Source organism: Diadema antillarum, unplaced genomic scaffold, assembly GCF_040938485.1.
Source record: "Diadema antillarum isolate AM-2024a unplaced genomic scaffold, OU_Dant_1.0 seq00000447_RagTag, whole genome shotgun sequence".
Taxonomy (NCBI): domain Eukaryota; kingdom Metazoa; phylum Echinodermata; class Echinoidea; order Diadematoida; family Diadematidae; genus Diadema; species Diadema antillarum.
Genome location: NW_027271421.1, coordinates 932,072 through 1,004,160, shown reverse-complemented (window position 1 = coordinate 1,004,160; position 72,089 = coordinate 932,072). Strand labels below are relative to the sequence as shown.

General features: G+C 38.1%; 1 protein-coding gene across 1 annotated transcript; it reads left to right on the top strand.

Annotated features, from left to right (window-relative positions):
- Positions 1 to 16,117: 16,117 nt before the first annotated feature.
- Positions 16,118 to 66,062, top strand: LOC139732799 (uncharacterized). Its single transcript, XM_071643642.1, is given in 62 exon segments — positions 16,118 to 17,356; positions 19,004 to 19,435; positions 20,886 to 21,308; positions 21,687 to 22,103; positions 22,566 to 23,003; positions 23,475 to 23,888; positions 25,079 to 25,510; positions 25,850 to 26,266; positions 26,608 to 27,030; positions 27,437 to 27,859; positions 28,491 to 28,919; positions 29,154 to 29,289; positions 29,291 to 29,445; positions 29,765 to 30,172; positions 30,507 to 30,941; positions 31,380 to 31,805; positions 32,138 to 32,569; positions 32,968 to 33,404; positions 34,541 to 34,609; positions 35,054 to 35,101; positions 35,721 to 35,774; positions 36,195 to 36,350; positions 36,740 to 36,784; positions 37,369 to 37,422; positions 37,909 to 37,962; positions 38,308 to 38,361; positions 38,791 to 38,844; positions 39,366 to 39,464; positions 39,912 to 39,965; positions 40,329 to 40,427; positions 40,578 to 40,676; positions 40,990 to 41,088; positions 41,804 to 41,902; positions 43,468 to 43,521; positions 44,014 to 44,067; positions 44,666 to 44,818; positions 45,913 to 45,966; positions 46,228 to 46,272; positions 47,216 to 47,269; positions 48,035 to 48,088; positions 48,460 to 48,666; positions 49,401 to 49,499; positions 49,862 to 49,915; positions 50,580 to 50,633; positions 51,173 to 51,226; positions 51,652 to 51,705; positions 52,447 to 52,500; positions 52,855 to 52,908; positions 53,467 to 53,574; positions 54,011 to 54,064; positions 54,507 to 54,560; positions 54,887 to 55,048; positions 55,529 to 55,636; positions 56,062 to 56,169; positions 56,843 to 56,950; positions 57,388 to 57,495; positions 58,165 to 58,326; positions 58,587 to 58,817; positions 59,782 to 59,956; positions 62,757 to 62,860; positions 63,316 to 63,576; positions 64,868 to 66,062. Coding segments are annotated over 62 exon segments (11,022 nt in total). The 5' UTR covers positions 16,118 to 17,136; the 3' UTR covers positions 65,015 to 66,062.
- Positions 66,063 to 72,089: the final 6,027 nt, after the last annotated feature.

Below are 72,089 nucleotides of genomic sequence, written 5' to 3'. Positions count from 1 at the left end.
ACCCCATAGCCCAAAAGAATCCATGTATACACCAAGTTTCAAGAAATAGATAATAAGGAAATAGAGAAATTTTAACAATTTGACCTTGACTTTTGTCCACCCATACATACATTACATTGTATGCCAAGTTTAATTAGAATGCGTAGAGTGCTTTCTAAGTTTTGCTGTCCACAGCGTTGATTACAGATGGAAAGACAGGTGGAATTACAGACAGATGGACGGAAAGACAGTCGAAAGAATGGACAACCCCAAAACATAGTGCCTCTGGTGACACTTTGTGGCGGAGGCATAAAAAAAGTTGTCCTTTGAAGTATGTGTATCTAGTATGTGTTCCTCATTGGCATATTGCTTGGTCTCATATGTGACCGTGCACCTCAAAACAAAGTCGCACACACTGATTTTGCGTGAGGACTGAACATACGTGAAATGGGTCAACCTAGCTGAACTTGACTTTTTCATATTTTCTGAAAGAGCGGGTCTTCTTTTACATTATGCTAAAATTTGGTATCATAAAACGGGCAGGAAAGTGTGTTTTTTACCAGTTTATCTCGAACATTTTTGGTAGAATAGTGTGATTAGGTGTGTCTTTAGAATCCCTTTTTCATTTCTGAAAAACCTTGTCCACACTCTTCACTTTCAACTCTAATAACTTTTGAAAGGATAGTGCTACTGCTTTGAAAGTTGGCATTAATTATGGACAGAATGTGTTAATGAGGCATGTTTAATTTCAGTTTAATCTGATAATCCCTTCATTGTTGTTACTCTGGTGGTTTTCTTCCTGTTTTTTGTCCCATTCATCGCACAGCCAGCACGGTTTGTTAAGCGCTTGAATAGACACTGTACTTCAGAGCCTCTTCTCAGTTCACACTTTTCCTGAGTTTGTGCTTTCTTTTCAATATTCAAATAGATTAGGAGAGTCCATTTGATTTGGGTTATACATCATTTTAAAGCTTAAAGTCTGCTCTTTCAGAAGATGGTCTTCACTAAAAATTCATGTCTGGCGACTTTTTGTTTGTTTTAAGGTGCAGGGTCACATATACGCTCAGCAAAAAAAAGGAAAAGAAAAGAAAGTAAACACTTTTTCAAGTTTATATCTCTCATAGAATATTTGGCTAAAAGTTAATATTTTATGGACCATATTAGAGGTAATTCAATTTGCTATCAACCTGGTATGTCAATAAAAAGGAAACTTTATGCATGAGTGAACACCTTTGTCTTTCTCTTCCAAGACACAAAAGTGAAAAATGCAAAAATGAACTAGTTGTCATTCATGTGTAAGTGCTCTTTCACATAACAATAAGAACAAAAGATAAATTAGATGTGGAATTTGTCAACACTGATAAATTAGGTGATCCGATCTATTCGAAAATCAATGATTTGAGTCCTGATCCCAATATAGGCATGACCATACAGGTTTCATCTGTGTTTAGGGACATTGGCTGTGTGATGTTTGGATTCTCATTTCGAAAAGGGAGTCAGGTCTGCCATCAATGGAACCAAATTCCGTATACACTATAACGAAGATACAGAATGAAGTATATTTGACCATTGACCATACTTTGCACAGCCAAGATGGCATCTGAGCAAAAAGTGGTTATTTTATGAAATGATCCTTGTAACATGGTCTTTGCGTGTGCAAAATATTGGAAAGATAGGACATGTATTCACCAAGATACAGGATGAAACATTTATGACCTTTGACCCTAATGTACCTACCCCAGATGGTGTTCGATCAAGTAGTTGTTATTTTATGAAATAATGTACGTGACATGAGCTAAACATGTGCAAAATATGGGGGTAATAGGGAATGTCTTTCTTGAGTTATTACAAAGAAAGTTGCAAAAAGAAAGAAACATGAAAATACATCGAAGCTAAGCTTTAATTTTAGCGAAGTTTTTCGACATGATTTCGACGTTGTATGAAAAAACGGAGGACACATAACGATAGTGCAAAATCTCAGCTACAACATATTGAATTAAAACAAATTAAAATCTGGGAGAAATTCACCGAAGCATAAGTGAGCTAGTGCTCGAAAAAGATAGTCATGTCAATTTTCATTTCCAGAAAAACTGCACTCCCATAGAGATAACACGTAAACTGGTCAAATTTGACAAGATTACTTTCAATCCATTTTTACGAGGTGATGCCGTCGTTCAATCAAAATGTTGTATTATAATAATGAAAGACCATTTAATAAGCTACAACATACTGAAATCTGGGTGGAAATTGGCAAAGGATAAGTGAGATACGCTTGAGTGAACTTGAAATTTGATGACGTCATTTTGAAAATTTACTTTTTTTATTTTATTAAGAAATTTGATATCTTTTAATCATTTTTGGAGGGCAAAAAAAAGAAGAAGAATGTGTTCACTCATGTGTACAGTTTCTCTATATATTGACCCACTAGGTTGCTAGGCAATCAAATTACCTTTCATATGGTATATCATTGATTGCATTTTTATCAAAATTTTCTATGGCAATTATGAACTAAAAAAGTGTTTACTTTCTTTTTGCTGAGTGTATGAATATGTATGTTAGCTAAGCAGGGTGACTAAGTGGGTGGGAAAACCATAATTAGGCATAATTAGACATACAGGCTGCACCCTGAGTTTACCACTATATTTCTGCCTGAGGAGAAATCCAGACCAGTTAAATGTTGCTCTGACAAGAAAGAGTACAGCCATTTAAAAAAAAAAATGAAAATGAAAATGATAATCAAGTACAAATTAGGGAAGTTATGAAGTTGCAAAGTTTTCCTAATTTTCACAAGCAGTTTTAGAAACAGTCAACATGAACATGCAAGTGGATGAGTTGATGATATCATCGCCTCACAATCTGCCATACTATTTGTAATATTGGAAAGAAAATACACCCGCTGCAAAAGTGTGAACCGAGAAAAGAGGCTCTGAAGTACAGGGTCTATTCGCTTTACCAAGCTGTGCTACCTGTGCGATGAATGGGACAAAAACAGGATGTAAACCACTGTAGAAACAACAATGAAGGGATTGTCAGATTAAGCTGAAATTAAAGGCATAATTTACCATTTGCAGCTAAACCAAAAACCCAGCATTAGTGCTTCAAAATAGTTCTAAAATGTGAGTTAGGGATACAAACAACCACTATAAAAATTTGAATGTTAAGTGTCATTTTATATACAAAATGTGAACAAAAGTTATATCAAAAATGTTTCCAGACTAAACCGTCTGCATTTATCATTTATGTAGAATAACAGTGATATCTCCTTATATTTTAGGCTTTGTTGCAAAATTTTTATATGGTAGGATGTTTTGTGATACAACTGACCTACACATATGCATAAAATGTGATATCTTGATTTTTTTGTTTAAATCTCTCCTCCCAAAGGTAAAGAGGACGTCCATGATTAATGTAAACTTTCAAAGCAGTAGCATTATCTTTTCAAAAGTTATTAGAGTTTAATGTGAAGAGTGTATAAAGGATCTTCAAAAAATGAAAAGGGACCTCTAAGACACACTTGATCACTGCTTTACACAAAAAAAGGGTTGTAGAAAAACTGCTGAAAACCCACTTTCCCATTCATTTTATGATTCCAAGCTCAAGAATAATGTAGAAGAAGAGTAGCTCTTTCAGAAGATATGGAAAACTAACAATTAACTTGGTTGACCTGTTTCACTTTTCTTGAGTCCTCATGTAAAATCAAGGGGTGCGACTTTTTGTTGGTTTTGTGATGCACGATCACATACTATATCAACTGATTAGTTAGCAAAACTTCAACATTCATAGTTTCCCTAATATAATTTGGTGTGATCAAGTATTTCATTTTTGTGCTTATAAAACTTGACTATTTCTATTCAAACTAACCTTTAATTGGCAATCTTACTCTTTTGAAAATAGTGCTGCTTTTTTTTTTGCCAGAGAATAATGTATTGTTTTAAAAGTGTAAAATGGGCACATCACTTGTTGATAGGAGAATATTCAACATATATATCATATGTAGATGAAAATCCAGACCAATTTTCAGTACTAACCACTGCAGGCTATTCTGTTTTTTAATTTTTTTTAAATGATATGCTCATTTATATTTATTGTAACACAGATCAACTTATGACTGATGTGTGCTTGACCAGTTAATGATCCCACAGTGAAGATCTCTTGTGTTCATATATATGCCTCCACCATGAAGTGTCACTGGAGGCATTATGTTTTGGGGTTGTCCATCCGCCCATCCGTCCGTCCTTCCATCCAGAATCAATTTTGTGGACAGAATAACTTAAAAACGGTTTGAGGAGTGATCTATCACTTGGTCTACTCCCACATCTTCTAATAGCTAATCCCATTTTGTCAGCAACCAGTTCATCCATAAATGACCATATTTAGTCCTATTGCCACTTAGCCTCATTACCAGTTGGTCTACTTCCAGATGGGCTATGCCTATTTTGCCTAATACCCAGTTCATTAGAAGAAATGGAAAGGAGTCCAGGGAGACAAAATTGCAATTATACCATCTGGTCTTTAGACGAAATGGTAATTAGCCAAACTGGGCATTAGGCCAAGTTAAGATTAGACCAAACGGGCATCAGATGAAATTGACAGAAGATCAAATAAGTTTATTGGCAGTAGTGGTCTTAGATGAACTAACTGGGAAGTAGACCAAGATCGGTTACACACGAGAGAAAATTCGTAACTTGAATCATCATTGTAATGATGATTGCAATTCGTCTTTAGAATTATCGGACCTTACACACGCTCGCTCGAAAACTGTGATTAGAATTCGAATTCTCGAGCTAAGGCGCTACGTAATCCTTGGTGACTTGTCAATCAAAACGTACGATCGAGTGCATGCATGCGGCACGCGTATTATCTACGGAAGTGCTTGAAAGGTCACGTAAGCTCCGCCCCTCAAAAGATGTTTTGGAGGTCAAGCATTACACAAGCAAATTTCGCACCATAATTTGAGTGAAACTTCACTGGAATTCACCTCCGGACTAGTATTTGAATTCATGATTGTGATTAGCATTCGTGATTCTAATTTGCTTCCACACGTGCTAAAAATTCGTCATTAGAATTATTTTTCACTGGAATCATCATTCAAATGACGAATTTTTGACCGTGTGTAACCGCTCTTAGTGGCAGTAAACCATTTCAGGTTTCCTAATAAAACATGACAGATGTATGCATGAGTGGGTGAAGTTGTGCCTTATGGGTTGTATGCTCAACATCAAAGGTAAAAGGCCATGGTCAAATTCCTAGTCTGGCTCGTCTGCAGTAAAGAGTGGCAGGTGACCTTGGATACTCTGGTGAATGCTAGACCCTTTGGTCTCTTTTTCTGAAAGTTTTCACTTGGAATCACTTTACTTGACAATTTTTGGTGTAGGAATTTTGTTTTGAGTTTGAAATCCACCTTTTCCCCATAATTATCAGATTAGAAAAAAAAAAATCACGCCGAGATCTTATCCGGATAATTGAGCGTGTTTCTACTGAGAGCACCTCACATCCCTGGCATCGCCACGAATTTTGTCCAACGCAGCACCTCGTATTTTACGACCACTCGAGCTGTTTCTACTGAGCGATAAAATACGAGGTGATGCAAAGGTGACGTGCAAATGCGGCGATTCCGGAAGTCAGGTATTTTTAAATCACAGATTTGGGTTACGCGCGCACTGCCTGTTAATACGATCCGAACCCTGCCTGCTTTGCTACAACTGCGTCGGCTATTTTTTGATCAGCCATTTCTCTTCGTCTTCCCATCCAATATACCCCGAACTAACATACTAGTATCCTGCCACTGACTGATGAGAAATCTTTGGAGATCGAGGGTCCAGTTGAGATTTTCTCAAGGCTGCGACATACTAATGTGGTACTCTCGCGATTCGAGACAATATAAAATGAAATAACGCGGTGTAAAATCAAGTAAGTGATGAGGGCTTAGTAATGCAATAAGTTAGGCTGTTAATCACGCGAACAAGACGATGAATGCCACAATTCACATTTAACGTAACGTATAGGGCCTATAACACATACACAAGCGAGTTGGTACAAACAAAGCATGATGCCAACACGGTCGCTGTGTGTACACATGTATTTTGTACACATGTGTCGAGTGTGTGCGATGAACCGATTGAAAAGCGTGGGGAGAAATTCTAGACGTCTGATACACCACGAATTTCGCTACCCGGTGTGTTTCTACTGAGAATCGTCCTTCGCGTCACCACGCATCGACCACCTCAATAGATGGACGACGGAGCACCTCGCATCAGCCGGCATCGGCCACTACCCGATCTGTTTCTACTGAGGAAAAATTCGAGGTGTCACCATGCATCGGCCGGTATCGGCCGGCATCGGCCGGTATCACCACACATCGGCTGGCATCACCTCGAATTTTCGTCGCTCAGTAGAAACACGCTCATAGAGAGATCCGAATTAAGGGAGGCCAGATAGGAGAGGTCGAACTGTATTTTGTAGGTTATTGTGGTGTTATGCTGGACCCCAAGGTAGCATGAAAGGTCCCCATTTATTTATTGTTTACAGGTATATCAATGACTTTCTATCAGTACCCAAAGAGACACCCTTCTTTCAACTGGCAATTTACATTCTACTAAAGATAAGATGTGCTTTGTATGCATTATCAGCTGAAAGTTTTGAGTATGCATGTGTAGGTATAATCTACATTCGGAAAGAAGAACATTTTGGAAATATATATTGTGTGTACTGAACAATTTTCATCAAGGTAGGCAATGCAATCATGTTTGCTATCTTTATCAACATTTTACAACCTTTAGTCCTATTCCTTCAAACTGCTAATGACTGCAATCTTTGTCACTTTGGAGAAAAAAAGAAAATCCAAGAGGTATTTATTGTTACTATACATCAATCAACATAATTTTGTTGCACTAATATTGTTCATTAAGTTCTTTTTCCTTAATATCATTACAGTTAAGGACTTTAATATTGTTCCATTATTCTTAGCCTTAGGTTATTTGAAAGTCAGTTTCATCTATCGGAAAAGCATATGAATCAAGATCATAGTTACACATGAATGTTCAAACAGTCGTACAAAGTTGAGACTAAGTTTGCCATTCAGAGATCACTCATTCCTTTCTGTTTTGAACAACTTTTGTCACTCCTGATCAGGACATATCTCTTTAGTGGAATGTCCCAACATTCTTTTTTTTATGTTATATTGTACAAAATCATGTTTCATGTGTGTTTATAGGTCACGAGAGGATGATACCTGTGTATTGAAATATTTTGCTGAGTTAGATGGGATGTCGCTATGAAACCTACAGGAGAGAACACACACTACCGTACTGTTTCTGCTTTGATGAGCATTGCATTTGTTTAGCTTATTTGCTATAGCAATATCAAGATTGTAGGGGTGTTAGTGACAGGTGAAACAACAACAACAAAGAAGACTGGGATACATTGACAAAAAGTGGGTCTGAGGGAGAGAGAGAGAGAGGGAGATAGGGAGAGAGAGGGAGCTGAAAAGTTCTTATTAGACAAATCTGACAGTCCAGACTATGTAGAAAGGTGTCTGGCTGGCTGTGCAGGTTTTGATGTGTGTGTGTCTGATGCTTCCAACCTGACTGGACTGCACAGCTTCCTCCTGATTGGCTGGAGGGGTGACCCTGTGTCATCTATCCCATAATAGGAGGATATAAGGGCCCCTGCCATTCAGAGCTTAGTGAGAGCCTGAGCCAGGAAAAGTTAGTTTGGCAGTCTCCACTCGAGTTGATTTGTAGGTTCCACAAAGATTGTACAAGATGTATAGCTTTGTGGACCTTGTTGTCTGCCACAGGCGGAAACTCCTTCTGTCATTACTAGTATTCTTTGCGCTACACTCATTTTCAAATGGACAGGGTAAGTAAGGGAAAGCATTTCTAATCAATGCTCTTTTTGCAATTCTTATTTAAAAAGGTGAAAATGTGATTGTTGACTCCTGTGTTTATGTTGTATTTGTGGGACTACTCATGCATGATGGTCTTGCAGGCTTGCTTGTGTATGAAGCTTGAAATAGCAAAGAGGTATTTGAGAAGATAAAATTAGAATGATACTCCCTTGTGGAACCTCATATTTGGGATAGCACATGCTAAAATTGATATGACAGTGCACGATTTAGCGTGAAGAGCTGCGAGTTTAGGTGAGGATGTCTTCAAGCCTGCCTGTGCTGCGAGGAGGAGCAAGCTAGCATGATGAGGTCATGGCACATTTACAGTGCAAGTCAGCCACAGACAGCCTTTGGGTCTTTGTGGCATCAATGTGAATTTTTTCATTATTAGGCCATCCTGATCCTGTGAATGAGGAAAAGATTTTGATCAATACTTTTTTTTGGTTTAATGGAGACTAAGCCACATTCAGCCTTGGCAATCAGCATTCAACTTCTCATTATCTCCATACTATTTACCTGGTTCAGTATGTTTTTACAGGTTAAGCTCAACAGTGACACTACAGGTTTCCTAGCACAGACATCCTACTCTTTAAAAGAAGGATTCTGAAATGAATTTATCTTCCATAAGAACTGTTAGGGTTCATCCGACATTGCGCATTCGCTTTAAAACTGAAATTGATACTCTTTGTCGGAGACAGTTTGTTCTTTGCATTATTTTTTTATAGTTTATCATGGCATTCAGGAGTTTTATTTGCTTGATTAAAATGCAGAGCAGATATCTGAGTATGCTGGTGAACTGGCTGCACTCTGTAAGATTACAGTTTCTAGTGATATCATTGTGTGTATTAAAGGTCGTAGGTGATGTGGGTAGATGGAAGGAAATCTAAATGCACATTCAGCATTCGAGGCTATACAATGTACATTGTATACCCTAGCTGTTTTATGCCTCCGCCCGAAGGATGCCAGAGGCATTATTACACTTAGTAGACACAGAATATGTGAGTTATGTTACCTGCTACTATCATGACTAAAAGTGAGTTGGATCTAATCTAAATGAAAGGATAGAAGTTTGCCATCATCTCCTATTCAGAGCTGTTGTATAAATATTTCATGGCGATAGTTTTCTTCTTCAGTGCTTGTTTATTTCACAAATTGATTTATACTGTTCATTCCGAAGGAGGATGAGATATGATGTGGATTCATGTACACAAGTGTCCAAGATCCTCCTGAAAGAGAACAGGTGTTGCTTGATATGGAAAGCTCCTTGATTTTTCTTGAAAATATTTTATTACAACCAGTAAGGAAGGGGGGGGGGGGGGGGGAGGGGGTGTCACACATCTTTGTGTCATCATGAATAAAGTGTTCAAAATTTTTCAGTTACATCTAGTAAGTTGTTCAGTTGAATTTCATGAGGTTTCATCTCGTAGAGAGTTCAGTTTGGCAAGTTCATTGATGATAATTACAAATTTAGCAAAAGCACAGACTTCTCCCTGTAACATTTTGTAGTGAAATTTTCTGTGATACTGCAAAATACAGGTTGTTTAACTACATTAGAGAAGTGCGAGGAAAGGAGGTTATGGGATTGTATCATAAAAAAAGCAGTAACTGTGTGGGTGGGGGATTTGAGGGATAAATTGACAAAGGGGAAAGTACATTTTATATGTATTGCAGTTTTTTCTGCCTAGACTAGCAAATTTCCTCCACAGATACAGCTGCCAGTGACATAGTGGGTCACCTATACTGCTTGGTGAGCAGTTTTGTGTCAGAGGGGCGGGCTGGCACTTTTATACCACAGACCTCCATTTCCTGCCTGTTGCAAGCGTCTATGCCCTTGGTTCACTAGACTGTCATCTCTAGGGGGAAACGATATCTGCACATGTGCAGTATTTTTTTTTTTTTTTTTCTGGAAAGGTCATATAACTCCAAGCTCAGCATCTTCTCTGTGCGCACCAGCAGGATTTGCTGACTGAGATGTTTCTGAATTGTAGGGCGGTCCGTGGTGGGTTGATTGGCAGTCAACTCGCTCAGCGGTCCAGCAATGAGTAGTGATAGCTTGTGAATATGGATCATGGCCTGCAACTGTGCATCCATTTGGAGCATTTGATTAATTAATGGATGGATCAATAAGTGGTTACGGAGATGGATATACACACATTATTTTGTTTCTGATCTTGAAGATATTTCAGTAGCCTTTTTTATGCAGTCTAATTAAAATCCCCAGTGTTGGCCTTTATATAGAAAACTCTTGTTGTGCTTTGACTGAATGATAGATATTCTGCAATATTTTACTAAGTTGACAGATGTCACAAAATCAACATCAGTGTCCTGTCTTTGATTATCATTTCACTTCTTATACTATTTGAGAAACATAATTGCGACAATCAAAGCACTTTATTTCAGACTCAAATGTGCTAAAATAGGACAAACTGGTACTGATAGAAATGACCAGTATAGTCTGTGAAGTGCCTTGTTCTACAAACATATTTTTTCTGTTTCATCAGTAGGGTCTAAATGCAAATACCAACTTGAATTTATGATCTTGTGTAACATGTACATTGTAGGTCCTTCATGCCACCTTCAGAACACATAAACAAAAATCAATGGTAAAGTATTGTCATCCTATTTTTTTTTTTTTTTTTTTTTTTTTGGGGGGGGGTTAGGTGGGGGAGCAAATATTAATGCACATTTCATAGGCCAATAGATTAGTTGACCTGAATTTAAAAAAAAATTAATGTGTTGGACACTTTCCTTGAGTAATGTGCTGGGAATTGCACTGTGCTTTGCAAACTCCCATTCATGGTACAGGCTGATAATTGATGGAGGAAAAGGTTGAATGAAATGATAATGAAACATTTTCCCTGTCATCTAGATTGTCAAAGGCTATGATAATGATATCTTTCCTGGGGAAAAATTCTGATGAAAATGATGAATTAACCATTCTTAAAATATATTGATCTGTGAGTTACAGGATTAATTTTGACCCTGAATCACAAAACCAACAAAAAGGTCGCCAGACATGGATTTCTGGTTAGGGCAGATTCTAAAAGAGCAGCCTCTTAGCTTTAAAATGATAGGCCTAACTCAATTCAGATAGACTCCCCCAACTTATCTAAAGAGTGGAAAGAAAGCATGCACTGTGGAAAAGTGTGAACAGAGAAAAGAGGATCTGAAGTACAAGGGTCTGTTCAAGAGCTCACTTTTTTATACCAATTAGTGCTGGCTGTGCAATAAAGGGACAAAACACAGGATGTAAATCACCAGAGCAACAACAATGAAGGGATTATCAGATTAAGCTGAAATTGAGCATGTTTAAACCAATTCTGTCCATGATTAATGCCAACTTTCAAAGCAGTAGCGTTATCCTTTCAAAAGTTGTAAGACTTGAAAGTGAAGAGTGTGCAAAGGATTTCAAGAAATGAAAAGGGGCCTGTAAGACATACCTGATCATTCTACTCTCCCCACAAAAAGGGTTGTAGAAAAGCTGCTGAAAACACACTTTCCCATTCATGTTATTACATGAACTAAAGTATAATGTTACGTAGAAGAAGTTATAGCTCTTTCAGAAATATGAATGAGTCAAGATTGATTCGGTTGACCCATTTCACCTTTTTTGAGTCCTCACGTAAAATCAAGAGTTGCTACGTTTTGTTGGTTTAGTGATGCATGGTCACAATATTATTCTCAAGTTTTTCCTTCCCGCAAGCAGTGTTGGAATTAACATTCTATAATAGAGCACTAGCTTGATGACAAAGTATTTGCTCATACCATTTTGATAAATAAAGCAAGATTATCCCAACATTTTCATGTTTACTCATGCATTTGAAAGACCATTGTACAGCTCAGTGTGCATAGTTCAATAAACAGCAATAGATCTGCACCCGAGTCACTAAAATGTGATTAAGAGTAAATATGGTAGACCCTCTATCGAAAGACAATATGATATGATTACTCTAATGCAAGGGGATATTCCCCACACCTCAGGTGTAGAAAGTCAGCTGAATGTATGCAAAGGCACTCTCAATTGAAGGTTACTAAATACTACATCCTAGCAGATTTTTTTTTCATGTTGAAAGGTTCTCCCTACCTTTTTCAGTTGCCTTTTGCCTTTTCCTAGACCTATTTTCCTTCTCCCTGCTTGCCAAGGCTGAAAAATGTTTGTGCTTTTGAAGTTAGAATATTCAAGAATAGAAAAGGACATGCCACAGTTGTAGTTATTTTTGTTTGCATGTTTCATTGCATGAATTGCTGTGATTATTGGAGAGGTTTTTAATAATTGGGAAAGTACACATACTTGAGGCATTAGTAGTTTGCAAATCATGCATGAGTGGTCCTGTGTATTGATTCTTTATATTCACATATACTGAAATGCTTTCCAGATGAATGATAAATCATTTAATTTGATTATGTGCATCTTGCATTGCATGTTCATAATCAGCTATTCACTTTTGTCTGAATGTGAATAGCTGGATTGTGATTGCATGATTAACACCCTTTCACCAGGAATGTCATGTGCCTGTAGCATGATTTTCATTGCATGATAATATTATAAGCAGCATACAGAAAAAAGTGCAAGTAAAAACCAGGAATGCTGATAGTCTAAACTAGAGAGGTACATTGTATTAACAACCAGATAAAGACATTACTATGTTGATGATGCAATCTAAAATAATCATCCTTTAATCCAGTTGTTGGGAGAGACAGGTGTTCTGTGACCTCTCCTCACTTTTGTGTCATTCTAATTTTCTTTGTTCTAAAATTAATATGGCTCTGTTGAGTCATTACTGTTATGGTATGATTTGTCTGCATGTTGCATGGTATGATTTGTCTGCACGTTGCATGGTATGATATGTCTGCACATTGCATGTCATCTTGTTGCTGACTTGAGAACTCTTGCATGGCAATGCTGTTGCAACTAATGCCTGTCTGTGAGCTCTATGCTATAGTTTTTCCTTGTTTTTTACCCTCTGGTGTCCCTTTGTGTGTTATAGTCCATTAAAGAGTTAATACACTGTTATATACACATTTATTGATAGGTATATAATTTTCCCCCCGCAAGTTACCCATGGGCTTTGGATCATGTTTTTCTCCACATTCTATTTGAATTCCTTGACACACTTTGTGAACAAAACTAATGGACTTGGATGAGGTAACTACATCACATTTTTGGAACACATTTGTGCTGTAATTGTTAAGTGCACACAGGTAGAAGAGACATACACCTTGTATTTCACAGTCACTTGTATTAAGTACAATTGGATGCATCAAATGATTTGATAATCATCCAAGTGGTAACTAGTGTCCTCCACACCATGCTACCTAAGATATTCATTAACTAAGGGCTCTAAAAATTATTTAATACCTATGACCTATGAATAGCAGTCCTACCTTCCCAATTTGGGAAAATTTATTTTTGTCCCTCCTGCTTTTTCACTAGTACCTATGTATGCGTGTGTGTGTGTGTGTGTGTGTGTGTGTGTGTGTGTGTGTGTGTGTGTGTGTGTGTGTGTGCAGGCAGGTGCATGTGTATGTATCTACATGTAGGTATGGATGAATAAGAAGGGATTAAATCTTGTTTTGCAATGTGCAGTGAAATGAGGAATTTTCTTCTGCCTTGGCCACCTCCCTGTTTTATTTCTTTGTGTTTGATAGGGATTTTTTGCTAGATTTAGGATTTAGGCCTACATTGAATAGTGACAATTCATGTACTCTACTGTTGATCTACTATGGGGACAAGGAAAACTGAATGCTGTAAGAATTAGGCTAATATGACAGGCATTGAGTACATTTTGAGCCAACACAATAAATTTTCTTTTCCACTTTCTAATCTCTTCACTCATAACAAGCTTGGAATTATCTTGTATGAGGCTAGCAACTAACAATGTGATATAATGCATGTTTCAAGAGTATACATTTTTCCTCCTAATGAGCCTGTATTTGCTGGTCTTTAACAATGTTAGTCATGATAGTGAATGCATCAAATCCCTTATAGCAGTGTAGTTCAAGTGTGCTGTGATGCCGTCAAGATCTAGGTGACGTGTCTATCAACACTAAATAGGCAGTAAAAGATGGAGGGGGGTATCACATGGCCAGGTAGGGTTTTACCATCAGAAACTAGACATTTTGTTCAAAGTGATGTTTTTAAGCATAAATATTGCATTGGATACAGGAAAAATAAGGTTGGAAGAAATTGTTGAGTAGAAAGCGTATATTCAGTGAAGAATTAAAATTCTTTTTCACTTGTCTATCAAAAATACCCTCTTCCTCTGTATTGGACTTTCATACCTAGTGAAGCCTACAGGTGTATGTTTTTCTCTTCCAAATTATATGCAACAGCATTAATGTTGGATTGTAAAATAAATTAGAATTGAGAATTTAAATTCTACCTGAACAATGCTGTAAAACTGAGGACTTCAGAGCAAAATGAAATGATCATGATGTATTTTCTAAAACTGAGGACTTCAGAGCAAAATTAAATGATCATGATGTATTTTCTAAGATCAGAGATTAGAGTTTTTGCATAAATGCCACAACTACTTTAAAAAAAAAAATGCCTGTTAACTGTACGTTTCTGTTGTGCAGTGGGATGTTAACCTCACATATTATACTGATGAATAGTTTAGCAAGGAACACAGGACTGTCTTTCACGAAATGCCCAAGAGAGCTGCATGATTTACTCCTGACATTAACTGCCTCTTTGGTAAAATGGGTATTACAGAAATCATGCCCCTTGTGTGTTTGATTAATAGACTCTTTATGTTTTTACACTCTGATGAATAGATACTAAACAACTAGATTACTGTAAAAGTTATAATCATTCCAATTAATTCACTGCATGATGCCTGTGAACTATGTCGCATGATCTTTTCTGATAAAGACTGAATGCTAAAACTGAATGCTTCATTACAAGGCATGTTGACAGAGTTATGCCCTTAATCACACTAGTGAATGATTTGCTTGTCTTGAACTTTGACCTTTTTTTGGTTCATGAATGCTTGTATGTTTTCAAATGCCATTAACATTTTATTTTTCATTTGATGTACTGAAATCTTGTTGGCCTCAAAAGTACAGTTCTGTGAAGAGATTTAACAAAATCAATATCATTATAGTGAGAGAGGCGAGAGAGGGGAATAAGAGTAGGTTTGTGAGTATTATTTATTGAACCTGTACTTATGGCACAGAAGTATCTTTTCTTGTGGATTAATCCATCCCTTGTTTTCACTTCCATGCCATGTGTCACCCCACTTGCAGTCAAGATTCATGTGTGTGTCTGCACTGCAACTGACTCGTTTAATCAGAGGCATAGTATTTTGATTCATTGTGTTCAGCCATTGTTGCATTAGTCTTAAATACATGCCATTAGTAACATTTTACCTATAGGTTATTCAAGGTGGAGTCACAACCAGTACATATCTAAAACAACTAGGTGAATCAACCCTTTCAGAGTCACCATCTTGAAACTGTCAGTGGGAAAGGTAGCTACACATGTAGCAGTACTCAGTAAAATAAATCTTTTGTTCGATGCCAACCTCTTACTTTAGTATGGTTTTAAGCAAGTGCTAAGTTTGGGATGCTCTGTACTTGTGTCGTGACAGTCATTTTAATAGCTGAAACAGTTTTTAGTTTAGCATCCTTCTGTTGATCTCCTAATGTTTATGCTAAATGTTTGTCTGTTAAGGGGGAAATGATAACAAATGTTGTGAAGTGCTGGTTTAGACTCCACTGCTTTCTCATCTTTCCGTGGTCATGGTGTTGATTTTTTCTTTTCTTGGTTTAATACAGTTCTCTTCAGCCATGTCACATGATTACCATGGATCTTACCTTCATATCAGAGATGTCTGCATTCTCAAGTCCATTTGAATTCCATAGTCACTCAGTCCATGCCATCTACCACACATCAGACTTGATACATTTAACACATGCAGGCTTGCGAGGCCTTCATTGTCACTCATGTGTGTTGTCAAGTCATGTTGTATGAGAGTAATTTGTACTTTGTTCATCAAAATATAATGTTTCAAGTTCAAATCTTTCTATCAGCTGGGTTTTGATCGCCATGCAAATTGTGTTGTTGAGGTGAGTACAACATTTTTGATTTTAGATACTCATATGATTTCTCTTCATAATGAAGCAGCAATCTAGATTGTAAGTTAAAGGGGATGGCTAGTAACTGATCAGTGGGAATCGACTTGGCAACCAGTGTCTCACATAGCACAGCTCATGATGATTTATGTGTGTCTTGTCATGAGTACAGAGTCTAAAATGACAAACTCTTCTTTATAGTTATTCATGTTTGCTATTTTTGTATTGTAGCACATAAACTTGTCATTGTTCCATGTACTATGACATGTCACTATGATAAGATGAACAGAATTAGATTTTCTGTCCTGATTGGTGCCAGAATCGGTCATATGCAGACTCTGTTGCAAGCAGGGAGGTGGGAAGAGAGCATTTGAACTATATTTCTGTTAGCTGATTATTTCCTCAAGTCAATTATTGACATGAACTGGATGCCAAGTCTTAACACACAGTGCAGGGTGTTACAGACCAATATTTCTCCCACTTAATGAGCCCCATATGGTTTCTTGCAAGTACGTTTACAACAAAATGTCTCAAAGTTCTTTTCTCTCAATGTAGGACAAAAAATACTGATAATCAAGTGGACATATGGGTTTGTAACACTCTGTAGTATACATGCTACCATTATATTGATGTTCTGATTCACATGTTGATAACAATAACTAGTAGCAACTCCATTGTATGATAAATGACTGGTTTATTTGTTCTTGAACACATGTTATTTCTGTAATTTTGGATCCATTGTTGCTGAGTAGAGTATCAAGTATTCAGTTATTTCCCTTGGATTTGCATTTCTTTGATTATGTGAAGTTCTACATGCATTGCATAGAATAAGTAGCAGATTTTTTAAAGTTAGAGAAATTGTTGCAAATTCTTTCAGCATCATGAAGTAATGAATTGAATTAAAGAGTTTAGGATATTAAAGAAGAAAGTTTGATGGGTACTAAATCTTGTTCTCTGTTTATCCAAAGCAAAAAATGGCTTCCTTCCTTTAATGCACAAGATCCATACTAATGTTACTTTTCACATTTCTAACCCTGAGACTTCTTAATTAACCACCTGTTCTTCATCTAACTATGGATGAAATATACCCAATTCATTGAGAGGGGGAAAATGTTTTGTATAGGAATGCTGTTCCCTCCCAGGCTGTTTCTTCTTGTCTGTGAGCACCTTGCATGATATGATGACCCACAGGCATGCTTAATGCTGATGTATTCAACAACGCCCAAGCCGACAACCTACCCTGTGTGTATCGTGGTGTACTTAAACTCCATGATGAGGTATGGAGGCAGGATGAATGCACAACTTGTACCTGTACCAATGCTACCACAACCTGCCAGATTGACTCCTGTCAGGTCCCAAAATGCAAAGAACCTATTACTGTCCCTGGAGAATGTTGTCCCCGCTGCCCTCTTGGTGAGTTACTGTCTTCTAGCAAGATGGTCTCGTTCATCATCTTGCCCTCCTCCCGCATCCTGTTGAATCCTGGCCAGTTTCCTTCATCCTGTGCCCTTGTCTCTTTCCCATGGAAGCATGAATCTACCCGTTGCCCTCTACCACCTTGTAATCGCCGTTTTTCAAAGTCCAACCCCGACTCCTTCAAACCTGTCCTTTTACAGCATGTGTGCTTTATTTTCATTTTTCATTCTGTGGAAGCCTCCTGAAAACTCCCCATGTTTTCCCTTACAGCAGTGTCTTGATTTGAACATTCGCCCAATTCCTCAGGGCCTGTCATTCCCCATGCTCAAACCAACTTTTGTTGTCTCCTAAAGATGTATTGTTCCTGAAGTGTACTTAGTTCATGATTTTCATCTTCTGTTTTCTAGCCTTTTCTGTTAGGACAGAGAGGCATCGTTCTTGCCACAGTGTCATCCTTCCTTTGCTTTCATGATTAGATGGTAATCAAAGGCTATATATATAGAGAGAATCTGTCAGGGAGGCGACAGATCCTTTCTCACTTCCTGCAAGCTACGTATGCCTTATTCTCATAGTTGGACATCTGGACATTAGATGAAATTATCTTCTTCACTGCCATAGTTGTCTTTCAATTTCAATGTAGCGATCAGCTACGGTCCATCTTAACATTTCTGAAAGTTACAAGAAACAATTTGTATAGATGAGGTATAAGAACATATATCAATGTTCTGAAAGCAGACACTTTTGTTGTCTGTTGCTGTATCACCTCGTAGATTAGTACACTACTGTGCATGCACAGCATTCACAACATTTCACACTCAAGCTCTGCACATGAACTGTACAGACAAGCCTTTTGTGTTCACTCCAGCTATACTGAAGTGATACATACCCCAACATAAGAATACCTCCGTCACCTTCTAATCCCTTCCACTCACCCATTAGCTGACTTCATATCTCTGCTGTATGACTTTGCCCCAAAGCTTCAAAACACCAGTCTACCTATTCCTCTATTTTCCTGTATACTCCTTCATCATCATATTGAAACAGGGATGATTAGTGATGTCTGTGTTCTCTCTACTTTCCCAGATTGTGGCAGATCTGATAGTATTGATTAGTGAAGTATGGTATCCTGCCTACTAGTTTTCCAGTTGGTTGCCCTATTTGTTGATGCGATATCTAATCCACTTCTATCCAAAATATCAGCCACCACCCTTTGCCGAGTAACTGATTCCTTGAAGTCATCCTAACAGAGCATGCCTCTATTGTCTCTCTCTTTGCCATCCTCAGCCACAGAGTAGAGAGATCGACTCATTTGTTATTAACTTTTTACTGTAAGACAAGGAAGGAGGTTATGTGCCCTCGAATGGATTATCTTTTAAGTGTGATGTTAACCCTTACTATCCTAATTAATCTTATCACGCAATGAAAAATGTACACATTTGTAACTGTAATTTCATAAACCAAGGGTTTTGTACACCATCAAAATGAGTAGCTCTATAATTGTTCTATGATACCAGCTCTGTAATTGTTCTATAATACCTTGAGAAAAGGCTGTATTATTCTTCAGTATGTTCCAAGGAAGGTCAGTGAAAGAAACTGCTTGTTGATGATGTTTGAACTGCACCAACTTGAATATTTGCCTCGCAGCGGTGACTATCAGAGGTGTGGATGTAACTTTGAGTCTTCCACGTCCCATTACGGAGGGTCAGATGAACGTGGTGCCCCTGAATGTGGACATAGACTATCTACAAAAAAAGTCATCTGATATTGTGGGAAATGGCTTGTGGACGCTCAATGCTTGGGGATCCCTGCGGGCTGATGGCACTGGGCCCGAAATATCCTTTGTGGAACAAGCTCTGTCGCCAATACAGGAAGACACTGTGTTTGCTCGCTCGGCACCTTTCTTCTTTCGCAATGTCCAGTACAATTTGGACATGACAGGGACCCAGTGCTCTGATATCAATTACATTTGTGCACGCATCCGCAAGGGAGATAATCCAGAGCCAGATTACCAATTCAAAGGCAAACCTAGGCAGTCATCTACTTTCTTGGACTGTGTACAACTGGAAGACTGCATCGGTAAGTAGCAAATGTACATTTGTGGGAGTTAGATGTTTTTTTAGCTTGGCAGTAGGAGGCAAGCCCAGTATGTGTTTTCTGTAAGATATAAGTATGAGTTAATGTGATGGGTGAAAAGTGTGGCTGTGTGCTAGCATTCATTTCAATCATCATCATGTCAAATTTCCGTTGCAGGTTTTTAAAGAATTCATTCTAACACTTGGTCCATTTTTTTCCCTTAACCAGCTGTTCATCACTTTCATAAGACAGAACATACCATTATTTTTTATCAAAACGTCTAATTCCATTTTCCATAAATTCAGATAGCTAAAGCAATGTCTACTTGATTTTATCGCTGTGCCTCTGTGCAATGGGATCTAATGGTAACGTCAGTGACCGGCCATTTTTCACCAAGACTTCTCCTTGGAAGTTGTGCCTTGCCCTTCACTTCATTCAAAGGAACCCCCTCCCCAGCAAAGAACATGAAAATTGAAAAATAGAGAGAGTGAGATTAGTAATGGTGGAAGCAGGATTTCTGTAAATGCATCCAGGCTGATGGAGTTTCTTGTTGGCTGAGGGGCAGCGTATTTTAGGTCACTTGCTGTCATGGTGCCTCTTCCTTGTGTAGGAAATATTTATTAGCAGTGTGTCACCAGTTACTCTGAAATGAGCATAGGGGTAGGTTTGTAGAGACAGCACTGTGGATACACTAGTACTTGTTTGAATAGCTGCTGTAAAAAAATAAGGAAAGAAAAAAAGGAGGATTTTTGGAATTTACAGACACAGAGTAGAACATCAGCAATAAACAGGACAATACAGTGACATGAGGGTTTGAACTAGTTATTGAATATTTTGCAGAGAGGTAATGGGCTGAGTTCAAACCTTTTTTTTTTCTACTGTATTTGTGTTCTGATATCCCACCTGTTGGGATATATGTTTTCTAACAATTGAAATAAATGCAATTTAGTCCATGCGCGTTGATAGATTAAAGCAGAAAGGCATACTTTGTTATTAACCCCTCATTAGATGGTGGTGGTATTGAAAACTAGCTTCAATATCCTTGCCAATCTATTGTCATGGGTATTGGTTATTAAATCTGTTGCAAGAAGAAATTTCAGATCACAAATCTTTTTTTTTCTGTTTTTTTGTTTTTGTTGTTCACAAATCTATATCGTACACCATAGGAAGCTGCACTGTAAATAAGATAGTATTATGTTAGTCCAGTTCTGTCCAGTATGGTAGTCCAATTCTGTGCAGTTGAAATGAGATACACATCCTTGTACTTGAGAATTTATGATTCTCTTCACTGAAGTTTTCTTCAGCACTTTGTTGAACGATTGTAGTAAAATTGGAGAATTTCTTGTGTGTATGTAATCAACTGTGCACCAAGTGTTCTTTTCCTCTTCATGAAACTGAAGATCCATGCTTTTGACAGCAAGTTCTCTATGTTTACTATCCTGGGATATTGCAGGTGTCCAGCTGCGGGGACTGACATGGCAATTCCGTGCAAGTGATGTCATTGCGGGAATCCCCAACCCACTGAATGTCACAGCAACAGTGAACTTTGTCGATTCGTCCCGCAATGTTGGTGGAAGGAACTTGTGGCGGCTTGGCATGTATGGCAGTCGCAGTAGTGATGGTAGTGGAGAGAAGTTTAACTATGTGCGGCAGACGCTAAATGAGCGCGAGGGCTCCTTACCCTTGATAAATGCTCGGGATATTGACTTCAGGGAAGCACGAGCGATGTTCGATGTGGCAGCCATTGGGTGTACAGACTTTACGTACATGTGTGGTGAATTTACCAAGGCAGACAACCCAAGTCCAGACTTCAGCTTCTCTGTGTATCCAACAGGAGATGTGAAGGTTATCTGCAAAAGATCGGACTGTCGTGCAGGTGAGTGATTTCTTCATGAAATCTCCATTTGCAGGTGTCTTTCATTTCAGAGTTGGCTAAAATGTGTTGTAAATGTTCCCAAAAATGTTAATTGTTGATGTAGATGTGGGACGAATTATAAAGAATTGTCGCTCAGACTCTAAGGAAATGAAGAGTGTTGCTAATTTGAATGACTGTAGCATACTTCAATGGGAATTCAAAAAGATTGATCACACTTTAATTGATGGTAAAATGGCTTATGGGGTTGTGGTTAGATCTTTAAAAATAACTGGTTAAGTAAGGAAGAACTGAACTGGTCAACTTATGTTGGTAGATACATGTATAGGTCGTATCCTTTGTAATGCTGGTATTGATCATCTCATATTTTCTCAAAATCAGTTGCAAACATCGAGGCAGTTGGTGCTACTCCAGTCAGAGGAAATCTTGTGGCCGGAAGAGCCTCCAATCCAATAGAAATGTTCATCACTGTCAACGGCTCTGGTGTTGGAGTGGCTGGAAGGAATTTATGGACAATGACTGCATTTGGTAGTAGTAGCTCTGCAGGAACTGGTCGCAAATACTCACAAACTTCACAGCTTCTGACACAAGAACAACAGAATAAGATGCTGGAACCTAAGAAAACTATGGAATTGGGCAGAGTTGCGATGGACATAGACATGACAAACTATGACTGCAGGCAAGTTTCGCATGTCTGTGTTACATTTGGCAAGTCACAGGAAGCAACCACAGTATTCCGTATGGTCCCAGTACCCAATGCTGCAGTGCTGACTAAGTGTGTGCCATACCAATGTGCAGGTAAGTCTAAAGAAAACACTGTGATCATGAAGCAGTAGAAAGAAGCATGAAAATGTAGAAAGTGGTTCTAGTGGAAATGACAATTTGAAGTTAAGTGTGCACTCTTTCACAGCACTTGAATCCCAAGGGATCTCATCTACATTCTTTTGTTCTTGTATATTTATGCCTCTGACCCAAACTGTGAAACAATATCCTTATCCAGTGCATGTAGGAGCTATTCAGCCTTGTGATTCCTTTTTTCAATCCATTTTTTGAAGTAATTTTAATGTTCCAGTTCAAAAGTTTCAAGGAAAATGGGCATTTATGGTTTAGACTCTGTGTATTTAGTATCCCAAGAGAGTGTGATGATATTGCGTTCAAATTTTGAGAAGATGTCTCAATATTTCAATGAACTGTTTTTCAAGACATTCCTTCTTGACAGGGCCATAACTTAAAATCTCTATGTAACAATCATATTCACAGTGGCAACGGCAAGATCTCTCACTTGGTCCTATGATGCACCAAGCATTGTTCTGGGCCAAGACAGTTCCGTCACCATCGATGCACAGGTCTCCTTTGTGGACAATGAGGCAAGAGTCTCTGGCCGAAATCTATGGCAAGTGGGGCTGTTTGGTAGTAGGAGCATCAGTGGGATGGGGCAAAGGATTGGAGAACAGACACAGATACTTCGACCAAATGAAGCAGCCACTAGCCTGGGGCCACGGTCAGATGATGGTCTACACACGCTGGATATCTCTGGCATCAGAACAACCTTTGATATGAGCTCCATTGGGTGTGGCGCTTTCCTCTACTTGTGTTTGGAATTTGGACAAACAGCTTATCCAAACCCACCTTTTGAATTTGCCACTGAAAGTGGTGCAGATTCTATCATAAGCTGCAAGCTGCTTCAATGTGAGAATGGTAAGGAATGCTTGATTTGAAAAGAAAAAAGTAATTGGATATTGGCCCATTTACAGGTGTGATGTTATACAAAATGAATAAACATTGGCTTTTCGTTGCAGTATGACAGAGGCGTTCTGCTGTTGTTTCCTTGTTGATGAGCAATAGTTAAAAAGGTCTGAAAATATCAAGGTCATCTGAAAATATATAATAAAAAAGGGCATGAATTGAATCACATCCTTTTGTTAACTTTGTTTCTAATCTGTTGGTGAGGTAAGGACATTGTTAAAATAAAAACCAGTACCAAGTGACATATGTTGATGTGGCACCAACAAATCCATAAGATACATATTCACTTATGTGATGGCTGCAATAATTTGTATACAAATGACAAATTGACAAAATGACATCTTTAAATTGTTTGAATGAAAAAAAAGAGAGAAGCATTTCATATTTTCTTCACTGTTTGGACGTGATGTTTTCTATGTACAGATGTTGTCTTGACCGAACTGGATCTCTCACTGGTTGATGGCAGGGTCTTGGATGCAAGACCTGAAAATCCACTGACACTTTCCTTAGCTGCAACACTGACAGGACCTGGGCTACAAGGAGAAAACCTGTGGGAAGTGTCATTGTTTGGAAGCAGTGAACCAGATGGGCTTGGTCCTCGCTTTGGTGAGATGAGTCAAATTCTGGACAGGTACCAGCAGAGCCAGCCATATCAACCAAATGAGATCCTGGACTTTGGCAACATTGATCTGAACTTTGACATGACATCTCTAGAATGTGCCAGAATCAAACACATTTGTGTGGAATTTGCTAAGAATCCTGACACATCTGTGGCGTTTGTTCTTCAGGCAGCAGATGAGAACACATGGATATCCTGTGTGCCAGTCCCATGTGAAGGTAATCTTGTCAAATTTGTCAAATGTTTCAGGAATGACTTTCCTGTTGTCATATTTCTGGACATGCATACTGAATGTAGCCATTCTCTCATAAAAAAAAGGAAAATAAAGAAATGAAAATTAGAGGAAAACCAAATCATAAAAACTTGTTTTACAGGACTCGTCTTTGCTACCCTATTTTAACTGGGCTATTTGAGACCAAGTTTTTACTGGGAGGGGTCAATTTGACCCCCCCCCCCTTTCAGATCTCGGCCGCCTATCGCGCGATAGCCGCAAATTTTGCCTAAAGACAGAGCTGGATGTCAACTACAAGATTACATGGTCATAGAATAGAAAATTATTGGCTTTCCATTTTTAATGAATTAATTATGCAAATTCATGCATGAAATCATATTTTCACCTATAACTCCATTAAAAAGACTGAAGGATTGCTAAATTTTTGTGTCAGAGTTCCTCAAGACACATCAAACAATTTTCTTGTAAAAGAATAGCACAATCAAAATCAATTTCTTTTGTTTTTTATTGTTTCGTTAATTTCTTATGTATTTTATTGTTTTTTTGACCTTTTGTTTTCTATTGTTTTTTTGCCAAAATTTGTTGCAGGCACTTTTTTAAGCTTATCTACACTAGAATCAATTAATTTGAATGGTTAAAAGTTGATATAATATAATTTGTATCAATTTAATCAAAAAACACAATTTGCATTGGATTTGCACAGAATATCATGAAATTGAGCTCTTTTCGGGTTGATGTGCTTATGCAAAACATTACGTAACTTCAGAACGGTGTACCCGGACGTCGCAAATTTGGTCTCAAAATATTCGGGAGACTTCAATGAAAAAAAGTCATGAAACGACGCGGCAAAACCTTTGCGCGTTGTGGAATCGTGGCACGAAATGTCGAGGGGGGGGTCAATTTGACCCCCCCTTAAAATAGGGTTAATGTATCCAAGTAATAAAGGACAATAAAGATCTCTGAATGTTTGGTGATAATGCATGGACACAAGTTCATTTGTTTTTATTATAGAGTTTGAGACAAAGGCAGCTACAGAAATAATAAGTTTGTTCCTTTTCCATTGTTATCATCAAGTGACTCTTGACTAACTTTGACTGAAACAGCTTCTATGTGTCATATGATGCCAAATATGTGATGACTAGTGCTCTCTCCCTCTTTGACCAACACATTCTGCAGGTGTCATAGCATCAGACCTTAACTGGAGCTACCAGGCCCCGGAAGGCATTGTACTTGGTGCTCCCATTCCAATTCTTCTTGATGCTGAGGTAAATTTCACATCGGTGTCCTCCGACGTGACTGGCAAGAACTTGTGGGCTCTAACCCTCTTTGGCAATACAGTGGAGTCTGGGCGTGGTGACATTATTGGCATTCTGCAGGGTAACATCCTGGGCAACAGGCAAGCTAGCAGAAACCTGCGTGTAGGGGACACCAGTCTACAGTTCAACAATGTTCAAAGCCAGAAGGATCTAAGCAGGATTGGCTGTCTACACCAGGGCTTTCTTTGTCTGCAGTTTGGACGTGGAGCCAACCCTAAACCACCATTCAAACTGCTAACTACCAATGGAGGAGACTCGATAGTTAGCTGCAAGAGAGTTCCTTGCCCAAGTAGTGAGTATCTAATATTTTTGATATTACCTGCTTGTTTCCAATATTCTGCTAGCTTTCTAGAGCAGGTCATCGTTGAAAAATATTGTCACTGATGTACATAACACGTCCATCATCATTTTCCCTGTGAACAAAACTAATAACTATCCAGATCATGGCTATCCCATTTGATATTTAAGTTTTATTTGATCTTCCTCAGTCTGTCCTGGTGACAAAATGATGGAAATCTATTGAAAGAGTTCAACCTAAAACCTTTCCACTTGCATTATCACAGATAAAGACAAATGGAGTGTAGCCCATTTAGCATTGTTCTCATGTCATTGTATTTGTCTTATTTACCAGCTATTGAACTACTGCAAGTTGACACCAACTTCCAGAGTGGCTCACTGATTGAGGGCACTACTAGCAATGAGATCATTGTATCAATGAGTGCAACTAGTGCTCCGAAGTCCAATGGTGTTAGTGGAATAAGCCTGTGGTCAGTCACAGCCTTTGGTAGCCAAAGTCCTGATGGTATTGGTGAGAAAATCAACCCAGTCTCTCAAGTTCTGACAAGTTCTCAGAGCAGCATGGACCTCACTCCTGGTGGAACTATCAACTTTGGTGATGTGTACATTGACTACAGTATGGATGATGTTAACTGCCGGGATATCAGCTACATTTGTTTGCAGTTGGGAAAAAATTCTGGATCAAGCCTTGAATTCACAATTATTGCTGAGGAACAGAATATGATCAGCTGTGAACCAGTCTCTTGCTCAGGTACTTAAATTTTTTACCTTTTCTGTGAATCTTTGTTTGAAGTTACTTGCTAAATATTCTCATAGACTTGCTCAACATACACATTGTATGAATGCTGCTATTAAAAAAAACACATTATTTGAGGTTAAGTAGTATGTCATCATTTTTCCCAGCTATGTTTGTAATGAAATTGATATTTAGTACCAAATAAATAAATGCATGTGGATCTGTAACGTGCATTATGATATGCTAATGAGTTGATCAAACAGAGCTAGAGTGGATGTGTGATGTTACTGTATTCACATTTCTGTACAGATTTCAATAATCCATAACATTTCAAACTTTAATCTTCTTCTGTGAAGGTGTACTTGCTAGAAGCTTGAGTTGGGACTTTCGAGCTGATGAGGTTAGACCAAACCAACTGACTCCGATTACAATTCAGGCAAGTGTGCGCTTTGATGAGAACAGTTCACCTCTCACTGGAGATCGTCTGTGGCAAATGTCACTCTACGGCAGTGAGCTTGATGATGGCTCAGCAGGAACCATAGGCACTCAAACCCAGATTCTTGATGCACAGAATAGTCGAAAACCTTTGAATCCTCAATTTCCCCTGACCTTCAACAATGTGCCTGCCCAGTTTGATGTCAGTTCTATCGGCTGTGGAGACTACCATTACTTGTGTTTGGAGTTCTCAAGAGCAGAGAACTCTGACCCCACCTATGTGTTTGAAGTGGTAGGAGGCGGCAACAAGCTGGTGAACTGCAAACTGCTACTCTGCAACTCTGGTAAGAAGCTTATTTTTTTTTTATGTTGTATTTCATGATGATGGCAAAGCAATTCACTTATAGCACATAATAGAACTCTAATGGTAATACTGTAAAACGTGGAATGTTCGCGTGCATTTTAATTTCTCAAGTGCCAAGATTCGCGAAATTAAAATGCACGTGAAAGTTCATGTCTACACCATATTCATTGAATGCCAGTGGCAGTTCGCAAAAATTTCATTACGCTAAAAAGGCCATCGGCTCCAATTCGCAAAAAAAAATTCATGCTGCGAACATATGTTTTACAGTATTATTTTGCTGGAATAGTTCAAGTGAGGCAGGTATTTGGCAAACAATCCTGCTGACATGATGATCTGTTCTGATTGACATAAACCAGTGCCTATTTTCAATTCTCCTGTATCTGCAGATGTTGTCCTTCAAGGTATGACAACCAACATTGTTGGTAGTGCATCAGTGACAGAGGGTTCGCAGAATTCTGTCAATATCGACACATCAGTCTTGACAAGTGCTGAATCCCGAGCCCTCCAGAGAGGCAGAAATCTGTGGCAACTATCCTCATATCTTACACCAGACCCAAGCTCTCCATTGCAGTACAACATGCAGACACAGGTCCTCAATGCACGGCAGGCTGGGAAGGCCTTAAACCCAGGCTCACCAATAGAGTTTGGGCCAGTCACTGTGGACATTGATCTCACACAGACTTCCTGTCAGGAGGCTGGCTATATCTGTACAGTGCTGACCAAAGGACAGAATCCAAGTGTTGACTTCAATCTCCAGGTTATTCCAGACCGCAGCGCAGTGAAATCCTGCTCAAGACTTCAGTGTAATGGTGAGTTCACGTTTAACGAGTGGCAGAAAACAAATGAAGGAGGTTTTGATGACTGGATTAAATTTTGCACCAATAAAAGTTAAGGGCAATCCATTCTAGTGTTTACTTTCCCTCAAACAGAGTTCTGGTCAGCTTTTGGAAAAACCCGTGATTTTGATGTGGACTGATGTCAGCCCTTTTCACATTACTACCAGACTGATGTTGATACAAATGATTGATCATTCTTAACAGGAGATTAAAAAGGGAAATGTGAAGATCCTTCTAGAGATCTTTTAGAAACTGAGATGATCATATCACAACCTCCAAATCAAAAAGTTTGGTTGTGACTCGTACCACCGTTGCTGGAAAAAAGATTGAAACCTGTCACCTCGTATCCCTCCCATTAATATACGCATCAGTGGCTTGTAGAAGAGCAAAGAAAGAGATAATGAAAAAGGTTCCCAAAGCAAGTTGGATTTTGTGGACCTTTTTCATTATCTCTTTATTTGCTCTTCTACAAGCCATTGATGCGTATATGAATGATCTCATTAAGAGACTGTTGATGCATTGTGATGCTTGATGATTTGTGTGCCTTGCTTTACGAGGGAAATAAACCTTGGCATTAAGACATGATTTGCTTGCCCTCTCCTAGGTGTTCGTCTTCTGAAAAACATGGATTGGACATATGAAGCAGTGGGTACTGTTCCCGGTCAGCCTACCCCAATATCCATCACTGCAAATCTTCTCCCATCATCAGACAGTCGAGACATAAGTGGAAGAAATCTTTGGGAGATGGGAATTTATGGAAGCAGAAATTCTGATGGTTCTGGGGAAAAATTCAATTACCAGGATCAAATCTTGGACTCCACACAAGCAGGCATGTCCTTGGATGGAGACAGCCCTCTCTTCTTTGATGGTGTCCAAACAACATTTGATGTGGGATCTGTGGGCTGTACAGACTTTCAGTACCTTTGTATTGATTTCAAGAAAGGAACCAATCCGTCAGCAGATTTCACCTTTCAGATTGGCAACACCGAGGATGACACTATTACATCTTGTAAAAGGATGTCCTGTGACTCAAGTAAGATATTGTTTTCATTGGATTGTGATTGTATTGTGAGTTGGCAAAATGCAACTATTTCTAAATTTCCATTGTGTAAATTCCTTCGTGAGAAAGTATGTTGAGTCAAATCCCATTTACATTTGATGTGAAATTGACAAGAACATAAAAAATTTATTCATGTTCTCAACTGAAATAATTACTACCACAAAACGGCTAAGTATTAATGACCTATGACATTTTCTGTTATTGCAGATGCTATAGTAACTGCCTTGCAACCTACACTTGGATCTGATGCTGTTCTCATTGAGGGTCTTTCTAGAAATGGATTAAGTGTCGACCTGCGAGCCCTAACCAGCCCAGAGTCGACGCCTATATTTGGTGACAGACTGTAATGTGGATATGGAAGGTGTTTCATGTGACGACACCAGTTACTTATGTTTCCAGATGCGGCGCAACCCAACGGCAACCTTGAGCTTCAACCTGCAAGGAACACGTGATGATTCCTCCCTCATTGGCTGCTCAGATATGAGTTCTCAATGTCAAGGTATTTACTTATATTAACTGCCCTGTAGATAACTTTACAAAATTAGAGATATCCCCCCCCCCCCAACTCTGAGAAGGTCAGCAAAATAATACAGCTTTTATTGATCGTCAACTTTCTCTATTAGTGATCTTGATACGGTAGCTTAAACACGACCAAATTGGTATAAATATTGTAAAAATATGACTTTTTCCAGTAGAAAACATGCAATGTTCAAATTACCATTGCAGAGATTTTAAAAAATCTGATTAATTGTCTCATTTAACTTAACAATGAGAATTATATATTTATATATATATGTTTATGTCTTCTGCATCTATAGGTGTCATTGCGGCTGGGATTGACTGGAGCTATGATGAATCCACACCCCAAATGTTGTCTATTGCTGCTACAGTTGATGTCACAGAAAACAGTCGCAACCTCGATGGTGAAAGGCTTTGGACCTTAGGAGTATTTGGTAGCACCAATGCTGATGGAAGGGGGAGCAGACTTGGCTACCAACCTCAAATTCTAAATGCATTTAACCAGGCCAGGACAGTGATGCCCCCGAGACCAATTACTTTCAGGAATATTGAGACACCCTTTAACATTGACCAACTAGGCTGTAGCAGTGCATATCAATTCCTGTGTCTAGAATTTATGAAAGCAAGCAACCCACGTCCAGAATTCTCTTTCAAGACTCTTCAAGGTGGAGACTCCCTGGTGTCATGCAAACAGAGAGAGTGCAGAGGTATGGAATTAGCTTTGATTTCATCATTGTGATGTACATCCTGTGCATCACCTTGACATATGTCACATGACACTTGACACATGTCCCTATAATTTCTTCGAGCTAGATCTTGCGACACTGTACTAGTCAAAATTTTAGAAGTGCAGTGTCGTAGAATCAACAGGTATAAAATTCAAGTGCTTCATTAAGTCTTGGGAAGTCAAAAAAAGAAAGAAAACAGCTTTTGTGAAGGGTTGTGACATTATAATGAATATTTCTTAATTTCCAGCTGTCTTCGGAAAGTTCCAAATGAGCAATATCAGTGACTTGTCTGATTATTCTTTCATTCATCCAGGGGTCATTATAACCAACCAGGAGACGACTCCACGGGGCTTCAGCCTGAAGGAGGGAGAGCCAGTCAATCAGATCTTCCTTACAACTGTTGTCTCAACGTCTAGAGAGGGTGGCACTGTTACTGGAGACCAGCTTTGGCGCCTTGGCTTTTATGGCAGCCAAACCCCTGATGGATCTGGAACAAGCGTGGGTTACCAGGAACAAATCCTGCCTTTTTATGAGGCAGACCAGGATCTTCGTAGACCAGGAGATACCTTGGAATTTACTAATCTGGATACCAACTTTGATATGACAAATATAGCATGTGCACAAGTACCATTCATGTGTACAGTTCTCTCCAAGAATCCACAAGCATCTGATGACTTCACTCTGACTACTCAGCCCAATGACGATGTTTTGACAAGCTGCTTTCCTGTACCAGCTGATGCTTGCAGAGGTGAGCTACAGTCAGATTTAGAAAAAGAAAAAAAATAGAATGAAGAATAATGCAAAAACTATAATGAAGACAAATTTTCTTCTGAGGGGCCCACATCCTACAAGCTTTGTCTTTAGTGTGTCCCTCCATTTTTGGGATTGTGCATATTGTTTACTTACTTCTAATCACTTGAGTTTTATGACTATGTTTAATTATTGGTGCTACAATCATTGTACATTCTTTTCATCCTACATAGTTTTACATACCTCATTTTCTGTTAACAAAAAAAGAAGATGATGTCTATATGTTCTTGTAGAAAAATGAAATAAACATGGAATTGAAATTGAAATTGAAAAAACAAGTTAAAGTGGACTAGTTGCCATAGGTTTATTAGTTATGTCATCCATTGCTCATGGCCACATGCTAAAAGCAGAGAATGATGTGTCTGTATTCACACAGGAGTCATTGTGACTGACATGGAATGGGAGTACACATCAAGTCGCCCTAACCCAGGTCAGCCAGACACCCTGGAAATCGACTTGTCCGTAGACTCTCTTGAAACTGCCTCCAGCATTAGTGGCAGACGCTTATGGAGAGTAGGAATCTTTGGTAGTCGAAACGAAGATGGTCGTGGACAAAGACTCAACAATGCTTTCCAGATCTTGAACACTTTCCAAGCAAGGAAAGACCTTGTTAGGGGACAGACGATGAGGATAGATAACATCAGAACAAGATTTGATCTCTCAGACATTAATTGTGAGAGTGGCTACAGGTACCTCTGCTTGGAGTTTGCTCAGAGTTTGAGGCCTGTGCCAGGATTTGAGTTCACTACAAGTTCTGGGGGAAACACCATGGTCAGATGCAAATCCACAGAATGTGATCGAGGTATTGAAAAATCTTCTATGTATTTGTGATATGTGTGTGTGTGTGTGTTCATAAGAAGAAGAAAAAAAAACTGTATATATACATATATGTATTAATCTAAGTGTGCTAAAAACATGAAACACATGTAAGATGAACAAAATCAAAATATGATGGTTGTGGTAGAAGTCATACAGTCTTGCGCCTGTGATGTGAAGTATGTGGAATGAAATGCTCAGGATCTGATCAGATTGTAATTTCTGAAGGCTTCTACTAGTAACTTACACATGAATTGGGGCCATTTCATGAAGAATGTATTTGCTGAGAGAAGTAAATGCACACTTTTTATCTTCCAGGTGTCAAACTGGTTGACTTAGAGACTGTCCCTGATACCAACTACCAGACAGTGGTGCTCAATAGACGCAACAACATTTTGCAGTTCAGCATGCTTGCTGCCCCTGCTGATGATACAGCATCTGTGCGTGGCACCAATCTGTGGGAACTAGCTGTCTGGGGCAGTAACAACCCTCTTGGGGAGGGACCAAGATATCACGAGACGACTGCCTACAACCTTAACACCTATCAGAGAAGTGTGCCTCTCAACCGGGGCAATTTGATGCAGTTTGGCACTGTGGAAACGTCTTTTGACATGACAGGATTGACCTGTGAACAAGTCCAGTACATTTGCGCTCGTCTACAAAGAGATCCAAACTCTGTTCCCAGTTTTGACCTATCCGGTGTGCCACGTGACCGAGTGCTAACTGAATGCTTCACAGTCAGATGTGCAGGTACAGTACATATCAGTTGAAATAGATATAAAACACTGCTTCTCTCTTATAAGGATTTTTTTTTCTCACTGTGAGTACATGTTGTGTAAGGGTGTTCTTATAGTTTCAAGAGGGATTGTCCTTGTGTATTAAAGTCTAATTGTATTATTCATGCCAGTAACTAATCAAGGTAAGACATTATTTCACAACTATAGGATCACACACAAATTCTTGGTAGATAAGCAGCTGGTATGAGTACTGGGTCATTGTTAGAGATTTTCCGTTGTTGTTGACTACTGAACTTTCTGACCACTCATCTCAATGGTTTTTAGATTATCAGTGAAAAGAATAGCAATACTAAAATTGTGTGTTACAGTCTTCAAATTTCTTACCATCTTGGCTTTTACTGCTCATTTCAGGAGTGGAGATTGATCAGACTAGTGTGTCTGTGTCCGGCCAGAGCCTGACTGATGGCAGTGATGAAGTGGTCTTCAGTGTCACCCTCCAGTCTAACCCAGAGAGTGCTGATGCCACACAGGAAAATATGTGGCAAGTTGCTGCCTACTTGACCAGCACTCCACAGCTGAGTGATGATACAAAGAAACAACTCCTCTCCAGTCAAGTCTTGTCTCCAAGGCAGTCCAGCCAGGCCATCTTCCCAGGCTCACGTAGTGGCCTTTATGATTTACGGACAAATGTAGACCGTGAAACACTAGATTGTTCCGCTACCAACTACCTTTGTGTGCAGCTCAACCGGTCATCGTTGGCTGATGACAGTTTTACTTTCACGGGCTCTAGACCCGACTCTCTCACCTCTTGTGAACGCCTCTATTGTGCAAGAAAGAGTAAGTGGGGTGTAACATGGTTTGGCAACAAGATCCAGAAGAGGAATAATTTTCCAGCCCTCTGGATTCTCTGGGTGAACTTCTTCCCAATCCATCTGTTCCCAGCATGTTGTCATACAAGGAGTTGTTGCATGTCAATTCCAATATCACCCACACCTATACATAGTTACCCAGAGAAATTTCTTCTGTGCCATAATATTACAGGTTCAACAAATGAAGAGTGTTAACTGCATGCTTATACAGTGTAATGCATGATAGTGGGGATTGTTCATGAGAGCAGTCTCTGAAAAGCAAGGCAGAGAGAGAATGAACTAATCCGGACTGTCAGTAACCATATAAAATGTCACACTTTCTTGATTTCTCTTTTTCTCTCTCACAAAACCTCTGTGGACCATTAGCCAGTGCACAGCTGACAGTAAGTTACAAAGTCAATTTTTTTTTCTACACTCTGAAATGGGTTGTTTTCTTGTGCTCAGTAAATGAATAGTAGGAATATTTATGAAGTGGAGCATTATATAGTTGAGATTTAAAAACTTCTTGTTTGATTATTTTGTAGCATGTTTTTAAAAAAAAAGTAAAGAGTATCAGGAATAATTCAAACCAAGATGGTTGCACCTCTATTCTAAGAGCATCAGTCTCTTCAGATCATTAGTATGTCATAATTTGACAGAATGATGCATTTTTCCCATTGAGTGTGTATCTGTGTGTAAAGTTCAACTTGATTGAGCTTTGCAAATCATGTATGCAAAGAGATCCAGGATCCAGGTCCAAGAGAGCATTATTATATCCCTAGAAAACTGTAGACAAGTACTTTTCTTTTTTTTTCTCTGAAATTTGAACTCTGCCCTTACTTCCATTTTGAAAGATACATGCTCAATCAATTTTAATGCGCTGCCTCAAAATGTACCGAAGACATTTTTTCTGTGCCAAATTGAATGTAGAAAAAAAAATTTTCAGAAAATTTTGTGGATGGTTAAATTGTAAGTCTTATACAATATATGTGTGTGTATTGATAGAAGTATCTTCTCTTTCAACTTGCATGTGTTCTGGCTGTTGTTTGTTTTGAAAGTCAAGTTGTTGAATGATGTATATGAAGGTTTTCTTGATGAACATCTAATGTGCTTCTGATCCTTCACCAAACCTACAGGCTGGAGAAGGGCCCAGAGGAGATAAGGGACAAAAGGGAGAACCTGGAGAGGCCGACATAAACAGTGCTGTAAGTAAATGTCTTAAAGAGAGTGGTATACCGTAGTTTTAATAGAAGTTTGCCTGATGTGTCAAACAAGGGATTGAACCAAAGGGTGGGAAATTTTCGCTGCCTTTCTGTTCAGGGATAGAACGATTGGTGGAAGACTCAAAGTACTTCACCCTATTGCGGCCATGGTTCATAGACACTTTTGACATCTTATGCAGTGTACAGGATGATTTTATCAAAAGAGTAATCAATTATCACAAAATGCTGTTGACTTAGTAATTTCATGAAAAAAACAATCATTCAACTCATTTTTCATTTGAATGATTTAAAACTGTTAATTGAAGGCAAACAAGATTCAAAGAAGATTGAGAACTCAGTTTGTCACAGATTAAACTGGATTGAATTCTTCATGATTCACTGCCAGCCTGTTATGAAACTCCTTTGTTATTTATTTCACTTCAACAGAACTTCCCACCTGGTATTCCTGGACCAGTTGGCCCACCAGGACCATCTGTACGTATATCTTACAGACATAATCCTGAACTTGTGTGCCAACAATCTTTGTGTGTGTGTGTGTGTGTGTGTGTGTGTTTTATATATATTTTTTCTGCTCAGTGATTTTAATAATGAAAAGGGATAATCCTGGTTATGATCACAAATTTAAGTTCAAAGATGTATCAGCGATAATTGTGTGAACATTAATTGCACTTGTAATAATTATCAATATTCATTTACAGGCCAAAGTGGTTACAAGTTGTTAGGTTGTCATTACTGACACTGATTCAGTTACCAGTATTTCTGTGTGTATGTGCTTGTGTGTGTGTGTGTGTGTGTGTGTGTGTGTGTGTGTGTGTGTGTGTGGTGGTGTTTTGTTTTTTGTTTTTTGGATATTTCAATCTTATGGATATCCACGTTAAAAAAGAAAAGGATACAACTGTATATATCTGCTAACATGGATGAAAAAAAAAAATGTTGATGTTATGATGAATGCTGAGCAATCGGTCAAAATTTCAAGATTTGAAGGCATAGTAGTGCAGTGATACAGAGAAAAAGAAATATTAGGTGAGGATAAGGTAATTGGTTGAACTGTTCTGTAAGCTTATATTTCCTCACCACTGTTATCTGTGTACAGGGTGCCCAAGGACCACCTGGAAACTCTGGACCCAAAGGACCCCCAGGACCAAGGGTAAGCTTATATTCATATTGCAGACATATACCAAGTCTCTCTGAATACATGAATATCTGTTCCTAATGGGACAAGAGAAAAACAGTCTCCCTAATTTCGAATTCTTTTTTGCACATAACATTTAATGTATCACACATTTTTTTTTTCCAGATTGCTTTTGTTTACATGTACCTCCCTAATTTTGATGTTATATGGCAGCCCAGAATTTTTTTTTTTTTTTTTTTTTTTTTTTTGTTCAAAGGGAAGTCGATTATGCTCATTTAACATAGGTTGGTTGAATTGTTACATGGAGATTATTGTAGTGATATGCATTTTGTCATCTTGTCGTTGTTGTAGAAGATGTGATAGAGCTGTGACTGACTGGTATGTATGTTGCTCATGAGTCTGATTATATTTCTCCTCTCTGTAAATCTGTTGTAGGGATTCCCTGGTATGGATGGAATGCCCGGTTTGCCAGGTACCCCTGGACCCCCTGGTCCACCAGGCAAGGCTGGTACCCTCGTTGCTTCTGCACAAACCAGTCAGTACAAGGGACCTCAGCTTCCAGGCTATGCTTATCCACAGGCTCAGGCAGCTGTAAGCTTCATCTTTCCTTCTTTTCATTTTTTAGCATTCTTAATACAATGCACCATTTTTCTTGATTTTATTTGAGGTGTCATAATACATCATTAAGACTCTTGTCAAATGTCTTCTGAAGACTAAAATTAAATTGTTTTGTAAGACTGACATGCAATAATATTTCATTTCAATTTATGTCTGCACTATTATACATGTGAAAAGGAAGAAGATTTTTGATAAAAAGACTAAATTCTCAGGTGTTCTTCCATGCACACAAGTAATTCTGCATGCCTGTACTACTGGAATGATGTGTACTTTGTTTGCAGTGTGATTATGAAAGAAAAGTCAAAATAATCCCCAATAGTCTGGGTAATCCCCAATTTTGCTATGTATGCTTCCTCTGACAGGGCAACCCTGGACCCCGTGGCCCACCTGGACCACCAGGATCAAGAGTAAGTTGCCAGATATTTGTTGTCTTCTTTGAGTAAGAGACCTTCATGAGAAATATCATTTGTATGATATGTGGTAACCTCTCTGAACATTGACATGTTTCATTTACATGTATGAATGTGTACAATTTGAAAACAGAAATGTATCATAATATGTTGTGAGCTTTTCATTGCTATCAGTAAGACTGCATTTGTAATTACTGATTACTTAATTACTTAAATATAAAAATGGGAAATTGTCATCTTAATATTCAGTGAAGTGCAGTAACCCTTGGTGTCTACAGAGCACAAATGAGCAAAGTGATTGCGGTATCCCTACTCTTAAGAATCCAGATATATTTGAAATGCCCAAGGTTCTTGTACACAGTAGGTCAAATAATGGTTACTGAATAGATACAAGGTAGATTATGTTCACTGGCAAATTAAATTCCAGATATCACCAGTGCAAGCAATGCTTGTATTTCAGTTTGAAGGGGAACTATGTGAAGTCTTGAATATTTTGAATACAAGAGTATGTCTTTGTAGTAAAGTAAATTTGCAGCTGCAAGCATGACATGTCTGGGAGTTTCCTTGCCTTATACCCACAGGGACCTCAGGGATTGACTGGACCCGCAGGACCCGCTGGAGAGCCTGGATCTCCTGTAAGTTGGCCTAACTCAAAAGAGATTTCTGGATTTCCACTTATCTCTCTGACCTGTACTCTTTTGTCCCTAATTTCAAGCTATTTAGTATTTTCATCTTCTCTTGCTTATCTGGACCTCCTGTAAATCAGATGATAAGTTAATGGTACATGTCTTCAATGTAGCTGTATGGAAGAGCAGTGTTACTGTGAATGCAGACATTATGACATTTAGTCTGTCTTGTGAAGACAGAGATGAGATTATCATGGATGAAAGAGATTTGGTACTTGTAGCTGATATTTCCCTTGACTGCAAGACAAGTTAAATTAAATGATGACATCAATTGCATTCATGCTCAGTTTCTATGAGGATGTCATAACTTAAATTGAGGTTTCTCAGGGATATAACTTCTTAGACCTGCAATAAGTATTTGAATGTTCTTACAATGGTACCTAAATCTTCAGTTGAAAGACACCCATTCACTCGTCTTGTTATCTGCATTTACAGGGAAATTCTGGACCTCCTGGACCCCCAGGTTTACCTGGACGCCCTGGATCAGATGTGAGTAGCTTGTCATTACTCTATCAGACATACTACAGTTTGATTGGAGACACAAGGCCTTGAGGTTTATTTCATTTGTCATGTCGGAGCTGTGGAGATCAAATCACTGGGTTGGTTTGCCCTTCAGTTACCTCATGCCGACTGCTAAAGATTTCTGAAGAACTAATTTCAAAATGTCTTTAAACTTCAATCAGCAATTTGGTACAATGAATTAATGTCATTCGACATTCAAGGTCTTCACGAAGGTTATGAATATTATGAAGAAAATGAAATGATTTCAGATTATAATGATGTAACTACCATTCCACCCTAACTTGGTATGTAAATGTGTTATTGCTATTTCAGGGAGATGATGGATCCCCCGGTGCCGCTGGACAGCGTGGACCTGCAGGAACCCCAGTGAGTATCACATAAATGCCAGTATACCAACATCACCATCTCATTTAGGCCAAATATTCAAGTGGCCAAATGTGTGTGTGTCTGTGTATGTTTTGTGTCTGTTCATTGATGGTGCACTACTTATTTATTTATTTATTCTTAGAGTAAAAAATGAGGAATCATGCAAAACTGCTAGTTCTTTTGTGCATTTTGTGCCAAACTGATTGTGCTTTTCCATTTCTTACAGTGTACATACTTAAATGATACTATGACACAGTGACTTACAGTGTACATACTTTAATGATACTATGGAGTATAGACAAAATGGAACTGTGAAGTATAGACCAAATAAAAATAGTTTCAATTTTCTCCTCTCCAACATCATGGTATGTCACCATAGGACTAAATGGAATGGATTGACACAACCACTGTCTGTATGTTTTCATTTAGGGTGCCCGAGGAAACCCAGGTTTACCAGGAGCCCCAGGAATGAAGGGACATCAGGTAAGAAGTTCTTGTTGGTGCGTTACTGGTGTTAGGATATAGTGTACCTGATTCATTTTAAGAAAAATTATGTGATGAATGCTTAGTTTTATGGTTGTGTATTTGGTTTATCTTATAGGCAGACACCATTATACTACTTTCACTTAACTCCAGCAAAGAAATTCCCGCCTTAATTCCAAATTTTGCAGGACTTGGATCCCATGTTTGTTGTGACTGTGAAAGGAAACAGTAATAAACATGTCATGCATATTAATATGAGCTACAACTAGGTCAAGTTAGGAGGAATTATGAAATGCTGATGAAAAAAGCTTGGTCAGGTTAGGCAAGTGCCTAGGCACAAAACCAGAATTGTTAATAGAAGATATCTTCATTTGTTTAAATTGTTGTTTTGTGTCTTGTAACAAACTTAAAGTGGACACAATGTCCTGTGTCTCATGTCTTAACTGTGTTTCAGTTTCCCTTTCAAAATAGAAAGAAGATTTAATGTCCACATGTGATTCTGTGTGTTTTGATAATGGTAGGGTCTGCCTGGACTCTCAGGAATGAAGGGAGAGAGGGGAGAGACTGGTGACCGAGGAAATGATGGAAGCCCAGGTGCTGCAGGCCCTCCTGGACCCTCTGTAAGTATTTCTTGAAACTCTCATTTGCCTTTTGAAATGATAAGGAACAATTCAAGGATAAAATAATGCCTTTGTAATGCACAATCCTTCTTTGCAATTCTGATATATGAATTTCATTGAATGTTGATGGTAATGCGAGATACAATTTTTATGTGCGAACTCTTTGGAGAAAGTAAAGCAAGAAATAAGTTGTGCCCTGTAAGGAAAGATAAACAACTCTTGTAAGTAATGAAAGTAAGTTTGTCAATAATGTTGACAAAATGAGTTGAAATTGATATTGCCTGCCATTGCCAATTGAAGTTTGGCATAAAAATTTGAACCTATGACCATGAACAAGAGAGGTTTCTATGGTGTGAGCAACATGAAACTTGCTGAAAAGATAACTGTAAGCAGGATTGAGTGAACCTTGATGAGCTCAGTTTTTTGTTTATTGTGTTTGTGATGTAGGGAGCTCCTGGACCCCAAGGAGAGCGTGGCCGAACTGGACCAGCTGGACCACAGGTAACTCAGTTTACCCATATTTCTGTCTTCTCAACTTGTCAACCCATGACAAATGCCTTGCCTGTAGATATTAATGAATTGAAACATACTCACTTGAAGAGAATCATATCTAGAGATAGTGATATAACATGGACCATGAAGTTTTTCAAGAAGATGGTGAAACATGAAATGCTGGGCATATGCATGTAAACTCAAACATTTATTGTAATAAATTCTTCAGTAATCCCGTTTCAAACCCAAAACAAAAACTTTATCATTGTTCAAAGAAGCGAAGATACTGGTATTCAAGTGCTCCCTTTTTAAAGAGAAGTTTCATGGTGAGGCACCAAGTGATAAATGCATTTTCACCCATTTCTTTGCCAGGGAGACCGTGGTGCTGATGGTGCAACTGGATCACAAGGACCCCCAGGCTCTACTGGACCTCCTGGTGTTCCTGGCATGCCTGGAATTGCTGGTGCTAAGGTGATTTTTTTTTTTGTTCGTTTGTTTTCTGTGTTCTTTTTTTGAAAATGATTTTAAGTTAGATCTTAATCTTGAAATGCATTTGATAATTATCATTATTGGATATGAATACATTAAATAACTGTCTTTTAATGCTCTTCACATTATTAGGGAGATGCTGGATCACCTGGTGCACGTGGAGCCCCAGGTCTTCAAGGAGCCCGTGGAGAGCGTGGAGCTGAGGGAGCACAGGGACAGACTGGACCCCCTGTAAGCCACCTCACTTTATCCAATGCCCTCTTCTCCTCCCCCCCCCCTAAAAAAAACCCAACAACAACAAAACAAACAACCAACTATATAATTTGTGAATGCATGCATGCGTATCATAAGATATTTTGGCAAGGTGATGCTTTGAGAAAGAGAGAAGTGTATAAAGTGTAATACTAATGTTTGATATACCCAAAGTTTTCTAAATCAACTGTTTGCTAAATCAACATGGGATTATTTGATCCTTGCATTTAAATATTACCACCTAAATGACTCAGCTTGCTTATACTGTTCTTATTTGGCCTGATGTCTGCAGGGAGTCCCAGGCCGAGATGGATCTAATGGAGCCAAAGGATCAGCCGGACCCCCAGGAGCTCAAGGTTCACCCGGATTCCCTGGTGCCCGTGGACCTCCAGTAAGCTTAACCCTGACAGAATTTTTAGTCAAGTTATAGTTAAAATTGCCATTATCTGAAACATTTTTTTCTTTTTTGTTTTTTTTTCTGGTTGTAGATGAGGCACAACTCATATTTCTGGTCGAATTTTTATGGCAAAATTGAAATCAAACTTGATTTCTCTAGACACAGAGTTGATAGTGGGGCAATAATAAAATCTTTTAATATATATATATATATATATATATATATATATTTATATAAATATATATATATATATACATATATATATATATTATAACATTTTAATGGCAGTATTCACCATTTGCAGATGAAACAATAATCCAGCCTTAGTGCTTCAAAATAGTTCTAAAATGTGAGTTACGGATAGAAACAACCTATTAAAAAGTTTGGATCAGGATAATCAATGTTGTGTATCGTTAGATATACAAAATGTGAACAATATTTACAAAAAAATTGTTTCTAGAATAAACTATTTACATTTATGGTTTGTTTAGAAAAAAAGGGATATCTCATTATATTCTAGGCATTATTGCAATTTTTTTTATGATAGGATGTTTTGTGATGCAACTGACCTGCACATATGCATCAAATGTGATAACTGGAACATTAAAAAAAAAAAAAAACATTGCTACAAATGGTAAACAATACTAAAACAAGATTTTTTTGAACACTTTTTGATAGTACACATCATTTTTCTATCACACCCAACTAGGGACCTGCTGGTAGCCCTGGCCCAGCTGGATCTAAGGGAGACCAAGGTAATGCTGGAGCCCCAGGAGCCCAAGGAGAGACTGGACCAATTGGACCCCGTGTATGTTGACGACTTCTCTTTTAACTTAAAGTTCCCCTACTGACAATAACCTGTTAAGATATATGTGACCCGCGCCAACAGTTCAGGCAAAAGTCGCAAGAGCAAATTCCCTCCTGGGTGGGGTACAAAGATTTTGACTATAATTTTTGGCGATTTTGGATTTCTGCAGAATTAGAATCTTTGATATGTTTTCTACATCTTCACTAAATTCCATAGCATATGACTAAGTTTTTCCTATCAAAAATGGAATTTTAAATGCCCTATGTTAGATCGCAGTTTCGATCTTCTTTCGAACGCCACGCCAATATGCCCAGTGTTGCTACGGCACGGCATCTCGCGTGCGATTGGCTAGTGCATCTCACACATTTACATAGTTCGGCTTTCGGAGATAGGTCTCGCAGCCTGTCGGAAATGTTTTTCTCCATGCGTGCATGCTCAATTGTTGTTGCGACAATAGATACCAGTACGCTCACATTGTGGTGTGTGCTCTTCGTTTGGCTTTCTATCCGAGCTTTTTTACCGCTATGTTTGACAACGGAAGGGAAACAAAAAGTGAACATCAACACTAGGCAGCACAATAACTTCCAACGTGAAAACAGATACGATAGGGAACATGGTTTGAACGTATCAGAGTCGCAAATCGGCACAAAAAATCCTGCAACATGCGATCGGAAACATAGCGTGTCAATTGTGCTTAGAAAACTATATAAATATGACAGTACTGGTTGACTCAAAAGACAGCAGAAGCGAGGAAAGGAGCGGTCATAAATGACTAATATTCAAATAGGCAGTATTATTAACAATGCCAAAATTGCACCAAACTAAGTAAAGTTGTGTTTGTTTGTTTGTTTGTGTACTACACAATGCAACACATGCACGGCTTGAAAAAAAAACAACAACAGGAAGCGTGACTCTTGCCATCTTTCTGCCTTCGAAAGGGTCCCAAACGATTAGATTTACAAGACAAATCAACCGCAATGAAAACGTGATTTGTAAAGATGTGGATACGAATGCGCCACTTGCTCCCGTGACGTGTGCACACACACAGGCATAGCGTGTGGATGCCATTGGGTAGTACGTGCACATGCACATGCAACCTACCCAGCAAGCTTACAATTATCATATCCGCCATCTTGAAAGACTTACTGGTAAACAAACCCAAGCGAAATGCATTGTGTATTCGGCTCCATATGCTGAGTTCCGAGGAAGGTGCCCGGGAAATATGACTCTCTCAGTGAGCCAATCAGAAGCCACTGTGGTTGCTAGAGGCGGATCTCAATCTCGATTGGCACCATTGTACGGATGGGTGATTCTCAACTCGCATCGCATTGCCTGGTGTGTGCATAGAACTCGCTTGTTCATGATGTAATGATAATTTCTAGACTCAAAGTAAGAGAACCTTTTTACAACTTTCAACTGAGTGCCTGTACAGACTAAATTTATTTTGTTTACTTCAAATAGTTTAGATTGCTGAGACAATGACATAAGTATGGAGCAAACCTTATTATGCCACCAACTCATGGATATTACTCATACTGTATTTATTATACATAATCTGTTTCCAGGGTGAGACTGGACCTGGTGGACCTCCAGGACCTCAGGGAGAGAGTGGAGACCGTGTAAGTCTGACCAAGTGATTTAGACTTTTTCTACAGAGGATGCTGAAATAGATTTAAGAAAAAAAAGACTATTGATAATGTTGATTGGTTTGTAGAGGTGCTAAAAAGTGTACTAGTGGATCAGTCCATTTTTTGATCATAACACAAATGGACCATACAGAAATATTTAGAATTTGGATCACATTACAAACCTTTTCCAAGTTATAATTGCATCATACTTCAGAATGTACAAATAATCTGAGCCTCATTTATTTTTTTGTTTACTTCAGATGGAGGTTAATTTTATAATGTGATAGCCAAATAAAGTCATGAGGCTTGTAACAGGAAGCAGTTTTCATATTTATTAAAAAAAAAATATGTTGGTATCAAGAACTAACTCTATTCTCTAGATAACATGTTGTACCATTGTGACCTCAAGGTACTCTCACCATTGTGTGGTGTAGAAATGAAAGCAGTGGATGAAACCCTCTTCTATTCATTTGTTGCTTCCAGGGACCACGTGGAAGTGTTGGACCAGCTGGACCTCCAGGTGCTGTAGGAGAACGTGTAAGTTGAGAAGACACTCAATGGAGGTTAACTGTACTTGTACAAATGCTCACCGGGCTGAACTATGTGATACATACTCAGTCTAAAATGGCAATTGAATAATCTTTTGTAACTATTTCCCCCCCCCCCCATCATCTCGTATATCCTGACATAGAACAATAGAAAAGGGGTAAAAAATTGTCCCATTTGCTTCCTCGTAATTATTCATATGTTTGTTCATGTTATTGGCGTGTGTGCTATGTGTTTTGGTTTTTTTTTTTTGGTAGGAACTAGGGCATTTATACATCAGAGTAGGATGTTATATCTTACAGTATTGAGAAAAGGAAAATGAGGTCTTCACGGTAGTTATCGTTTTGGTGCTGTGACACATGAAAGGATGATCAGTACCAAATTATAATAGATCAAATTATAGAAACATGCAGCATTAATTGATCAAACTTTATACATAGCTAATGTCTAAACCACCAGAAATGATTTCAGGAAAAAGAAAGAATATTTGCCTGTATCCTTTGAAAGTGAGATGAACAGTGTCTCCCTTTCTCCCATGTCTAGTGCCTACTTGTACTAATCAGTTTCCCTCCCTATGTGCTATGTACAGGGACCAATGGGACCTCCCGGTATCTCTGGAGCACCAGGAGCTCCTGGACCTAAGGGAGACCGTGGACTGGGTGGAGAACGTGGAGCAGGTGGAGCTAAGGGAGCTGCTGGTGAGCCAGGCAGACCAGGAGAACCAGGAATGCCAGGACAGAGGGTAAGCACTGAACATTTCTCAGCCACTTGTTGGTGTGACAAAGAGACAGAGAGTAGGCAACACTGCCCAAATGAACATTAGGGAGCCTTAGATTTTGACGCACGGACGTTTGAGACGACGAGTGCGCTTGACGTTCTCCTCTCCCCTGCGTCGCATTGAAAAGTAGCTTTAGATTACACTGGGACGCAACGTATAAAAAATAAAATCACGCCCCCATTTGATTGGTTCATGAAGTAGTTCTCTACGTAGCAAACTGTGTGGACGTAAAAATAGCCCAGTACGCGTAGTGAAAAACTCGGGCCACGCAAGCTAAAAATAGATCGACTTGACGCGTGCTTCTGCGCACGCTCAGAACATGTTTTTCCCTCTGAACGTCCACGCGTCTAAAATCTAAAGCTCCATAATGAGATTTCATTAAGCAGAACTAAGTTTCATCAATTTTAAGATTGTAATTGGAGATGGATTTCATTGCTTGTTTTTCTTATAGATACAGGAAATGTACCAAGTGTATGGCAACTAAACTCTCAAGTAAAACAATGTATTGAGATGCAATTAAGTAGGTGGCTGTTTCTTTGTAATGGGGAACATTCTAGTGCTCCTTCTTTGTGATATTAAAGGCATAATTTACCATTTGCAGATTTAACAAAAACCCAGCATTAGAGCTTTAAAATAGTTCTGAAATGTGAGTTAGCGATAGAAATAACCACCATAAAAATTTGAATCTGTATAATCGATGTTAAGTATTGTTAAATACACCAAATGTGAACAATAGTTGTAATAAAAATGTTTCCAGACTAAACCATCTACAGTTACGGTGTATTGAGAAAAACACTGAGATCTCCTTATATTTTAGGCCTTGTTACAAAAATTTAATATGGTAGGATGTTTTGTGATGCAACAGACCGACAACATATGCATCAGATGTGATCTTGAACATTTTCAAAATCACTTCTCCCAAGGGTAAACAGGACTTTTTAAAGTTTGGCCCTTGCTTCTAGTGAGAAATGAAGATGTTTTTGCTGTTTGACTGTCAATGGGTTGTAAGATAATTTTGAAGCGTAAATGCATGATTCGTTGTGTTTGTCTATCTACAGGGACTGACCGGACCACCAGGAAAGCAAGGACGTGATGGAAAGCCAGGACCTGCTGTGAGTTTAATTTTCACTCCTATACACCATTTAAAATTTCAACACTACTCTATAAACTTCTTATTAGAATTTTAAGTGTTTCAAGAGAATGCTTCCTGCACATAACTTTTTGCTGAGTAATTGAATGAAAAACTACATTGTTCATGGACTTGACAAGTGTTCTTTGAGGTCATCTCTGAAGGAAAGAATAGTGACAGTGTTAAGGTACGACAATTCTTCATCCATGCTGATACATGTTTTTTGTCATCTTCTGTCTCACAGGGTGCTCCTGGAGAGCCAGGTGCAACTGGACCTGCTGGTGCTGAAGTAAGTGAAGGACCTTTCTAGTTCTCCCTCGCTGCCCTAGCTAGAATCCTTTGTCTCATCCTTAGTCAACCTCGTCAGATTTCAAGCTTGTGTCTTCACTTCCATAACAATGTATTGAAAACACTTATAAAAGTGTTCAACATTTCTCTTGTTGGAAAAATCGCAGCAGCTTCTGTAAAACAATTTGAGCTTCAGACCAAAGTGCCAATGATTTGCTTTTGCTAATGAGAAAATTATTTAGTTGAAGACCTTGTAGTTCAACACGACATAAAAGTTGTGATAAGATATGTGATCTCTTTCCATGATAAAAATGGATCATTGTTGCACTTTGCATGGTAAAAAATGGGGATAACTGAAAAATTCTTCATCGGGAAATAAGCATAATGTTAAAGGGACTGTACAGTACTTACTGGTTGAGGTTGGGATTCATGTTTTGAACATTTTTAAGTGAGATAATGAAAACTCCAATGAAATATGAAAGAACATGTAATTCCAAGAAGAATTCAACGTTTATTTGATGAAAATAGGTTTTCAAATGACTGAGATATGAAAAGAAAATGATAATTATAAAAGGCAACATCCCACACCTTTTATTAGGATCTCTTTGTTTCACGTTGTTTTGGGATATCTCAGCCATTTCAAAACCGATTTTCATCAAATAAACTTTTGATACCCCTTAGAATTGCATGCACTTTTACATCTCACAGAGAAGTTTCTGAATATGTAGCAAAATGTTAAAAGCTAAATCCTCACCTGGACCGCAACTGTGCACGCCCTTTAACTTTGAACAGAACAATCTGAGGGGTCCCTTGAAAAAACAATGGCACATTTCATTTTTCTTTCATTTTCAAGTAAGTTTTCAAAATAGAATGAGTTCTTTGACAATCCTGACTTTGGTTTCTTTAATTTATCATTGTACTCGTTTATTCTTTCTTTCTCATAGGGTCGACGTGGTCTGCCAGGTTTGGTTGGACTGCCCGGATCTGCTGGTCAACGTGTAAGTTCAATACCTGGTTTGCCGACCAATAAAGCCTGCTGTTTCACAATTTCTTTTTTCATTTGAAGCATCATCATTTGAATCAAAGTCCTGATGAAGTATGAAATATTAACCTACAGTTTGAACGAGAAAGTGCAAAATGAATAAGGGAAACTATTGTGTGTATGTCTCATTGCAGTCAACTAGCAGCTGAGAGGCTCTCTGTGAGACTGAAAAGGGCTTTTCAGATTTGTGTAAACTCTAACAAGTGTGGGCATTCTTTACCATTTGCAGATGAAACAAAAACCCAGCTTCAGTACTTTACAAAATTTCTAAAATGTGAGTTTGGGATAGAAACAACCAGTGTAAAAATTTTAATCTGTATAGTGAATGTTAAATATTGTTAAATATACAGAGGTGAGCAATAGTTATTAATACAAATATTTATATACCTATCCATCTCAATTATGGTTGTTGAGAATAAGGCTTATCTCCTTATAATTTAGACTTTGTTGTGAAATTTTTACATGATAGGATGTTTTGCGATACAACTGACCCACACATATGCATCAAATACATGTATGATATCTCAAACATTTTTGAAATCATCGATCCCATTGGTAAACGGTACCTTAAATGACATGTTAATATGTATTGAAGGATATTGAGAACATCATAGATTGTTGTCTTTCATTGTTTGAAACTGTAAGTAATCTTTGGATAGTGTTATGCAATGATAAAATCGTGAAGGTATGAATGAGATTCTACTTTGGTTTCTGCCAACAGGGAGAGCGTGGTGAGGATGGACAACGTGGAGCTCCAGGTGCCCCAGGATTAACTGTAAGTACTCTACACTTCAGGGAGTGAATCTCAAGACTATATGCTGTATTGGAGTGTGCCTTAGTGGCTTATGCTCTCTCTACTGTAGTGGTGTGTGCAATAACAGTACAAACCCATGTACAATTAACCCTAAATGTTCTGATTTTCCAAGTGAAAGATTTTAAAGCTTTCTATCGGCAATAGGATTTGCCATTAAGAAATTTGTAATATTTTTACGCCTCCTCGCGAAGGGTGCTGGAGGCATGTTAACAATTTTCAGCTGTGGATTTATGCATGACTTGGACAAAATTTTGGTCAATTAGAAACCATAACAGGATTTAGAAAAAGTGCAACACCTATATTTACACCACCCTTCATGGTGATTCTGACAGGGAGAGCCTGGCAAACGTGGAGAGCCTGGAGTTGCTGGACCTCCTGGCCCACAAGGAGCTGCTGGAGACAGGGGTAATCAGGGACCACAAGGTCCCGCAGGATCAATGGGACCACCTGGACCACCTGGACCTTCTGGTGAGGCTGGTGCACAGGGAGACACTGGACCTGCTGGAGAGACTGGACCCCAAGGACCATCTGGACCTCGTGTGAGTGTTGATAAATATTGTCAACTCTGCTTTTTGCACAGCAAGAAGCTTCTTCCATTGCTTTCTAGCTTGGTAATCTTTTCACTGGGATGCTTTCAAAGACATGGTATTTGTAGATACCAAAGGACATCCTTAGCCATTCAGTAGATTCAGTAATCGTGCAAGGCCCTAACTAGACTGCGCTTTTTAGGTGGATGATACAGCCGGGAGGGAGAGGGGGGGCCTCCCAGGCCCTCCCCCCCCCCCCCAGATCTCGGCCGTCAACCGCGCGATCATGACGAAAATTAGCACCAATATTTCCTATCACGTAATCTTGGGTACCATGAAGTTAATTGAAAAAAATATATATCATTTATGCTAAATTATGCCAATTTATGCATGACGCATGCAAATCAGGCAATTTAGTATAAATTACTAAATTAAGCTCAAAACTGATGCATTTTTTTGTGTAAATATTCTCTTTAGTTTTTTTTATTTCTTTTTTGTAAATATTCTTTTTTTTTTAATTGTGCCATCAGTTGTAATAGATTTCTTTTTCTTTTTTTCTTTTTTTAAGTTGATAGCCAGTCATGGCAGTGCAATTAGTGAACAACAAGTAGGCAGACCTGAAGAATAAGGAATGTTAAGAAGAGGGAGGGCATTGAAAGATGATTAACTTGTGACGACAGAATTATTTGGAGCGGAAATATGTTGGACTTGGCCACTTTGTTAACTTACAGTTTCATTCTTTCTAGGGTGAACGTGGACCACCTGGTGAGCGTGGATCTCAAGGTTTGACTGGACCTCAGGGAAGGCGTGGAATCAGTGGACGGGCAGGAAATGATGGAGCAACTGTAAGTCTCATAGCAGCAGCAATACATGCTCATGTGTTCAATTAGGACTTGACACATTCTAGAATGGGGAAAAACTAAAAACAAACTCAAGTTGTATGAATATTATGAAAAACTCTAGAAATCAGAGTCAATTACTAAGTGAAATACAAAATTCAATCATTGTCATTTTTCCCCTAGCAAATTATGCAGCACTTGTTAAAGTTGCCTGATATTAACATACTTGTGAAATATGCAATATTACTCTGTATATGGTTACGTTGAAAGAAAAGGATTGACTGGTACATAAAAATTGTCCTAAACAATAGTTACCCATATCAATGTTCATATGTACTATGTTCATATATTTCTATCTCTCCTCACAGGGACCCCCAGGCCAAAAAGGAGAACCCGGTCCCCCTGGCAATGTTGGACTTCAGGTACGTGTAACATATGTTCTTTTTCATGCTGAAATCAATGTATGTTAGATATGTCATCCTTTGTAAGTTAAAACATTAGCTTTCTCAAGTGCATGGTATATCAAAATACCCAGCTGCAGAATGGATACCTGGCAACATGGGGGTAATAGTTGTGGCAACATCCTCTAATAGAACAGTATCAGTGTTGAATAGACTACCCTGGGTGAAGAAAACCATATTATCATCATTACTATTAAAATAATAATAATAAGAATAATAACAATAAAAAAAATGATAATAATAATAATAATAATAATAATAATAATAATAATAATAATAATGATAATGATAATGATAATGATAATGATAATGATAATGATGATAATAATAATAATTATAATGATAATAATAATGATAATAATAATAATAATAATAATTATAGTAATAATAATAATAATTATTGTATTATTATCATTCTTATTATTATTATTATTATTACTACTACTACAACTAGTACTATTACTATTATTAGTATTATTATTGACCTTCTTATTCACTTTAACCCTTACACCTATTCTAAATGCATCTATAATCTATTTCTGAGGAAACTCTGCAGGATTGAACTATTTTTGTTTGCTTTATGCCACTGAAACAAAATGTTATGAATTTTTTTGCTTCACTATAGGGACCTCCTGGTGAACTTGGACCCTCTGGACCTCCTGGTGCTCGTGGACCTCCTGTAAGTAAATAAACAAGAAAGTTATGATAAAGATTTATAATGATATGATAGTCTTCAATTAGTAAAGTTTAAATTCCTCTTACTATTCCACTGGACAATGGTTTCTCCCATTTCAATGATTTAAAAAAAAATCCCCCCCCCCCCCCCAAAAAAAAAAAGGAAATACCACAGGTTTCATGGAAAATTGAATTTTTTTCCCAAAATATATTACCACACGTTTATTACAGGTAAGGTGAAAATACTGTTTTCCGTCAAAAATATGCCATGCCCTTAGAATACTGCAATGATGTTTACAAAGGTTGGCATCCCTGCATATACATCAAGTGCTTTGTGTGTATGAAGTACAGCTTATCGTCAATCATTTTATTTCACTGCGTGTCCTTCAAAACAAAGCTTATTGGTGTTCAAGGGTCATAGCATAGCAGGATATTACTTTTCAAGGAAAATCATCATGATATGCGTCTCTGAAGAACAGTTTGCCATATTTGGAATTATTTGCTCTCACTATCTTAACTTTCTTGACATTGCGTTTGTGACAGGGACCATCTGGAAGCCCTGGACCTGATGGACCTCCCGGAGCCGAGGGACAGAGGGTGAGATAACTGCTCTACTCCCAGCCTAAGTCTCTCTCTTATCCTCTCTACTGCTCCACTGCATTACAATGTAATGAAGATCATGTGATCATAATGCTTCTGCTATAGGACAGCATTAGGATGTAATGAAGATCATGTGATCATAATGCTTCTGCTATAGGACAGCATTAGGAACACCAAATTGATGCCACAGGAAAAGTGAAGTAGGAACATTTTAGATTTGTTCTCTCATAGGTAGTCCTCAGTAGATTTTGTAAAGAAACAGAAAAAAAAAATTGTGGAAATATCACCACAATGTTTGCACGAGAGCGCTTAGGAATGAGGAATGCACTGTTGCTAAATTATTTCTGTTGTCATTTGTAAACCAAGAAATTTTTTTTAAAATAAATATTCATAATACACCCCCCCCCCCCCTTCAATTTCAGGGCCCTGTTGGACCTATGGGACCTAGTGGACCTGCTGGACTTGCTGGAGAAAGGGTGAGTATTTAATCAATTTTTTTGGGCAAAATCTACTCCCTGTTTTCATATCTTCACACAACAAGGTGTGATCAACAAAGATTATTTCACCCATTTATTACACCTGACCCGATTCTGAGTTTTGATCTTAAATGCAGGTATGACCAACAATAGACAAGATCCTTACCCAGCACTTTTCTAGCTGTCACCGGGAGGTTCTGATTGTTGCCTCCTGAGATATCCCAGAGTCCATTTCGCATTTATTGTAAGAGTGAATATTTTCACGCGACTTTTTTTCACGCTTTGCCGGGCAAGAAGAGTTTCATGTTCTTTTAATTCTGCGGAATCAAAACATCACGCACAGGAACATATGGCAAGCAAAAATATTCACGTGCTTTTATTTTTGCGCTAGTTTCTGGTTGCGCGAAATGCACAAAAATGTCAACACCACGAAAATTTCCACTTTTACAGTTGTGCAAAATTCATGTCGTTGAGAGTTCTCAATTTGCCTGCATTAATATTATTATCGAGAAGAAAAACTAGGCTGTATAGATAACAAGCTGTACAAAACAAAATCAAAAGGCGAAAGGTTATGGTAGTGATGAACTTCATGGAGTAAGCATCAATTGAAATGAAGTTTGAAGAACTTGCTTGTGATATATATTTTTGCTCCTCATCTCATTGAGTAGTATTCTTGACTTTAAGTATATTTGTTGCAAGCATCTTGATGAATGTCCAATTTTGATATGATCTGACTCACAGGGAGACAATGGAGAACCTGGACCACCCGGAGCCCCAGGACAGCGTGGAGATACTGTGAGTATACCCTGGTTGACATAAATGATCGTATTTATGTTCACCAAACCTTCTTAGTCTGTTTAAACTTCAATGCTCATGTGAAACCTACATTCCTACAAGTTCAACAATCACTTGTGAGAAAAACATCAATTGTTGAAATACTTTTAGATTGAAAAGTCTTTTTCATGATTTCTTTTTTTTTAATACTTTTTTTGTCTATTTGTAGAGTTTTAAAAAAATGTATTATACGAGAATTAAGTAACATAACCATAAACTTTTGGCTTTATCAAGACTGAATGAGTTACAGCTGTGATTGATGTTTCTTGTCTCGATGTTTTAATTGTTTTTGTGTTTGACCATCTCTGACCATAGGGTGACCAAGGACCACAGGGAGCTTCTGGATCCCAAGGATTTGCTGGACCTCCTGTAAGTCACGTATTAAACTACCCTCTCCCTTGGAAATTTGTCAGACCTATTTATTTTGTGCTGTGGGTAATATGGGACTTGCTTTCTGTGTATCGTATGAGCAAAAATCCATGAAGAATATTGTGAGAAATGTGATGCTATTTATGAGCTAAAGAAAGGTTGGATTGATGGGAACTCATGAAATTATTTCTGTTTGAAAAGGGGAAAACACATATCATCAATCTCTCTTTCTGTTAATGAAAAGTTTGTGGTTGTTACCAGTACAGCAAGTATTGTTTTTGTCAGTGAATGTGCATGATACAAAAGTAACTTAGCTCTCATTACATAGAGCTGCTGTTCAGTCTCGATGAATATGAGGGAGGTTCCCTGAAAAACTAATTATATCTGAGTTATATGTTTTTGGCCAAAGAGAGTAAACTGTTCCTCTGAATTCTGAATACAATTATTATATGTTTGCTTTTATGTTACACAAGTACTCCTCATTACTCATTGAAACCTGATTTTGATATGGGAATGTTGGCAGCTGTGGCACTCTGAATTTCTCCTGTCATCTTTCAGGGCCGCCCCGGAAACCCAGGACCAGCTGGAGATGTTGGACCATCAGGAGCTAGGGGAGAGACTGGACCTCCAGGACCAGCTGGACCCACTGGAGACCCAGGCCAACAGGTATATTTCACATTCATCTCTGCTGTGTGCTAGGTTTAATGTTGTCATGAGTGCTTGAGAGAGCCATTTCAAAAATGAGGCACCATATGTTACTTACTCAGGGATGGTAAGCACTCTTCCAAATGAAGCATGCTTGATTTAACACCCTTGTATAGCGTCAACCTACTGGCTTTGTGTAATCTCAAGTTGTTATTAAGCTGTGAGTCCCTCAATACCATTATCAATATCCATTTCCTTTCTTACTTGATGTTTAATTATGAGCTTTCTGTTGTCGTTTTTTTTTTTTTTCACCACAGGGTAAGGGTTCGGATTGTCTTAATCAAAGAGTGTTGCCTTTAACGCCACATTGCCTTTAACTTCACTGTGAGTAGAACTGTCTGATAGTGATGTGTCCTTCACAATTCTTGATCATTTAATTCCTTCTTCTTGATGCTAGGGACCTGTTGGAGCCGCTGGCCCACAAGGAGAGCGTGGAGAAACTGGAGCACAGGTCAGTAGCCAGTCATTACTATTTATTATGACTTGAGCAAGCAGAAACAGCACACCTACAATGTAGTCACTGATTTCTAAAAAGAATGTTTTGTGTGATTGTCTTTGATGGCAGCATGAAATTTCAGTACATTTTTATTACTTTTTATGCCTCCGCCTGAAGGATGCCAGAGGCATTATTTTTTAAATCTTTGCAACATTAGCTCAATTTAGCATCTAGATAAATGGACAATACTAAAACAGTACTTTTTTCCCCTACTTATTTGAGCTCTTTTTAAAATTTCCTGTCTGCAGTTTGTAATCTGTAATTTCATTAATTTTGATTAATATCTTTAAAATTTAAACACAAGTAAACATGTCCCCTTATACGCCTGTAAGAAATAAAAGTCAGTGAATGTTACAGTAATGTACCCGTAATGTACATTTTTTACTTGTCTGTTCAGGGAACTTCTGGACCCCCTGGACCTATTGGAAATGTTGGAGCACCAGGAGCACAGGTTTGTCAACTTATTACATTTTGCTAAAAGAACCTTGCCTTTCTGTTTTATGCATTTACTCTCAACACTTGAGACCTTTGAATATTGACACAACAGAACAGAAATGTGAGTCTTGGATGTGTCTGACTTAAGAGAATACTGCAGATCATATGAATAAAGGTTTCAACCATTTTTTGTGACGTAAGTTGAATTGAATCACACATCCGAACACTTACCTGCTCAAATACTCACACAAAGCTATTCATTGCACAATTTTCCTAATGATGTCATGAAGTGTAGATCAATGCTTTTTATTTCATGCATTCTCCTACCCTGTTTGACCATAGGGACCACCTGGACCCACTGGACCCTCTGGTAGTGCAGGCAGCCCAGGCCAACCTGGTGCCCGTGGAGAGCCAGGAAACACTGGACCTCCAGGACAGCCTGGTCTTTCTGGAGCCACTGGACCCCCAGGAGATCGTGGAGACAAAGGAAATGATGGATCCACCGTAAGTGTCATACGTCTTTCTTGCTTGAAATGAGTCACATTACTATGGCTCCACCATAGGTGTCAAACGTCTTAATTACTTGAAATAAGTCACATTACTATGGATCCACCGTAGATGTCATACTTCTTTCTTACTTGAAATAAGTCACATGTCCTATCAATGTGGTGTATTTTTTTCTTGCCTACACAGCCGTGTTGGCTGAATATCTATTGCTTGTCTTATTTAATACCATCAGGTTACTAGAAGTAGTACCTTATACATACAATGTACTCTACAGTGAAGGAACCAAGGTAAGTCGATTCTAATGAATAAGGACTGCAATGGTGAAAAATCATAAATTGCTCTCAAGGCATGAGAAAGACCTTCACCCAAGTAAGTTCTATTAGACGTGCTTACAGTATACTTATACATGGACATTGATATATGGAGGCTGAACATGAAACCATTCACCCATTTCAATTTTTTCTTTGTACTTGATAGGGACCGTCTGGACCCGCTGGACCTCCTGGACCACCAGGCCCCTCAGGTATTCTTGGTCTTGCTGGAGCTATTGGACCCCGTGGACCCCCTGGACCCCCTGGTGCCCCTGTAAGTATCAAACATTGAATAAAATAGAATAAGGAAAAACACTGCGTGATGCAAATTGTGACTTTCTGTTAACATAATATATGTGTAGTCATATCCAAGGCAAATGTTTTTGAGTACTTGATTGCTTCCTGACAGGAAGAAATCTGCAAGTGTTTATAAATCATATCAATCTACCAAAAAGTGTGTACTTTTTCCGCCACTATGTGCAAGTCATTTTGTTCACTACACATTGAGTAATACAAAGGTTCATATTGTCTTTCAATCAACGTACTGAACTCGGTGTTGGAAGATTTAGAGTATCGTAAGATTTAACATGATTTAGCAAGTTGTTGTATATAATTACATGTATGAATAATATACGTGAGATTGTTGTCAAGACTTGACTCCAGGTTAGAGATTTATTTAATGTTCCCCTTACTTAACAGGGTGAAAGCGGAAGCCGAGGACCAGCTGGAAAGTCTGGAGAGAGGGGACCATCAGGATCTGTTGGAGCACCTGGAAACCCTGGACCTGCTGGAGAGAACGGCCTGCCTGTAAGTAGCCCACCCTCCTTTTCCCTCTACCATTCACGCAAATACTGTTTGCAGTAAAGTGCTTGCAGTTAAAAAGCTGCCGTGAACATGTTATCAGTCCTTTTTAAAGAGATTTAGAATTGCAAGTGAAGAGAGTGTAAAGGGTTTGTAAGCCTTGAGACATACCTTTTCACATTTTTCTACAAAATAAGTGTTAAAGAAAAATCACCAAAAAAACACAATTTCCAATTCGTTTAATGACCCCAGACTTAATCTATTGAGGATGAGTTAGAGTATACTCCGGGAAGTGTCCATGGGAAATGCATGTTTTAGCAAAATCAGCCATTCATCAATGGGTTAAAAATAATGTAGAAGAATTGCTCTTTCAAAAAATATGAAAATTCAAGATTGACAGGGTTGTCCTGTTTAACCTATTTTGAGTCCTGATGTGAAACGGGCATGTGACTTTATTGTTTGTTTTGTGATTCACAGTCACATTTCTATCTTAAAAAGTAAAAAAAAAACCAACTTAAAGTATTACAATTTATCTCTGTGTGACATGTTATTCCCACCATGCATTTGTATTTCTACCAGTGGTGCAAACCTATGGCTGTAAGCCTGTTTGTTTTCTGTATACCATCCGGTGTGACCCTAAGCTTACCCTTTCTTACAATTTTTCTTCCTTGTCCTTTAGGGAAGTGATGGAAATGATGGTGCTCCTGGACCACAAGGACCTCGAGGAGAGAAGGGAGACACTGGTGCAGCAGGAGCTAATGGCTCTCCTGGAGCCCCTGGACCTCTTGTAAGTTGAAATAATGTAGCTTGACTAATTGTGCCTTCGCATTACAGTGAGCTAGAGGCAATATTGTTAATTGATTTGTACATGCCTTAAAACCTGTAATTGGTATAGAGGGAATTTGTAGCTCTTCTGGTCATTCTGCCTTCTAATAGAATGGAGACTGACTTCTCTGTGTAAGAAATACTACTCTGCAAACACTATGTAGTTCAGGGGGGCATTTCATGAAGTGTTTTGGTCGGATATTTTACTGACAGACTGTTAAAAGCTATGGAAAGCCTTGCATCTGATTTGCTTAGAGCAAATTGGTCCGACAACTTTGTCGGACAAAAAGCTTCATGAAATGCCTCCCCCAGCTCTGTTTCACATTGCTGACATATCATAAACTCTCTTTCTCAAGTTTGAAAGTTTCTAACAAGCAAGTTTTAATGTGACTCATTCAGGGAGCCCCTGGACCAGCAGGAGCAGCTGGACCCCGTGGAGAGACTGGAGCTGCTGGAGCCCCAGGACCTCAAGGTCCTACTGGAGCTCGTGGTGCTACTGGCCCTGCTGTAAGTTTTTCGTCTAATCTGTAAATAGTGGGATTACTGACTTGTAGATGTGATTCTATTGCGTATATGCCTATGTCTGCCTGAGCAGATTTTGTGCGCGTCTGCTTCAGAAACAGATTTTAAGTTCAAAATCAATATCTCATCCTGGTTGCTGATGAAGAATGTTATTGTTAACCTGATTGGGTTGTTTCTTGAAACAATTAACATTCACTACACCATCAGGATGATGCCATTTTGTTTACATATACAATGTTGCATACAATGTATACATACAAAGAATATATATATATATATATATACATATATATATATATATATATATATATATATATATATATATATATATATATATACACACACATATATACACACACACACATATACACACACATATGTAGATGCATATAGTGTTTCAGATGAAAATTTTTGGGTTGGCTAAGTGTAAATTTGTAAAAAATTCTAGTGAAAGAATGAAATGGAGCAGGCATGGTCAATTGTACTGTATTATTGCTGCATCTAATTCTGTCTTACATGTCTCAAGTAGATATCTTTTTTATTGCCTCTTGTGAAATGAATGAGCTACCGGTACTTACAGTCTGAGCTTGAGATGCCAAAGCTCTCTGTGTGCTCTATAGTCAGTGATATGGAATTTACTTGTATGATTTTTAGGGCCCTGCTGGACCTGCTGGACCTGCTGGTGAGCGTGGTGAAACTGGACCTGCTGGACACAAGGGACACCAAGGAGTTCCTGGAATGCCTGGACTTCAAGGTCCCCCTGGAGCTGCTGGAGAGGCTGGTGCACCTGGAGAGACTGGACCTCAAGGATCCAGGGTGAGTTCTACGTCCCCACATAGACTCTGACAAGATCTTGTAATTATATATGGAAGGTAGACATTACATTGAGCAGTAAAATTTGTTTAAAATCTTCATGAAGATACGGTGACAAAACAAAAAATGATGTCTATATGCATGCCACTTGTCACAGAGATTAATATGTGTCATTCCATTGCCACTCTTATTCATTTGCAGCAAGACCAACTTCCTGTGATACACCAATGTTGATGTGGTTTCAATTGATTTTCTCCTATCAGGGACTTCCTGGTCTTCGTGGATCAAATGGTAATGATGGACCTGCTGGACCCCGTGGCTTTGATGGGCCTGAAGGACCACGTGGACCACGTGGAGAGGCTGGTGGTCAAGGACCAGCTGGTCCCCCAGGACCCCCAGGACCTCCAGGACCCCCAGGAGTGGCTCAGGGCTCCTATGGCATCAGATACCCATCTTACCAGACTGGCGGCAAGGGCAACCCATACGGATATGCTGTAAGTAGACCTGGCTTCCAAGAAACTTAAGCTCAGATATGAAAGCTGATTGTTTCTTGTAATGTAATACCCCCCCCCCCCCCAAAGGCTGTTTAAGGTTAAAAGCCATGTAACATTTTATCAACGTGTTAATGCTTCACATGTCATGAGCAAATTGTAGAGAAAACTCCAAGCTTTGCTGTAATGTCTATTTTATTATGAATATGACTATTTTCCATTCAAATAACCAGTATAACAACATTATTGTCCAGGTCTGTGAGGTATGACTTCTGCACACATAACCGTGATTGAAAAAAAAAAGAGAGAAAAAAAGTGCAATTTACTGGAAAAAAACTTTTGGGGGACACTGCTCGATATTCAGTCATCACGTAATGCAAGGTACATGTCAGAGGAGTGGAAAAGCGTGTAAAGCTTTCATTTTACCATGGCATCATAGAGGAGGGGGGTGGGTGGGGGTGATCTTGTTCAGGGTTTGGCTGATCGTATTGCAAGAAGGCATGAAATACGATTGAATTATCTATTCACCTTAATGATAATAAATGTATATATAAAAGATGATACAAAGAGATACTGAATAAATACATGTAGCGAGAGTGAGATTGTAATGCAGGGTAACGTTTGATTACACAATTTTTGGCTGTATGTATTGAGATACTTTAACCCACTGAGGACAAGTCCCGAGTATACTCGGGCAGGTGTCTATGGGAAATGCGTGTTGTAGCAAAATCAGTCCGTCCGCAATGGGTTAATGGAGACAGCCTAGATAGCTGGCAAACTTTAACAAGTACACATTTGTAGGCGAGCAATGTAATATTTCATGTTCTATCGATTAACAAGATACAGTATCAGAATTGAGGTACCCTTTTATAGTCTTAACTGTCTAGCACACAATATTACAGTACCCCCATTGGATCAATGCACTAGGTGAATGTTCATATAACTCCTGTTTTCCTGTTGCCTACAGTACAGAGATAACAACAAGAATGATGCTGTAAAGATCAATGATGAGGAGCTGCTGGCCACTATTGGTGCTCTTAGCAAGCAGATCAACATGATCAAGGAGCCACAAGGCAAGAGCCAGGACAACCCTGCCCGATCCTGCAGAGATATCTTCTTGAACCAACAGGAACCCGAGAGCGGTGAGTTTATAAAAAACTTAAGGTTTGATTAAAAAAATCAATGCTGCTTAGTGTCCTCTCAGCCAAATCATACCAGCACTGGTTTTAGAGACACTATCCAAGAACCACAAAGAGATTTGTGTGGTTCTGTTTGAATAATAATCACATAGGATTATCTTTTGCATCATGTAGAGAGTATGTTGCATGAAATCACCTGAAATAATTAATGAGATTGAGAAAGCTCATATCACTAAATAATGAGATTGAGTAAGCACATATCACTAAATAATGAGATTGAGTAAGCTCATATCACTAAATAATGAGATTGAGAAAGCTCATATCACTAAATAATGCTCATTCTTTGAATGCTGCACATGACTGAGGTGAAATGAATCTTGAAAGCAGCTAAATTTTAAAGGCTTAGGTCAGTTGTCCACACGTTGAGTACTGAAATTTAGTATACTTGTTAAGGGATGATACATGCTGGTAATGGGATGCCTTAACCCTAAAAAGACTGGGCTATTTTGGTAGCTCGAAAGACTGGGGGGGGGGCCTTTTTTATAGATCTCGGCCGTGGATCACGCGATCACCGCGGAAATTTGCACAGTGGTAGTGTGCGATGTAATCTACAAGCTCGTATATTTAAATTTTCCGAAATAGTCTTCTTTTATTTTATTTTGATTAATTATGCTAATATATGCGAGAAATCAGACTCTTTGATCTAAATCAGTAAATAAAGCTCCAGAAGTGCTCATTTTTGGTCTAATTATTCTTTGTGGCATTCTTAGCAAATGTACATGAAAAAAAATTCGGTATCAAAATTAATTTCTTATTTATTTTATTGTTTCATGAATTTCTTATGTATTTCTTTGTTTTTTCGACCTTTTGTTTTTGTTGTTTTTTTTTAACAAAATTTGTGGCAGACACTTTTTGAAGCATAATACTCCTAAAACAAATTAATTTTAGCCATTGAGAGTAAAGATAAGCATATTTATATGAACCATGTGAAAAAAACTCAATTTGCATTGACTTTGTACACAAAATCACATTTTTGAGCCATTTTCGGCCTCACGTGCATGTACAAAAAGTTATGTAACTTCAGAACTGTACCCCCGGGCGTCACAAATTTGGTGTCAAAATGTGCGGGAAACTCGAAAGAAAAAAGTCATAGAGCATCGCGGCGAGAGCGTTGCGTGTTGCAGAGTAATCGCGCGAAATGTCGAGGGGGGGGCCTTTTAGGCCCCCCCCCCCCAGTCTTTTTAGGGTTAACCCTAAACAGGCCAGGCTGATTCCCCCCCCCCCCCCCTAGACATTGAGGGGAGGCGAATTGAATACAAATTTCAAAACCAGAAAGACAATAACAAGTGCAATGATTTAAAATGCTGACATAACGTTACACAAATACATAAGCATAACATCGCTGGGGCGAAAAGACCTGGTATCTACAAAATGCCAAATGTTCAGGAGAGAAAAACAAGCAAACAAAACAAACATGACAGCAAAAGCACTATATCAAATGGGATAGCCTTTCCTTTGACAAGCCATGGTGGCTTTATTTTGGGGGGTAAGAGAGCTAGGACTTGGACAGGACATCACTAACCCTAACTAGGCCGGAGGGGGCAAGGCCCCCCCCCCCCCCCCCCCCCCCCCTTTGACTTTCCGTGCAATGTATTGCTTTCGCGAAAAGCTAGTTCATGACTTTTTTCTTTCAAGTCTCCCGTATCTTTTGACGCTAAATTTGCGATGCCCGGGCGTGCGGTTCTGAAGTTGTGCATAAATATGTAAGTGCATGTCAGATCAAAAATTGCTCAAAAATGTGAATTCGTGTATAATTTCAATGCAAATTGTGCTTACGGGCAAATTTCATAAAAGCATGATTATTTGGGGGTTTTATTGATTGAAATCAATTAATAACATATTTTCTTGTTCAGAACAATGTCGCCAACAAATTTCATCGAAAAAACAACGAAAAACATAAAGTTGAAAAAACACAGAAATACATAAGAAATTCAAAAAAACAATAAAATACTTCAGAAATTTTTCTGATGGCACAATTTTTTTTCTCTGACATTTGCTAAGGACACTACAAAGAATATTTACACCAAAAATGTGCCTGTTTTGAGCTGCATTTAGTGATTAATACCAAATTGTCTGATTTCATGGATGCATAAATTAGCATAATTTAGCAAAAATGATAATTTTTTTGAAAAATTAACTTTATGGTACTTAAGATTATGTCGCAGGCTGAGATCTGGAGGGGGGTGCCTTGGAGGCCCCCCTTGGAGGCCCCCCACCCAGCTCTATCATCTCCCTAAATAGCCCAGCCTAGTTAGGGTTAACTGATTATCTGACCATTAATGCAAAAAAGGTCATTTTCATCAATTTCAGATACAAGGTCTTGTCACCCCATCAACGATTAGCGATAGTATTGGGCAGTAAACATATACAAAAACATGCACTAAGATTTTCTAGTAAATGACAGATAATTGAATGCAGGAGACCGCCATCATGAGCATTTAATTCAGGTATAATGTTAAATATTGGGAGAAATCCGAAAAGCAGGGCTTGTATTATGCATATCCCTCAAAACTTTTCTTATTTGGTGCAGAAAGTTGTTGGCTGCAAAGAAATAATGTATATGTATAAAGCTACAAATGTATGTATGCATGCATGTATGTATGTACATGTGTACATGTAGTTCGGGGTATATGTGGACATACAGTAAAGCATTGCTTGCACACGTCCTGCCCTTGAGTGAACTCTTGAACCACGTTTTATGTTGTAATTTAAAGATGTTCACAAATGGATCTCTCTACCTTAGGATACTACTGGATTGATCCCAACCTGGGCTGCAAGGAGGACGCTATCCAGGTCTACTGTGAAGCTGAAACCAAGGCTACATGTGTGTATCCTGTGAATGGAGAGGTAGGTCTTGATGTCCCTTGATGTCTTCAAGAAGAATCTTAAGACTTTTCTTTTTAATGCTAATCTGTGACTGAATTTTGTTGTGAAGTGCTGTGAAACCAGTCATTGACTGTGTGAGAGTGCTATATAAATGATCTGATTGTATTGTATTGTATAGCTCTGCTTCTCATTCTCAAGGGTGTTAAAGTGTATCAAACAAAACACAATGAACATCCAAATTTTAAAAAGATAGCCAGAAGCATCAAGATATGTATTTTTCTACTTCATCAAAGGAAGAAGAAAAAGAAGACAAAAAGGAAGTGTCAACAAAAGGCCTCCCGTATGTGTACATGAAAACCATAATGCTGTGATTATTGAAAGGCTTATATCAAGACATGTTATTTACATCCCTGTTTTATCATAGTAAATGCTCATTTGATAGGGCAGCAGATAACTGTTCACCATCTTGTTGACAGGTATCCAATGACACATGGTATACTGGACCAATGAAACGGGCCCTTTTCTCCAGCATGGATGGTGGATACAGATTCAGCTACGTTGAAGAGCCCACTCAAATGACATTCCTGAGGCTTTTATCTACCACTGCCCGCCAGACTGTCACATACCACTGCGAGAATGTGGTGGGCAACCCAACCTTCCTTACTAGCTCGGAGGTGGAGTTGATTGATGATGCAGACAGCAAATTTGGCTACAGGATAGTTCAAGATGGATGTTCAGTAAGTACATGTTCAGTTTTATTTCATTCTTGATTCCATTTTTATTATCTTTGCAGTGAACTTTGATTCCCATCATCATGAAACTCTCCCTCTAACCTGAAGTGTAATAATAGCCCACCAACATATTTTCCCATTAAATATGATTGCATCTCACCATGGTAGTAGAGCATTTAAATCAAAGGTACAAGTGACTCTCATTATAAAAAGTCTTTGGGACAAGCATTTCTCTTTTGTTATATCGAACATTTGTTACAGCCAAACAGTGAAACATACTTTAAAAGTGGAAATTTTCTCGGTGTTGAAATTTTCGCACATTTCGTGCAACCAGTCGTGCAACCAGAAACTAGTGCCAAAAACAAAAGCTCACAAATATTTTTGCTTGCCAGATGTTCCAGTAGTTGGTGTCCTTATTCCACGGAATTAAAAACATATGAAACTCTTCTAACCCGGTAAAACACAAAATATTAATCATGAGAAAATATCCACTTTTATAGTATAAGATGAATTGATGATGACTTTGAGACCTCAATCTTTACCCAGGTCGAAAAACCAGTAGAAGCCAGTAGAAACCAGTAAGCATTTTTAACTGGTCTTAACTGTTTTCAACTGGTACCAGTTGAAATCAGAATGCAACTCCAAATTTCCAGTAACAAAATAAGCAATTCTAATTGAAACCAGTTGATACCAGTTTAATCATACTGGTACCAGTTTATACCAGTTGAAGTTGCACTGCTTACCAGTTGAAACCAGTATAAGTCTACTGATACCAGTTGAAGTCTTACTGGTACCAGTTTTATACCAGTTGAAGTTGCACTGCTTGCTAGTTGAAACCAGTACAAGTCTACTGGTTGCCAGTTGATAGCAATTGCAATCTGCTGGTACAAGTTGATACCAAGCTGAAGTCTTACTGGTACCAGTTGATACCAGTTCACGTCTCATTGTGTACCAGTTGATACCAGTTGAGGTCTTATGGTAATGCTATGGTGTACTTGTGGTTGTTACCTTAATTTGTCAAAGTAGGGAATGCAAGTGCACTGTATCAAGGAAGTTACATGAAATTCTCTTTTGTGTGTGTGTATGTTATGTATCTTGTTTTTCATGGGTTTATAAAAACCCTGGATGATAAAATGTGTAGAAAAGTGGAATTACAAGGAATAGTTAAATTAATTTACTTAACATGCATGTCTCCTCATGTAATGTTTAAGTCAAACCTTTGCAGAGAAGCTTGATACGTGTCACCTCGTTGAAACATGATATGATGTGCATCTCTTGTCTCATCTATTCTTTGCAGACGCCGTCTTCAGGAGTTGGCACATCTGTCTATGAATATGTTACCAAGAAGACGACGAGACTGCCCATCATTGATTTTACTCCAGGTGAAGTAGGACTTGCAAATCAGGAGTTTGGCCTGGAGATGGGACGTGTGTGCTTTTCATAAAACACCTGTCTATTTTCTGAACTAATTATGGTGTAGCTAATTGATTGAAATGCCGCCAAGGATGTGACTCCAAAGCAGCTTCCATGACACTTCCAAACCAACTTTTTCTCTTTTACAAGTGCCAGTAAATGGTGTTCGTGGGTTCTGTTGGGTAGAAGTAATCCCGTAGCTCTGATCTCAGTTTTGTATATTGTTGAAGACTTCAAAGCAGAGCTCTCCTTTACCTCTGCAATCTTACAAAAAGCAATACAAGATATGACCATGTTTTGTGAGAGCTGCTGCGGAGTCTGGATTGGTCTGTTTATTTTTACTGACTTAAAAAACATATCTCAATGAAACTCTTTGATTTTCATACGAGGTCTGTTTTTCAAGTGCACTTCAGCTTAAGGTACTTCATGGGATAAATTATGTGCTCAATTGCCAGTATTCCACAAATATGTCTGAAACAATTCCTTTAGTTAAATTGTGTGAATTGTCAGAGGTGCTTGGATAGTATTGATGTTATGAGATTATGAGTGAAATAAGACCTGTAATGAACACTAGCTAGGGAGACAGAAATAGCTGTAGCTGTAGCATCTGTAATGAATGTCTTGTCTTTTCACCAACCAGTTGTCAGCTGCCTTAAACTTGCCTAGTTGGAGTCTTTTCCTCCAAACTTCCTCTTTTTATATGTATGTTTGAAAGGTATTACATTCAAAGTTTGTATGTCACAGGATATTTGTTATCTTGCCTAAATATAATCAATATGTATATTAGTGTATCATAAAATGCCACATGATCAGGCATGCAAAGGTTTGAATTGAATCAATGGTGCTCTTATAAATCTTGTTCTATGCAATCATCCATACAAATTGAAGATAGGGACAGTTTTAGGCCAGTTCCTCAGGAATGCATTTCAAATGAGTCTTGTCATCAACCAGTGAGAATTAAAGGCAAACAGAAGCTCGTGATGATACGACCATGAAGAAACCTTATATTTTTATAAAATTTGTAAGGTGAGAGGTTTTTATTGCAAATAAAGAAAAAAGTGACCATGTGTGCTACGGGATTTAGTGCTGTGCATTGTCATCTGTAGTATGTCATCTTTGTTTTGTGTCTTCTGTGCTGGAGGCCATGTTTCCGTTTTGTTCGAAAGAGTGTGCTTATTTGATTCTCTCTATTATGTGCTGAAAATTCAACGAAATATTCAATAATGTTATATTTTCTCCAGTCTAATCTGACCAGTTAGGTCAAACAATCTCCCTCTCTTCTTTTAGGAACTCCATTCATTTCATGCGATTCCTTTATTTTCACTTTCTAAAACAGCGTACATAAAAATATGATTATAAGTTGACAAGTGTATAATTGTATAACCTGACAGTGTGACAAAAAAAAACAACAACAAAACAAATGAGCAAACTTACAGCTTAAGATTAAGTGAAGGGGTTAATGAGAATGCAATGGGCCTTTTTAAAACTAACCCCAAGATTCTCTTCTTTCTGTAACCTTTAGCAGACACAAAATTTGGCTCATGAGCACACACTCACTCATGTACACAAGCAAACATGTACAAGCACATTAACCTTACATACATGTATATGAATATTTTTTTACCTTGTTGCCTATGCTGTGCGAGCTTGTAAGGGAGGATTTTTTTTTTCCTGTCCAGTTTACTAGCAATCTGGAACAGCTTGATGTGCTTTTCGAATGAAGGATGACCTAACACTTCATAACAAGGATATATGTGTGTGTATGTCTGTATACAAAACATGAAATATGTGTCTATATAATGCGTCAATATAGATAGATGATGTATAGATGAATATTTTCATGCTTTTTATCAAAATTCCACCAAACTACACGTACCATTTATTCTGCATTTCCCCTTATATATAATGTATATCCATATATATATATATATATATATATATATATATATATATATATATATATATATATATTTATATATATATTCGTGTATACAAATGTATACAGGATATATAAGTACCAGTATAGGAAAGATGAGGAAGCAGAGTGGTAGTGCATTTTGACAGTCTAACAGTGCTATTTATTCAGACCAAATTTTCAACAAATACATTCATCTTCCTCGGGTGTGGACAATGACAATTCTGAAAGTCAATTCTGAAATTCTGACTTCCAGAATTGTCATTGTCGACCCCGAGGAAGACAATGTATTCGTCGAAAATTTGGTCTGAATAAATATTCACTGTTGGACTGTCAAAATGTATTACCACTCTACTTCTTCATCTTTGTATGTATATATATATATATATATATATTGTAAAGTGGATATTTTCGTGTGACTTGGCCGGGTAAGAAGAGTTTCGTGTGTTTTTGTTTCCGTGGAATCAAGACATCAACTACTGAAACATGGCACACAAAATGTTTGCATGCTTTTTTTTTCGCGCTAGCTTCTGATTGTGCGAAATGCGCAAAAGACTTTTACAGTATATGATATATACATGTATATGATTATATAAATGTATGTGTATATATATATATATATATATTATATATATATATATATATATATATATATATTTATATTATTTATTTATATATATACACATACACGTATATATATGTATAGGATATTTATATATATACATACATTTGTGCCAACCTTTAAATTCCAGGTGGTGGAGACATTACTGTATAGGCTTAAGACAGAATACATGTAGTATTCCACCAGTCAGACAGAGCTTCTTCCTCTTACCTTTATTTTGTTCTCAACCTTTTGGTCATTCCTTATCGGGATCTATACAAACAAAAACAGAATGACAAAGTTGTGCCACTGCCAGTAATTAATAACATGACTTCTATAAAACAATATTGCTACAAAGAGCACTACATTCATGGCGTGTGCAAATACAGTATACATAACACCCACACACACACACACACACACACACACACTTTTTGGATATAATATAACATACAGAAAAAAAGTGTACATAATATTGCGATTCGCAGCCTCTGTTATGTGATGGATTACATGACAGTGGATGGAACAGTGGTTGGCAATTAATGATGTACTACATGTAAATATTGTACTAATTAGCTGAATATGCTGATCAGGCTAATTAAAATAATTGCCCTAGGTTGCCAAGGTCGCAACCAAACTTAGTTTACTTCGATATCTGTCAAAAACAAATGAAGAAAAAAAAAAGATCCTTGTGCCTGGCAACTTTTCAAGGTCATATATATTGTATGGTACTACTAGTATTCTTCACTTTTGTACACATGCTAATAAGCTTATTATGCTAATTATGATATTTAAGACACTTGCATAATATGAAATCATAAAATTGTGTTTCAAATGAATTCCTCGTTATTCATAACCCTTATAACAAAACTGTATTTTGCGTGTTTCCAGGTTTTCTGTATCAAAATTGGCAATATCAAAGCTTCCTGGATTAAGATTAAATATTTTGTTTACCATAACTGGGAGCAGAGATTTAAAAGTGTTCGAGTTGTCACATTTATACAGATGTGTAGGTCAGTTGTATCACAAAACATCGTGCCATTAAAAAATGCAGTAAAGCCTCAAATATAAGGAGATATCGCTATTCTTCCCAACAAACCATTACTGTAGACGGTTTAGTCTAGAAACAATTTTCATTTCATTTCATTTATTTTTTCCATCTCCACAGAACTTGTAAATACATTTTTTCTTCCTCATGAAATATAAATACATATGTGAATATTACAAAATATGATAAGTGGAATTTTTAGATATACAAATGACAAGGTGAAAAAGAAAAAGGCACACACACACACAAAAAAATCTGAAATTACGAAAATGCAGGAGACGGGGAGGAATGCAGAAGAAGCAAAGCTTGTAGGGTGCATTCCCCCAAAACATATAGTAACATCTTATATCATTGATCTTCTACTTAACACATGAGACTAAAATTTAATTCACAAAAAGAATTACACAAACTACTGTAGTACATAAAAAACCTAACTACCCCAAGACAAACACCCAGACAAATCCACTAAGTGGCTGTCATGTAGAAACGCAGAAACTAGGACAGGAAAATTGAGACAGAAAGATGAAGAAGAACTGATAAAATGGTCGGAAAATAGGAAGAAAAAAACTGTCGATTGAGAAGACGAAAAGTGATGAGTGAACGGAGCCGCTAAGTCATACGCATAAAGTGAAAGTCAATATATTTTTAATCATGACGTTCGAGTGAATTCTTATAATTGTCTAAAAAGAAATTCTTCAACTTAACTTTAAAACAATTCAAACTAGGGGCCGTTTTTGTAATATCGCTAAGGTTATTCCAAAATTTTGGTCCAACAAAAGTAAATGTGGATCGAGTGAATATGGTCCTGGTTAAAGGCAAATGAAATTCATTAGATTGACGAGTTGGGTATCTGTGGAAAGAATTATTATTCACAAACGTCCCCGTAAAAATGGGAGGTAATAAACTATTACTAAATTTATACATAAATTGACCAAGATAATAATTATAAAGATCACTCACTTTTAAAATCTTATTTTCAAAAAATAAAACGTCAGTATGGGATCTCCAAGATACCATTGCAAATTATACGAAGGGCTTTTTTTCTGGAGACGTAACAGTCTACCAAGATGCATTGGATGAGTGTTTCCCCAAGCTATAATACAATTGTCAATCCTAGAAACTTCATTGATGAAACCACATCTATAACAGTATCATCTAATACAATATTGTTGGGAAGACTATCCAAAGAATTAATACTAAACAACATACATCACCCGCGATACTAATTCTGTCATGATCCTGAATGCTACAACGCGAAGACCCATTACGCTATGCGTATGGGGCTGCTGGTCGCAGTTAGCTATGCGTACAATGGGCTGCACGCTGCTGGTCGCAGTCATCAGAGGTTTCGTACAATATTTATCGACGCTGTAAGGCGACGGCTCTAGTACGAAACCATTATTGCATGATTACTAAGACATGAGAGCACTTGGGACGAGTAATTCTCACAGACAACGTACTTTAACGTGAAACACAAACCAAGACAAGGAAATTCAGGGAAACTTTTGAGGTACCAAAACTTTTTAGTATCTTTAAGAAGGTTCAAAGACAATTTGTTGGATCTTATCCAATAAAGCAACTTTTTAAGTTCTGTTAAGGTTTCCACCAAAATGTGGGGATCCGGATGTGAAAAAAATACATTTGAATCGTCTGCGAACATCAGAAAGGATAAAACACGAGAAACATTTATAATATCGTTTATATACGTTATAAACAAAAGAGGTCCCAATAAACTTCCTTGAGGAACATAGCAAGTAACAGATTTCTTTGTGGAACTGTGACCGGATAAAGATACAAATTGTTTGCGATCAGTAAGGTAGCTCCTGAACCACTCCAAGGCCTTCCCACGGATACCACAGTGACATAATTCATAAAGAAGTACATGTATTTCGTGATCGAAGGCATTGGAGAAGTCCAGAAAAACTCCCACTGTATGGTAATGTTGGTCTACAGCTTTTGCAACTTTTTCAACAAAGGAGAGAATACTAGTAGTTGCTTTCAATTTTATTGAAAGCAAGAGAATATCAATCAGAGGTGTGAAGATTGAGGTGTGAATTTTCTTCAGTTTTGTCTCCCTCTACAAAATAATGAAATGTGTAAGCTCGCAACTGCTGATCAGTAATTTAACAAACATGCCGAAAAAAAAAAAGAAACCACGGGACTCGAACCTGTCATCTACTGCTTTCCGAGCAGTGGCACAACCACCAGGTTGTCCCTGGTTGCCGGCAGTGACATGATGAACATGGAACAAATACCCAAGCTCCGAAATTCCGACATTGTTATGCAAGTAGTCCAAGGCGGACAAGGAGTCAATGAAAGCAAGAGAATATTAATCAGAGGGGTGAAGATTGAGGTCTGAATTATCTTCAATTTGTCTCCCTCTATATAATAATGAAATGTGTAAGATCGCAACTGCTGATCAGTAATTAACCCTATTAAGCCCAAGCTGTTTTGACCCCTTGCAGGCGACCCCCCCCCCCCTATAACATTTTTATGAGTTTTATATATCATCGTCATATTTGGCACGTGGGTAGAGTAACTCATACTCTACATGACCGTACATTTGAATTTTCACAAGGTCACCCATGGAGGACGCTATTTACCAAAATATAAAGAAATACATAGGAAATATGCTAATTAAAACATGATTTTTCCGTATAATTTTTTTATCCCCATTATATATGTTTTATTATAGACCAATCATTTTCATATTTGCCACAAATGATAAGCAAGTGGATTTTAATTATGTGTTATGGTTAAAATTTCTCAAGGTCACCACATGGGGGCGTTATTCATATCAACATAGTGATATATTATGAGACCTGAGATGAAATGTTTGGGATGGGTACATGTATAGTTATGACATTTCATATTTGCATAATACTGGAATTTTGAGATTGCAAATTGATAATAATAATGATAAACTAATGATATTAGAGGCAGGAATCAAAATAACTCAAAATGTAAGGGCAATCTTTAGAAAATATTATTGTTTTCAATTATCTCTATTTTATCTATTGTTTTATGCCTTTGTCACATAAAAACAAAGGAAATAATAAGAAAACCTTTCCAGGACCATAATTACTTCGAATTGTGCTCCTTCAACAAATTTCAGCCAAGAAACACCAATTTCACACACTGTAATGCTGTTAAATGAAATGGGAACAGAAAAAAAGATGCAAAATCTGACTGACATGGTTGTCAGTTTATGGTTGCCATGGCAACCAGCAACATCAAATATAGCTAAATTATATATCAAAATGTTTGTAATAAGATTTTAGGAAAATTCACCAAATTTGGTTGAAATCGGAGTAAGGGCGAAGGAGTGGCAAACGAAAATCTGGTAGGGGGGCACAATGTGCCCCCCCCCCCCTTGGGCTTTATAGGGTTAACAAACATGTTGGAAAAAAAGAACCACGGGACTTAGTCCGCATATAGTCCAATACGGACTAGGCGTTAATTTGTACGTATCCGGGCAATAATTTATTATTATCCTCAGAGGGCAATTACCCCCTCCCCGGTTAAATACTGGTTAGTGGTAA